Raw genomic sequence first — 72089 nt, forward strand, 5'->3', positions numbered from 1 at the left:
GAGAATACTCAACACACTTAGACCTTGTAATTTGGAGCACTCACTTTACCCCTTGCTTTTGTTACAATGGCTATACTTACAATTTCGGCCAATCATCAGGCACCTCACCATGAGTCATACATACATAAATAGGCCTTATACATACCAGTCAAATATAGTGTCACCCCTCTTTTTTAAAACATTGAATGCAATACCATCAAAACGCTGTCTTGCCGGCTTTCTTCTTTCGCAAAGCCTTTTACTACCTATTCTTGTTTACCAAATTATGACCCCTAGCCTCTCACTTTACACACACTCGACAAAAACCCTATATCTGCTACTCTATCATTAATTCAAATTCAACAAACCTTCAAAATATAACTCTACTCCATTTCCTTCTCCATATCACCACTCCTTGTTATCACCTCCCCATTAGCCTCCTTCACTGATAGTCCCCTCACTTGCTCCCTTGTCTTACGCAAATTTAGATGCCTCATTCAAAAATATCTTTTTATTTCCCTAAAATTTATGATACTCTCTCACCCCAACTCTCATTTGCCTTTTGTTCACCTCTTGCACCTTTGTTTTCTCTTGACCTTCCTTTCTCTTTCTTTTATACTTTCTACCCATCAAATTGCATTTTGTTTTCCCTGCAAAAATCGTCATAAATGCTCTCTCTTCTCTTTCACTAATACTCTTACTTCTTCATCCCACCATCACTACCCTTTCTAATCAGCACCTCCCACTCTTCTCATGCCACAAGCTTCTTTTGCGCAATATCCATCGCTGATTCCCTAAAATACAGCCCATTCCTCCCCACTCCCTTTACTCCCTTACTTTATTTATTATTTATTTATTTAGTCATTTTGATTTGTCGCTGTCTCCCGCGTTAGGCGAGGGGAGCGCAATGGAAACAGACGAAAGGATGGCCAACCGCCAATACACATGTATATAAATAACGTCCAACATGCAAATATACATACCTATCATCTCATTGTACACGTATATTACAGCACAGACATATACATACATACCACATGTACTTATTTCTTACTCTCTGCCTTTATTTGTTCCCATCGCTACTTCGCCTCACAGGAATTAAGAACCCCCTCCCCCGCTCATGTGCGGCGAGGGTTCTTTCTGGGTAGCGTAGGAAAAGACACTCAAAGGCCCCAGTCGATTCCACCACTCAGTCTCTGCTGTCATGTATTAATGCACCGAAACCACAGCTCCCTTTCCACATCAGGCCCACACAACTTTCCATGTTTTACCCCAAGACGCTTCACATGCCCTGGTTCAATCCCACTGCTGCAACGTCGACCCCGTATACCACTTCGTTCCTTTTCACTCTATTACTTGCACGACCGTTCACCTACTGCAGGTTCAGCGGCCCCGATCCACTCAAAATCTTTTTCACTCCATCTCTCCACTCCAATTTGGTCTCCCAACTTCTCCTCGTTCCCTCCGCCTATGACTCATTATATCTCTTGGTCAATCTTTCCTCATCTATTCTCCCATGTGTACAACCATTTCAATATCACCCTCCTGCATATCGCAACCGTAATCTTTTTTATTTCCACACATCTCTCTTACCCTTACATTACTTACTCGATCAAACCACCTCACACCACATATTGTCCTCTAACATCTCATTTCCTGTACATCCACCCTCCTGCGCACAACTCTATCCATAGCCCACGCCTCGCAACCATACAAATTGTTGGAACCAATATTCTTCAACATACCCATTTTTGCTTGCGTGATAATGTTCTTCGACTTCCAAACATTCTTCAAGGCTCCCAGGATTTTCGCCACTCCCATCACGATGTTCACTTCTGCTTTCCATGGTTCCATCCGTACCCAGATCCACTCCCAAGATATCTAAAACACCTTTACTTCCTTCCGTTTTTCTCCATTCAAAACTTAACCTCCCTATTGGACTTGACCCTAAATCCTACGGTACCTATAACCTTGCTCTTATTCACATTTACTCTTAACTTTCTTCTTTCACGCACTTACCAAACTCTGTCACCAGATCTGCATTTTCTTACATGAATCAGCCACCAGCGCTGTTTCATCAGCGAACAACAACTGACTCATTCCCAAGCTCTCTCATCCACAATCAGATCTGATACTTACCCCTCTTTCCAAAACTCTTGAATTGACCACTCTATCAACCCCATACCATAAACAAATTAAAGACCATGGAGGGGACATCAACACTCCCTGCCGGCAACACCTTACAATCATCTGAGAAATACCAATCCACTTTTCCTCTCTTCTACCCGTACACATGCCTTATACTTCTCGATAATAACTTTTTCAATGCTTCTAACATACTTGCCTCCAACACCCATATTATTCTTAGTACCTTCCACAGAGCATCCCTTTAATATTTCAACCTCTTCATATGCCTTTCCCCCAGATCCATAAATGGTACACACAATTCATTTGTTTTTCTAAGTATTTCTCACATCATTCTTCAAAGCAAACACCTGATCACAACATCCTCTACCACTTTGAAAACCACACTGCTCTTCCCTTCTGATGCTCTGTACATGCCTTCACCCTCTCAATCAATTTACCCTCCCATATAATTACCAGGAATATCTCAACCAAACTTATACCTCTGTAATTTGAGCACCTAACTCTATCCCGTTTGCCATTGGACAATGGACTATGCAAGCATTCCGCCAATTCCTCAGGCACCCTCACCGTGAATCATACATACGTTTAATAACCTTACCACCAGTCAACCTATACAGTCACCCTTTTGTTTATAAAATTCCGCTGCTAAACCCATCCAAACCTGCTGCCTTGCCGGCTTTCATCATTACGTAAGCTTTTACTACCTCTTCTCTATTTACAACAATGAGTTTCCCTATCCTCTCACTTTGACACCACCTCGTCAAAACCACCCGATATCTGCCACTCGATCATCAAACACCATTCAACAAACCTTCAAAATACTCACTCTATCTCCTTCTCCACATCACCACTACTTGTTATCACCTCCCCATTTGCGCCCTTACACTGAGTTCCCATTTGCTCCCTTGTCTTACGCACTTTATTATTTACCTCCTTCCAGAACATCTTTTTCTTCTCTCAAAATTTAATACACTCTCTGAACTCATCACCCACAACTCTCATTTGCCCTTTTTTCACCTCTTGCACCTTTCTCTTGACCTCCTGTCTCTTTCTTTTATACATCTCCCACGCAATTGCAATTTTGTTTTCCCTGTCAAAAAATCGTCCAAATGCCTCTCTCTTCCTCTTTCAACTTAATACTCTTACTTCTTCATTCCCTACCACTCACTACCCTTTCTAATCACCCCACTCTCCCACTCTTCTCATGCACACAAAGCATCTTTTGTGCGCAAATCCCCATCACTGATTCCTAATTACATCCCATTCCTCCCCCACATCCCCTTTGCTCCTTGTTCTCAACCTTTTTCCATTCTGTCTCAGTCCTCTCCTGGTAACGAGTCCTCACACAGGTCTCCTTCTCTTCTCAAGCTCACTTACGCTCAGCAACCCTCTTCACCACCCAACATCACTCTTTCTTTTCCTTGAAAACCCATACAAATCTTCACCTTAAGCCTCCACAAGATAATGATCAGACATCCCTTGGCTAGGGGAAAGAATACTTTCCCACCACAGGGAGTTGCTCATCCCCCACGAAGGCGCATATTGGGGTGGTCCTAAATCCGTGTAATGTAACCAAAAGAAAAAATGAGAGATAGGTAGTATTTGAGTAAAAAGGAGCCTGATATCTTGGCTCTGGGGAGTGAAACGAAGCTCAAGGGTAAAGGGGAAAGTAGTTTTTGGGAATTTTGGGAGTAAAGTCAGGAGTTGGTGAGAGGATAAGAGAAAGGAAGAGTCTAGCATTACTCCCTGAAAACAGAGTGGTGGGAGTAAGTGACCTGAGTGTAAGAAAGTAAACTCTAGATTGATATGGTAAAACTACAAGTTGATGAGAGAGGTGGGTGATTATTGGTGCAATAGTCACCTGGCATGAGAAGAAAGATCATGAGTGGCAAGTGTTTTTGGGAGTAGCTGAATGAGTGTTGGTAGTTTGAATGCACGAGGGGTTATGTGAGTAGGTTATTTGAATAGAAAGGTGAGTAATTTGGGCTGTTTTTGATGGAATAAATGGTGTACATGGGGCTTTTGTGTTGTAAATATGAATGGCCGACGAGCTTGTAGGCTTTTGTGTTGAAAAAGGACTGGATGATTAGAAAATACCTGTTTAAAAAGAGATATACTAAGTATACGTATGTAAGTAACCGAGATGGGGCCAGAGGCGTTTATGGATAGTGTTACTTAATCAGCACGTGAAAAGAAGACTTAAGGATATCTTAGAGCTGAGTTGTGCAACGGAGGAATGTCTGATCATCATCCTGTGAGGGCGAAGGTTGAATATTTGTAGAGGTTATTTAAGATCATAGGAGAGATGTTGGGTGAAGAGAGCGGTGAGAGTAGGTGGCCTTGAAAAGGAGACTTGTGTGAGGAAATACCAGGAGAGACTAGAGTGGTCAGAATGGAAATTGATGAGAGCAAAGGACGTAAGGGGAGTGGGGGGAGAAATGGAGGTATTTAGGGAAGCATGATGGCTTGCGCAAAAGATGCTTATTGCATGAGAACCATGGAGGTCGTAGATTGGGATGGGTAGTGCGTAGAGGATGAAGACTTAAGATTATTAGCGAACGTGACGAGGACAGGTATTGGACGATTTTTCCAAGGAAATAGTGCGAATGCCTGGAATATGTAAAAAAACAAAGAGGCAAGAGGTAAAGAGAAGAAGGTAAACGGTGAAAAAGAGGCAAAATGAGAGTTGGGGTGATAGCAGATCAATAATATACAGTGAAAAACGAAAAGATTTTTTTGGAAGAGTAAATAAAGTGCGAAGACAAGAGACCAAATGGGGAACATCGCGAAAGGGAATACACGAGGTGAAAACAAGTTAGTGGTGATGTGAGAAGAGATGGAAGTAGTATTTTGAAGTTTGTTTGAAATATCATAGATCATAGAGTGGCAGATATCGGGTGTTTTGCTCGAGGTTGTGTGAAGTGAGAGGGGTTAAGGGAGAATGATTTGGGTAAAAAGAGAAGAGGAGGGTAAAAGCTTTGCGGAAGAATAAAAACCGCAAGGCAGCGGGTTGGACGGTATTGCAGTGGAATTCATTAAACAGGGGGTGACTGTGTTGTGCCTGTTTGCAAGGATATTTAATGAATGTATGACATCATGGTAGGTGCCTGAGGATTAGCGGAATGCATGCATAGTGTCATTGTTGAAAAGCAGGGGGGATAAAAGGTGAGTCTCAAATCACAGAGGTATAAGTTTCCTTGAGAATTCCTAGGAAATCATATGGGAGGGTATTGACTGAGAGGTGAAAGCAGGTACAAGCACAGGTAAATGCCCAGATTTTGGCGAGAGGGGCAAAGCAAGCAGTCTGTTGTGGGATAAGAGACTAGGACGTGAGTCATTTGTTGGTAGCTGATGAAAACAACGCTGGTGGCTGCTTCGGGTGAGAACTCCAGAAGCTGTGGCTGAGTTTGGTAAAGATGGTGTAAAAGAAGAAAGCTGGAATAAAGGTGAATACGAGAAGATATTTAGGTACAATAGGGTTTTGAGGGCAAGTCAACTTGGTAAGGTAGGTTGAATGAAGAAAACCTGGAGGAATTGAGGGTTTTTAGATATCGGGAGTGGATTTGCAACGGATCGAACCAGGACGCGGAAGTGAGTCACAAAGTGGAGGAGGGGGAAAATCAAAAGTTCCTTTGGGGAGCGTTTTTTAAAAATGCTGAAGGCGAGAACATTATCACGGAAAGCACAATTGGATATGTTTGAAGGAATAGTGGTTCCAAGAATGTTGTATGGATGCAAGGGCGTGGTATATAATAGAAGTTGTGCGAGGAGGGTGGATGTTTGGGAACGGAGGATGTATTGAGGAAAATATGTGGTTGAGGTGGTTTGATCGAGTAGGTAATGAAAGGTTACCCGAGATGTGTGGTAAAAAAAAGAGCGTGGTTGAGAGAGGAGAAGAGGGAGTTTTGAAATTGTCTTGGTCACATGGCGAGAATGAGTGAGGAAAGATTTTACAAAGAGGATATATTAGTCTAAGGTCGAGGAAACGAGAAGTGGAAACCAAAAGAGATGGAGTGAAAAAGATTTTGATGATCGGGCTTTGAATCATGCAGGAGGTGAAAGGCGTACCAGGAATAGAGTGAATTGAACGATGTGGTATACCGGGTCGAAGTGCTGTCAGTGGATTTAACCAGGGCATGTGGAACGTCTAGGGTAAACCATAGGAAAGTTTTGTGGGGCCTGTAATGTGGAAAGAAGCTTTGGTTTGGTGGCCTTATACAATTACAGCTAGAGACTGAATGTGAACGAATGTGGCCTTAGTTTGTTTGTGCCTACAGCTAACCCCGCACGCATGCGGGGGAGGGGGTTGTCCATTCATGTTGCGGGTGACGCCAGGAATGAATAAAGGCAGTAAGCTATGAATTATGTACATGTGAATATATGTTTTATGTCTAATGTAGGTGATATATATATTATAACGTTGAAAATTTATATGTATATACATGTGCATGTGTGGGACAATTTATGGATATTACATGTGTGAGTGGGTGGTGGGCAGCTCTTTCGTCCATGTTTTCCTTGCGTTCCCTTGCTAAACTCGGAGACAGCGACAAATTGTGATGAAATAGATTAGAATAAATAATAAATAATCTACTTAAAATTTTTTTATTTTACCCCCTTTTTTGTTGTCGCTCTTTCCCGCGTTAGAGAGATAGCGCCAGGAAATAGACAAAAGAATGGCCCAACCCACCCACATAAACCATGTATTACATACACAACCACACGACGCACTATACATAAAACTAAACATATACATATAAATCCACTCCACACAGACATATATATCATTCTTTTCTTTTTTTTTTTTTTTTTGCTTTTTATTATCGCTGTGTCCCGCGTTTGCGGGGATGCGCAAGGAAACAGACGAAAGAAATGCCCAACACCCACCCCCATACACAATGTATATACATACGTCCACACACGCCAAATATACATACCTAAGAAGAAGAGAGAAAACACAGCTTTCATGGTTCACCCCAGACGCTTCACATGCCCGATTCAATCCACACTAACAGCACGTCCCAACCCCGTTATACCACATCGCTCCAATTCACTCTATTCCTTGCCCTCCTTTCACCATCCTGCATGTTCAGGCCCCGATCACACAAAATCTTTTTCACTCCATCTTTCCACCTCCAATTTGGTCTCCCTCTTCTCCTCGTTCCCTCCACCTCCGACACATATATCCTCTTGGTCAATCTTTCCTCACTCATTCTCTCCATGTGCCCGAACCATTTCAAAACACCCTCTTCTGCTCTCTCAACCACGCTCTTTTTATTTCCACATATCTCTCTTACCCTTACGTTACTCACTCGATCAAACCACCTCACACCACACATTGTCCTCAAACATCTCATTTCCAGCACATCCATCCTCCTGCGCACAACTCTATCCATAGCCCACGCCTCGCAACCATACAACATTGTTGGAACCACTATTCCTTCAAACATACCCATTTTTGCTTTCCGAGATAATGTTCTCGACTTCCACACATTCTTCAAGGCCCCCAGAATTTTCGCCCCCTCCCCCACCCTATGATCCACTTCCGCTTCCATGGTTCCATCCGCTGCCAGATCCACTCCCAGATATCTAAAACACTTCACTTCCTCCAGTTTTTCTCCATTCAAACTCACCTCCCAATTGACTTGACCCTCAACCCTACTGTACCTAATAACCTTGCTCTTATTCACATTTACTCTTAACTTTCTTCTTCCACACACTTTACCAAACTCAGTCACCAGCTTCTGCAGTTTCTCACATGAATCAGCCACCAGCGCTGTATCATCAGCGAACAACAACTGACTCACTTCCCAAGCTCTCTCATCCCCAACAGACTTCATACTTGCCCCTCTTTCCATAACTCTTGCATTTACCTCCCTAACAACCCCATCCATAAACAAATTAAACAACCATGGAGACATCACACACCCCTGCCGCAAACCTACATTCCCTGAGAACCAATCACTTTCCTCTCTTCCTACACGTACACATGCCTTACATCCTCGATAAAAACTTTTCACTGCTTCTAACAACTTTCCTCCTACACCATATATTCTTAATACCTTCCACAGAGCATCTCTATCAACTCTATCATATGCCTTCTCCAGATCCATAAATGCTACATACAAATCCATTTGCTTTTCTAAGTATTTCTCACATACATTCTTCAAAGCAAACACCTGATCCACACATCCTCTACCACTTCTGAAACCACACTGCTCTTCCCCAATCTGATGCTCTGTACATGCCTTCACCCTCTCAATCAATACCCTCCCATATAATTTACCAGGAATACTCAACAAACTTATACCTCTGTAATTTGAGCACTCACTCTTATCCCCTTTGCCTTTGTACAATGGCACTATGCACGCATTCCGCCAATCCTCAGGCACCTCACCATGAGTCATACATACATTAAATAACCTTACCAACCAGTCAACAATACAGTCACCCCCTTTTTTGATAAATTCCACTGCAATACCATCCAAACCTGCTGCCTTGCCGGCTTTCATCTTCCGCAAAGCTTTCACTACCTCTTCTCTGTTTACCAAATCATTTTCCCTAACCCTCTCACTTTGCACACCACCTCGACCAAAACACCCTATATCTGCCACTCTATCATCAAACACATTCAACAAACCTTCAAAATACTCACTCCATCTCCTTCTCACATCACCACTACTTGTTATCACCTCCCCATTTGCGCCCTTCACTGAAGTTCCCATTTGCTCCCTTGTCTTACGCACTTTATTTACCTCCTTCCAGAACATCTTTTTATTCTCTCTAAAATTTAATGACACTCTCTCACCCCAACTCTCATTTGCCCTTTTTTTCACCTCTTGCACCTTTCTCTTGACCTCCTGTCTCTTTCTTTTATACATCTCCCACTCAATTGCATTTTTTTCCCTGCAAAAATCGTCCAAATGCCTCTCTCTTCTCTTTCACTAATACTCTTACTTCTTCATCCCACCACTCACTACCCTTTCTAATCAACCCACCTCCCACTCTTCTCATGCCACAAGCATCTTTTGCGCAATCCATCACTGATTCCCTAAATACATCCCATTCCTCCCCCACTCCCCTTGCTTCCATTGTTCTCACCTTTTTCCATTCTGTACTCAGTCTCTCCTGGTACTTCCTCACACAGGTCTCCTTCTCAAGCTCACTTACTCTCGCCACCCTCTTCACCCCAACATTCACTCTTCTTTTCTGAAAACCCATACAAATCTTCACCTTAGCCTCCACAAGATAATGATCAGACATCCCTTGGGATAGGGGGGAAAGAATACTTCCCACACAGGGAGTGCTCATCCTCCACGAAGGCTCATATTGGGGTGTCTAAATGAGATAGGTAGTATGTTTGAGTAAAGGAGCCTGGATATCTTGGCTCTGAGTGAAACGAAGCTCAAGGGTAAAGGGGAAGAGTAGTTTGGGAATATTTTGGGAGTAAAGTCAGGAGTTGGTGAGAGGATAAGAGAAAGGAAGAGACTAGCATTACTCCCTGAAACAGGAGTGCTGGGAGCATGTGATTGAGTGTAAGAAAGTAAACTCTTGATTGATATGGGTAAAACAAAAAGTGGATGGCGAGATATGGGTGATTATTAGTGCCTATGCACCTGGCCATGAGAAGAAAGATCATGAGAGGCAAGTGTTTTGGGAGTAGCTGAATGAATGTTGGTAGTTTTGATGCACGAGGGGTTATAGTGACGGGTTATTTGAATGGAAAGGTGAGTAATTTGGCTGTTGAGGGAATAAATGGTGTACATGGGGTCTTTTGTGTTGTAAATAGGAATGGCGACGAGCTCGTAGGCTTGTGTGTTGAAAAAGGACTGGTGATTAGAAATACCTGGTTTAAAAAGAAATATACTTAGGTATACGTATGTAAGTAACAGAGATGGCCAGAGGGCGTTATTGGATTGTGTTAATTAATAGGCACGTGAAAGAGAGACTTTTGGATATCAATGAGCTGAGTTGTACAACTGGAGGAATGTCTGATCATCATCCTGTGGAGGCGAAGGCGAAGATTTGTAGAGGTTTTTAGATAAGAGGAGAGAGTGTTGGGGTGAAGAGAGTGGTGAGAGTAGATGCGCTTGAAAAGGAGACTTGTGTGAGGAAATACCAGGAGAGACTGAGTGCAGAATGGAAATTGATGAGAGCAAAGGACGTAAGGGGAGTGGGGGAGAAATGGGAGGTATTTAGGGAAGCAGTGATGGCTTGCGCAAAAGATGCTTATGACATGAGAACCATGTTAGGTCGGTAGATTGGGATGAGTAGTGAGTAGAGGGATGAAGAAGTAAGATTATTAGCGAAAGTGAAGAGACAGGCATTTGGACGATTTTTCAAGGAAATAGTGCGAATGACTGGAATATGTAAAAAGCAAAGAGGCAAGAGGTTAGGAGAAAAATGTAAAAGGTGAAAAAGAGGGCAAATGAGAGTTGGGGTGAGAGAAGATCATTAATATTCAGGGAAAACGAAAAGATTTTTATAAGGAGGTAAATAAAGTGCGTAAGACAAGAGACCAAATGGGAACATCGGCGAAAGGGAATACTGGGGAGGTGATAACAAGTAGTGGAGATGTGAGAAGGAGATGGAGTGAGTATTTTGAAGGTTTGTTGAATATCTTAGATCATAGAGTGGCAGATATAGGGTGTTTTGGTCGAGGTGGTGTGTGAAGTGAGAGAGGTTAGGGAGAATGATTTGGTAAAAAGAGAAGAGGTGGTAAAAGCTTTGCGGAAGATATAATCCGGCAAGGCAGCGGGTTTGGACGGTATTGCAGTGGAATTCATTAAAAAAGTGGGTGACTGTGTTGTTGCCTGGTTGGCAAGGATATTTAATGTATGTATGACTCATGGTGAGGTGCCTGAGGATTGGCGGAATGCATGCATAGTGTCATTGTGTAAAAGCAGAGGGGATAAAGGTGAGTGCTCAAATTACAGAGGTATAAGTTTCTTGAGAATTCCTAGGAAATCATATGGGAGGGTATTGACTGAGAGGGTGAAAGCAGGTACAGAGCAGCAGGTGAATGCAAGAGTTTTGGAGAGAGGGGCAAGCATGCAGTTTGTTGTGGATAAGAGGACTTGGGAAGTGAGTCAGTTGTTATTAGCTGATGATACAACGCTGGTGGCTGATTCGGGTGAGAAACTCCAGAAGCTGGTGGCTGAGTTTGGTAAAGTGTGTGAAAGAAGAAAGCTGGGAGTAAATGTGAATAAGAGAAGGATATTAGGTACAATAGGGTTGAGGGGCAAGTCAATTGGTAGGTAGGTTTGAATAGAGAAAACCTGGAGGAAGTGAGGGTTTTTAGATAACTGGGAGTGGATTTGGCAACGGATAGAACCATGGACGCAGAAGTGAGTCACGAGGTGGAGGAGGGGACGAAAGTTCTGGGAGCGTTGAAAAATGTCTGGAAGGCGAGAACATTATCTCGGAAAGCAAAATTGGATATTTTTGAAGGAATAGTGGCTCCAACAATGTTGTATGTTTGCAAGGCGTGGTATATAGATAGAGTTGTGCGGAGGAGGGTGGAAGTGTTGGGAACGAGATGTTTGAGGAAAATATGTGATGTGAGGTGGTTTGATCGAGTAGGCAATGAAAGGTTAACAGAGATGTGTGGTAATAAAAAGAGTGTGGTTGAGAGAGGAGAAGAGGGTGTTTTGATATGGTTTGGTCACATGGAGAGAATGAGTGAGGAAAGATTTACAAAGAGGATATATGTGTCTAAGGTAGAGGAAACGAGAAGTGGGAGACCAAATTGGAGGTGGAAAGTTGGAGTGAAAAAGATTTTGAGTGATCGGGGCTTGAACATGCAGGAGGGTGAAAGGCGTGCAAGGAATAGAGTGAATTGGAACGATGTGGTATACCGGGGTCGAAGTGCTGTCAGTGGATTTAATCAGGGCATGTGAAGAGTCTAGGGTAAACCATGGAAAGTTTTGTGGGGCCTGATGTGGAAAGGAAGCTTTGGTTTGGTGCATTATACACGACAGCTAGAGACTGACTGTGAACGAATGTGGCCTTTGTTGTCTTTTCCTACAGCTACCTCGCACGCATGCGGGGGAGGGGGTTCTCATTCCATGTGTGGCGGGGTGACGACAGCAATGAATAAAGGCAGTAAGTATGAATTATGTACATGTGTATATATATGTTTATGTCTATGTATGTATATATATGTATACGTTGAAATTTATATGTATATACATGTGCATGTGTGGACATTTATGGATATACATGTGTGTGTGGGTGGGTTGGTCAGCTCTTCGTCTGTTTCCTTGCGTTACCTTGCTAACGCGGGAGACAGCGAAAAAGTGTGATGAAATAGATAAGAATAAATAAATAAGTATATCTACTTATTATACTTTGTCGCTCTTTCCCACGTTAGAGAGATAGCGCAAGGAAATAGACAAAAGAATGGCCCAACCAACCCATACGCACATGTATTTACATAAACATCCACAGACGCACATATACATAGTAACGTATACATATATATCCACACACACAGTCATATATATATTATTATATATTTTTTATTATACTTTGTCGCTGTCTCCCGCGTTTGCGAGGTAGCGCAAGGAAACAGACGAAAGAAATGGCCCAACCCCCCCAATACACATGTATATACATACGTCCACACACGCAAATATACATACCTACACAGCTTTCCATGGTTTACCCCAGACGCTTCACATGCCTTGATTCAATCCACTGACAGCACGTCAACCCCGGTATACCACATCGCTCCAATTCACTCTATTCCTTGCACTCCTTTCACCCTCCTGCATGTTCAGGCCCCGATCACACAAAATCTTTTTCACTCCATCTTTCCACCTCCAATTTGGTCTCCCACTTCTCCTCGTTCCCTCCACCTCCGACACATATATCCTCTTGGTCAATCTTTCTCACTCATTCTCTCCATCTGCCCAAACCACTTTCAAAACACCCTCTCTGCTCTCTCAACCACGCTCTTTTTATTCCACACATCTCTCTTACCCTTACGTTACTCACTCGATCAAACCACCTCACACCACACATTGTCCTCAAACATCTCATTTCCAGCACATCCATCCTCCTGCGCACAACTCTATCCATAGCCCACGCCTCGCAACCATACAACATTGTTGGAACCACTATTCCTTCAAACATACCCATTTTTGCTTTCCGAGATAATGTTCTCGACTTCCACACATTCTTCAAGGCCCCCAGAATTTTCGCCCCCTCCCCCACCCTATGATCCATTTCCGCTTCCATGGTTCCATCCGCTGCCAGATCCACTCCCAGATATCTAAAACACTTCACTTACTCCAGTTTTTCTCCGTTCAAACCCACCTCCCAATTGACTTGACCCTCAACCCTACTGTACCTAATAACCTTGCTCTTATTCACATTTACTCTTAACTTTCTTCTTCCACACACTTTACCAAACTCAGTCACCAGCTTCTGCAGTTTCTCACATGAATCAGCCACCAGCGCTGTATCATCAGCGAACAACAACTGACTCACTTCCCAAGCTCTCTCATCCCCAACAGACTTCATACTTGCCCCTCTTTCCAAAACTCTTGCATTTACCTCCCTAACAGCCCCATCCATAAACAAATTAAACAACCATGGAGACATCACACAGCCCTGCCGCAAACCTACGTTCACTGAGAACCAATCACTTTCCTCTCTTCCTACACGTACACATGCTTTACATCCTCGATAAAAACTTTTCACTGCTTCTAACAACTTGCCTCCCACACCATATATTCTTAATACCTTCCACAGAGCATCTCTATCATCTCTATCATATGCCTTCTCCAGATCCATAAATGCTACATACAAATCCATATATATATATATATATATATATATATATATATATATATATATATATATATATATAAGTTAAGAGTAAATGTGAATAAGAGCAAGGTTATTAGGTACAGTAGGGTTGAGGGTCAAGTCAATTGGGAGGTGAGTTTGAATGGAGAAAAACTGGAGGAAGTGAAGTGTTTCAGATATCTGGGAGTGGATCTGGCAGCGGATGGAACCATGGAAGCGGAAGTGGATCATAGGGTGGGGGAGGGGGCGAAAATTCTGGGAGCCTTGAAGAATGTGTGGAAGTCGAGAACATTATCTCGGAAAGCAAAAATGGGTATGTTTGAAGGAATAGTGGTTCCAACAATGTTGTATGGTTGCGAGGCGTGGGCTATGGATAGAGTTGTGCGCAGGAGGATGGATGTGCTGGAAATGAGATGGTTGAGGACAATGTGTGGTGTGAGGTGGTTTGATCGAGTAAATAACGTAAGGGTAAGAGAGATGTGTGGAAATAAAAAGAGCGTGGTTGAGAGAGCAGAAGAGGGTGTTTTGAAATGGTTTGGGCACATGGAGAGAATGAGTGAGGAAAGATTGACCAAGAGGATATATGTGTCGGAGGTGGAGGGAACGAGGAGAAGAGGGAGACCAAATTGGAGGTGGAAAGATGGAGTGAAAAAGATTTTGTGTGATCGGGGCCTGAACATGCAGGAGGGTGAAAGGAGGGCAAGGAATAGAGTGAATTGGATCGATGTGGTATACCGGGGTTGACGTGCTGTCAGTGGATTGAATCAAGGCATGTGAAGCGTCTGGGGTAAACCATGGAAAGCTGTGTAGGTATGTATATTTGCGTGTGTGGACGTATGTATATACATGTGTATGGGGGTGGGTTGGGCCATTTCTTTCGTCTGTTTCCTTGCGCTACCTCGCAAACGCGGGAGACAGCGACAAAGCAAAAAAAAAAAAGAAAAAAAATATATATATATATATATATATATATATATATATATATATATATATATATATATATATATATATATATATATTTTTTATTTATTTATTATACTTATATTTATCATACTTATATATATATATATATATATATATATATATATATATATATATATATATATATATATATATATATATGTATATATATATATATATATATATATATATATATATATATATATATATATATATAAAACCATCATTCACATGAAATTACAAACCCTTTCACCAAACATATGTGCGAGGTAGCGCTAGGAAAAGACAACAAAGGCCGCATTCGTTCACACTCAGTCTGTAGCTGTCATGCATAATGCACCGAAACCACAGCTACCTTTCGACATCAAGAACCAACAAAACTTTCCATGGTTTACCCCACACGCTTTGCATGCACTGGTTCAATCCACTGACAGCACGTCGACCCCGGTATACCACATCGTTCCAATTCACTCTATTCCTTCACGCCTGTCACCCTACTGCATGTTCAGGTCCCGATCACAGAAAACCTTTTTCACTCCATCTCTCAACCTGCAATTTGGTTTCCCACTTCTCCTCGTTCCCTCTACCTTTGACACATATATCCTCTTTGCAAATCTTTCCTCACTCATTCTCTCCATGTGACCAAACCATTTCAAAACACCTTCTGCTCTCTCAACCTCCGCACAAAACTATCTATATATCACGTCTCGCAACCATATAATATTGTTGGAATCTCTATTCCTTCAAACATACCCAATTTTGCTTTCCAAGGTAACGTTCTCGACTTCCACAAATTTTTCAACGCTCCCAGAACTTTCACCCCCTCCTTCACTCTATGATTCACTTCCGCTTCCATGGTTCCATCCAATGCCAAATCCACTCCCAGATATCTAAAACACTTCACTTCCTTCAGTTTTTCTCCATTCAAACTTACCTCCCAGTTGACTTGTCCCTCAACCATACTGTACCTAATAACCTTGCTCTCATTCATCTTTACTCTCAGCTTCTTCTTTCACACACTTTACCAAACTCAGTCACCAGCTTCTGCAGTTTCTCACCCGAATCAGCCAACAGCGATGTATCATCAGCGAACAACTAGCTCACTTCCCAGGCTCTTTCATCCACAAAAGACTGCATACTTGCCCCTCTTTCCAAAACTCTTGCATTAAACTCCCTAACAGCCCCATCCATAAACAAATCAAACAGCCATGGAGACATGTGTCACGCACCCCTGTCGCAAACCATCATTCACTGAGAAGCAATCACTTTCCTCTCTCCCTACAAGTACACCTGCCTCACATCCTCGATAAAAACCTTTCACTGCTTCTAACATCTTGCATCCCACACAATATATTGTTAGTACCTTCCACAGAGCACATCTATCAACTCTCTCACATGCCTTCCCCAGATCCATAAATGCGACATACAGATCCATTCGCTTTTCTGAGCATTTCTCACATATGTTCTTCAAAGCAAGTACCTGATCCACACATCCTCTACCACTCTGAAACCACTCTGCTCTTCCCTAATCTGATGCTCTGTACATGCCTTCACCCTCTCAATCAATACCCTCCCATCTAATCTCCTCGGAATACTCAACACACTTATACCTCTGTAATTTGAGCACTCACTTTTATCCCCTTTGCTTTTGTACAATGGCACTATACATACATTTCGCCAATCCTCAGGCACCTCACCATGAGTCATACATACATTAAATAGCCTTACCAACCAGTCAAATATAGAGTCACCCCCTTTTTTAAAACATTCGACTGCAATACCATCCAAAACCGCTGTCTTGCCGGCTTTCATCTTTCGCAAAGCCTTTACTACCTCTTCTCTGTTTACCAAATTATTCCCCTAACCCTCTCACTTTACACACCACCTCGACCAAAACACCCTATATCTGCTACTCTATCATTAATCAAATTCAACAAACCTTCAAAATACTCACTCCATTTCCTTCTCATATCACCACTACTTGTTATCACCTCCCCATTAGCCTCCTTCACTGATGTCCCCACTTGCTCCCTTGTCTTACGCAATTTATATGCCTCCTTCCAAAATATCTTTTTATTCTCCCTAAAATTTAATGATACTCTCTCACCCCAACTCTCATTTGCCCTCTTTTTCACCTCTTGCACCTTTCTCTTGACCTCCTGCATCTTTCTTTTATACATTTCCCAGTCATTTGCATTATTTCCCTGCAAAAATCATCCAAATGCCTCTCTCTTCTCTTTCACTAATAATCTTACTTTTTCATCCCACCACTCACTACCCTTTCTAATCTGCTCACTTCCCACGCTTCTCATGCCACAAGCATCTTTTGCGTAAGCCATCACTGCTTCCCTAAATACATCCCATTCCTAACCCCACTCCCCTTACGTCCTTTGTTCTCACCTTGCTCCATTCTGCACTCAGTCTCTCCTAGTACTTCCTCACAAAAGTCTCCTTCCTAAGCTCACTTACTCTCACCACTCTCTTCACCCAAAGATTCTTCTTTTCTGAATACCTCTACATATCTTCACCTTCGCTTCCACAAGATAATGATCAGGCATCCCTCCAGTTGCATCTCTCAGCACATTAACATCCAAAAGTCCATTTACAACACTGAACACCCCATATGCACCATATATTCCCTCAACTGCCACATTACTCACCTTTGCATTCAAATCACCCATCACTATAACCCTGTCTCGTGCATCAAAACTACTAACACGCTCACTCAGCTGCTCCTAAGACATTTGCCTCTCATGATCTCTCTCTCATGCCCAGGCGTATATGCCCAGGTTCGTATGCACCAACAATCACCCATCTCTCTCCATCGACTTTCAGTTTTACCCTTATCAATCTAGAGTTTACTTTCTTACACTCTATCACATACTCCCACCACTCCTGTTTCAGAAGTAGTGCCACTTCTTCCCTTGCTCTTGTCCTCTCACTAACCCCTAACTTTACTCCCGAGATATTCCCAACCCACTCTTTCCTTTTACCCATGAGCTTCGTTTCACTCAAGAGCCAAAACATCCAGGTTCCTTTCCTCAAACATACTACCTATCTCTCCTTTTTTCTCATCTTGGTTACATCCACGCACATTTAGACACCCCAATCTGAGCCTCCGAGGAAGATGAGCACTTCCCGCGTGACTCCTTCTTCTGTTTCCCCTTTTAGAAAGTTGAAATACAAGGAGGGGAGGGTTTCCAGCCCCACGCTCCGGTTCCCTTTAGTCGATTTATACGACACGTTAGGGATGTGTGGGAAGTATTCTGTCTCCCCTATCTCCTGGGATATATATATATATATATATATATATATATATATATATATATATATATATATATATATATATATATATATATATATATATATATATATATATATTGCTCAGCACCAAATGAAGGTTTGAATGTACAGAATTTCAAATATTTTGTATAGTTTAGCGTCATAAGTTACTTCATCCCAGGTAGTTATCTCTCCATCATGCTGAGTCTTGAGTTCTAGAACAGCAGCGACCCCTTAACCTATATTTCTGCTGCCTAGTTTTTGAAAAAGACTAACGACAGTTGAAGATTATCATGATTCACTTGAAGACCCTTCCTTTTTCTGTTAATTTTTTATAGGTTATATCCTGCCACACCTAAATAGTGTCAACAAGATTGTTTGAGTCCAGATCCCCAACTCTCCATCTACTAGATGATAAAAATGTAACTTGTACAGACTACTGTTAAACAACTTTTGTTATCCATATATACCTAAACTTCATGAAATTAATCCGTCAAGTGATCCATGCACCAGTCAAACAGATTCACTTTCCATACAGCAAAATCATTTGCTCCAGAAGCGTGAGCACGAAAGGGACGACATGATTGTTAACATAAAGGTAAGGTGTAGTATCTAATTGTGGCATGCCAACAAGTATTGAGATTAAATCTGAACAATAAATTATGGAAACGTGTCTTGGATTTGCAACCTAAATTAGTTTTGCACCCAAACAACGTAACATCTGAAATGCCCTCACTGACCGATTTAGCCAAAGAAATGCCATGTATCAATGCTTATGATAGCAGGTACTTGACGATCAGTAGTGGGACATTCCATGGCACCTTTTTCTAAGCAAAAAGAAATTCTGTGTAATGTTTAGGATTTCTTCAAATATGTCCTAACATGATGTGTGGAAGTCGAAAACATTATCATGGACAGCAAAAATGGGTATGTTTGAAGGAATAGTGCTTCCAACAATGTTATATGGTTGCGAGGCATGGGCTATAGATAGAGTTGTGCGGAGGAGGGTGGATGTGCTGGAAATGAGATGTTGAGGACTATATGTGGTGTGAGGTGGTTTGATCGAGTAAGTAATGATAGGGTAAGAGAGATGTGTGGTAGTAAAAAGAGTGTGGTTGAGAGAGCTGAAGAGGGTGTTTGGAAATGGTTTGGTCACATGGAGAGAATGAGTGAGGAAAGATTGACACAGAGGATATATGTGTCAGAGGTGGAGGGAACGAGGAGAAATGGGAGACCAAATTGGAGGTGGAAAGATGGAGTGAAAAAGATTGTGAGTGATCGGGGCCTGAACATGCAGGAGGGTGAAAGGCGTGCAAGGAATAGAGTGAATTGGAACCGGGGTCGACGTGCTGTCAATAGATTGAACCAGGGCATATGAAGCGTCTGGGGTAAACCATGAAAAGTTTTGTGGGGCCTGGATGTGGAAAGGGAGCTGTGGTTTCGATGCATTATACATGACAGCTAGAGACTGAGTGTGAACGAGTGTGGCCTTTGTTGTCTTTTCCTAGCGCTACCTCGCGCGCATCCGGGGGGAGTGAATAAGGGCAGACAGTGTGAGTTACGTATATGTGTATATATGTATATGTCTGTGTGTATATATATATATATATATATATATATATGTATACGTTGAGATGTATAGGTATGTATATGTGCGTGTGTGGACGTGTACATGGGTGAGCTGGGCCATTCTTTCGTCTGTTTCCTTGCGCTACCTCGCTAACGCGGGAGACAGTGACAAAGTATAATAAATAAAAATGTTCTGACAATTGAAGATGGCGTATGTAATCTTAAGAATGAATGTTTAGGAAAATTTGCCTCAGAAGTCTTATCCCTTCCTGCATTCAATGGTGATGCAGAGCTTCCTTTGTCCAAATGAGATTTAATCAAAAGAAAGGAAAAAAAAAGCTCTAAAATAGAAACCGTAAGATCACTTGAGTGAATATGCCTTGAAAAGAAGCAACAATTACTATTTTGAAGCAAACAAATTATTTTGTACTTAAAGAAGTAACTATAGAGCAAGAAATATCGTTCAGATTCGTTTCTGTGTATACGTATCGTATATACGTGTTGTGTCGTAGTCCCAATTTATTAAGATTTGTGCTTCCATGTTTGCTTTTCGTTTCTTTTTTCAAATATCTTATTTCATGTATTTGTAGATTATGTTTTTTTCTTTTTTTGCATATTCGTTGTATTGATGTTCATGTATTTTGGTGCATATTTGATATTTTGAAATGTATTTTGTGTATAAAATCCTTATTAAAACGCTTTTTACTTTCAAGTTACTTTCGTAAACACAACGATGAAAATGTAAATTATGACAAGTTCAAGAAGTAAGATTTATTGATATTATCAACAATGATGAAATAGCTTACCACCGCAAAGAATGAAGTGACGTAAGAATCCATAAAGAAGAATCCATTTTCTTTGATTTTACGATACCTTTTAAATTTCAAGTACAAAAAAAAGCAGAATATGACGTCAGATTTACAACGGAACTTTCGCCAGCCCTGGACGTGCACGGGATAACAATGGAATGGAACGAATTATACAAGGTCGATGTGGTGTCGGTGGATTGAACCAATTATGACCAACACGTTCGCTCTTTTAGGATAAATATCCCTATACACGGTAATAACCGCAGGAATCTGTTGCATCTGATCAGTAAAACTGGCAGTTATTTTCCCTTGGAAATAGTTAGCAATTCAGTAACAACTAGTAATTCACTAACAATCAGTTGGATGGTTTTGACCTCACTGGTCTAATGCAGTATGTTGTCTGCAACTAGCGACCGAAGCCAAAATAAACAATGCGTCTTCTACAAATATGGTATGGAAAAGACTGGAATCTGGAAGGGTGTAAACAGAAGGAAGGACGAGATATGCATAACTTTTGTCAGTCAGGTTCACAGAAACGATGGAAGTCACATTTGACATATTCATTACCTGTATATGATATGTAACTTACGGTGGTCGTTTGTTGTGTGTTAATCGCTGACGAATCACTAAAACTACCAATTTCCCCTTGCAAAATAACACAAGAATCAGGTGCCACACACTCTCATAATGCACATGGAACTTGTCTTCCATCATGACAAGACATGACAAGAAAAGTCTCATGTTGCTTAGAAGAACACGGGTGAATTGCAGCGTCAGAGGTCCCTTCAGATGAGACGTTTCTTGTGCTATGTAGGTGTCTGTGATTCATGATAATGGCCGACTTACTAGATCCCTCTAAAGTATCTGCAACGTTAGAGGCTAAATATGCCTACATACGGTACTGTACGTGCGACCCTAATGTATTTGGACCATTAAGTTGTCAGGTATTTTCCCATAGAAATAGTCAGTACCTCAGCAAAGATCAGCAATTCCGTTTTGATTAGGAAGTATCAAGCGCACTGGTCCAGTGCAGTATGCAGCCTGCGTTGTATTACGTTGTAAATAATATATAACAAAATTATATAAATATTGCAAATGAAACGCACAGTAAATGGTGGAGGTATATTTGGCATTGATCATGGCATTATGTGTCAACATTAGACAATCTCAACGATATATTTTTCTTTTTTTTTTCATGCACAGAAATTTCGCATCTAATCGTGCAGTATATCAGACATTCTACAGCATGTCACATGGTAAGCATGATAAGTCTAGGGTATAATTTCCCACATCAATCTCCTGAATGTTTAAGCCCCGATACCCCAAAGCTTCCTCTATTACATCCTTTCCGTCCTTCGTTTTCTCCTTAATTGTTACTCACTCATCTGCGACGTAGATCCTTACTGTCAGTCTTTCTTCACTCATCCTCTCCATGTGCCATAAAACCTTCTAGCATTACCCTGAGCGTCCTGCCACACCTCGCTCTTAAGCTGTAATTGCTCACATGATCATCACTAAACACATACTATCCTCAGCCATTTCTTTTCAACCCAACCTCTTCTGTCCTTATGCCCACGGGGCCGAAGTTTCCAAGTTAGGTTTAAGGCTGGTCGGAGGTCGGCCGAAAAAACTAATAATGATAAAGATAATATCAATAACAATGAAAATAATAACGGCAGTAATAGTAATAATAATTTTTTTTTCTTTTTTTTTTTTTATACTTTGTCGCTGTCTCCCGCGTTTGCGAGGTAGCGCAAGGAAACAGACGAAAGAAATGGCCCAACCCCCCCCATACACATGTACATACACACGTCCACACACGCAAATATACATACCTACACAGCTTTCCATGGTTTACCCCGGACGCTTCACATGCCTTGATTCAATCCACTGACAGCACGTCAACCCCTGTATACCACATCGCTCCAATTCACTCTATTCCTTGCCCTCCTTTCACCCTCCTGCATGTTCAGGCCCCGATCACACAAAATCCTTTTCACTCCATCTTTCCACCTCCAAGTTGGTCTCCCTCTTCTCCTCGTTCCCTCCACCTCCGACACATATATCCTCTTGGTCAATCTTTCCTCACTCATTCTCTCCATGTGCCCAAACCATTTCAAAACACCCTCTTCTGCTCTCTCAACCACGCTCTTTTCATTTCCACACATCTCTCTTACCCTTACGTTACTTACTCGATCAAACCATATATAAATATATAAAAAATGACAATAATTATAATGATAATATTTGATAATTATTGTAATAATGATAACAATGATAATAGTGATAATATAATGATAATAATGATGATAATGATAAATATAAAAGTAATGATGATAGTGAAAATAAGAAGAAGAAAAAGAAATGGTAGTATTACTAATTGATAGGTGTGGGAAAGAGAGACTTTTGAATGTGAATGTGCTGAGAGGAGCAGCTGGTGGGATGGCCTAACAATTACTAAATATAGGCAAGGGTAAAGATGTGTAGAGGTTTTCGGAAAGGAGGAAATGCTATGAGAGAGAAGAGGATGGTGAAAATAAGTAAACTTGGAAAAGAGTCTTGTGCCGAGAAATGTCATTAGGGATTGAACACAGAATGGCAAAGGGTGAGAACAAACGAGGTTAAGGGAGTGGTTGAGGAATGGAACGTATTTAAAAGATCAGTGCTGGCATGTGCGAGAGATGTGCTTGCATGATTATGATTAGCGAAGGTCAGGTGAGAAAGGGTGAGATGACGGAATTAAGTTCCCTGTGAACGAGAAAAGAGAGGTGTATATGCGATACTCGTAGGGAGAGAGTGCGAGTGATTGAGAAATGTACAAGAAAAGGTGGCAGGAGGTGGTAAGAAAGATGTAGGGGTTGAAAAAGAGGGCAAGTGAGAGTTAGAGAGGTGGGAAGGGGGAAAGTATAAGCAAATTGCAAAGAAAACAAGAAAATATTTTGAGAGGACATTCGTGGTATGGAAAGGAGAGAACTAATGGGGACATCGGAAGGGAGCAAATGGGGATGTTGTAACATGTAATGATGAAGTGAAGACAAGATAGAAAGACCGTTGTGAAGGATTGTTGAATGCGTGATAATAGCCAGGGTGGTAGATATATGGTGTTTGGGTCGGGGTGGTGTACAAAATGTGAGAGTCATGGAAAGTGGTTTGGTTGAGAGAGAACAGGTGGTGAAAGTTATGCGCAAAATGAAATGTGGCATAGTGGCTGGAGTGGAGGGTAATTCACTTGAATTTCATAAGATGGGGTGATTGTGTTGATGAATGGTTAGTTTTGAGACTTTCAGTGCATTCAGGGATCATGTTAAGGTGCCTCAGGATTGGAAAAATGAAATTGCATAAATGTAAGATGGGCAAAGGGAATTGTTCAAATTACAAGGGTACAAGTTTGTCAGTAAACTAAGAAACTTAACTAACTACTTGGTAAGCTGTATGGAAGTAGTGATTGAGAGGATGGTATGCTGGGAGCATCAGACTGGGGAAGAACAGTGTGGTTTCAAGACTGAGAGAAAAAGTGTCTATTAGGCGTTTGCTTTGTGGAATGTGGGTGAGAAATACTTAGAGATATAGAGGGATTTGTATATGGAACTTCGGGTCTGGAGAAGGCATATGATGGGTTGATAGCGATGCTTTGTGGAAGATGTTACGAATATATGGCGTAGGAGTAGGTAGAGAGGAGTATGAGTGGTTTCATGTGAAGGTAGGTCTGCTGCAGGGCTGTGTGATGTCACCGTGGCTGTTCGATCTGCTTTTGGGTTGGGAGAGAGCGAGGTAAACAGAAGGGTCGTGGACAGAGGGGCAGAAATGCAGTCTGATGGGGGTGGAAGAACATAGGAGACGAGTCAATTATCTGCTGATGACACGGGGCTGGAGGCAGAGTCGAGTGAAAAAAAACTGCAGAAGTTGGTGGGCTGGGCTACAGACGCTTTGCCATCACTGCCACTTGATGATGACTCATGCGGGAGAGATCGAGTAGGTCGTCCGTCCGGGTGCGGTAGTCCAGAACGGCGTGGGTCTGGAAGCCCAAGCTAGAGAACAATTTCTCAGTGTGCAGGCAAGCGGTTCTTGAGAAGGCCAGCTGGAAACCCTTCTTGGTAGCAATGTCTATAGCTATCTGGAAACAGAGTTTAAAGTTATCAACATTACATCTTTTGGAAAAAAAAGTCGAGAAAGATAATAATTTATCCTTCACTCCAACACCTTAACGTAAGCCATAAGAGTTGTCACCATCACAGTTATGATATATAACATAAGAAAACTTGCACCATTATCAACCACTGAACACGAGACCGTTTCAATCATTCGGCAGCGAGATAATTAGAATGGATGACTAAACCACAAGATCGACTAATAGAACGCTATCTATTTTCTATTTTAAATGTGATCAGAGGAAATCACATTAGATAAGGTAACAAGTGTATGAGAAATTACAGAGAAACCCAAGTGATAAACGGCAACATCTCACCCTTCTCTCATCTCTGTGGAAAACCCTTTGTCTCCTTCACTACAGAAACACATCACTGATCACACAGGAACACAAGTCTTTCGTTCTGTATTCGCGCCTACTCCATCTTACCTGCCTCGCACACCAACAAACCAATATGTCGTATACCATTTCAAACACTCCCTCCGTTTTCTTATACGTTTCAAAACCAAATAAGCCGACAGTTAAGTTAGTTAAGACTCGGGTAAACATTTATCGAACAGCTCCGAGGGGAGTATGGAGAGATGAGTTGACTGTAGGCTGACTGCCCGGCCCAGGGTACGAATCCCTCGTGAGTTCGTATCCCGACACCATAACACACAAATAATACTCGCAAGCAGCGGGCAACCACGTACAATAGAGGGACAACCGCCCGGGTAATGGGAGGGTCGTTCAGTGAGGTGCAGTAAGCCAGAGCTACATTGACTGTCAAGTTCCTCTCTTTGGTCCAGACAATTGTACCACCCGCTCTGCCTCATACATAAGTGCGAGTTGCTAATATTCAGTGTAAACACAAGCTTACTTTATCTCACCCTTTCTCAACGCAGTGAAAAATGGTTTATGATAATGAGAAATTGCGGTAAAAATCAACTTTAGTTTGATTCTGATCCTTCCCAAATATTCAACGACTAAATTCAACGACTAAGATATTCACAGGCATATCAGCGATCGCCATGAGAACCTCCTCCCGTGCTCTTTACGTAAGTCCCGGTCACTGCCCCTATCAAAGATAAGCGATATCTAAGTTTTTAAGATAGATTTAGTATGGTATTTGTTCTGCACCATGAAGCTTGTGGAATGCTAAAGGGCCTATCTAGCTCGAGTAACTGCCCACTATAAACCAGTTTGCCCATCTTCAGATGAAGGAAAACGCAATCTAAGTAGACCACCAACTCCAAACCTCGTTTTCTGTGAAGCTTCAGCAAGCTAAAACTCCTAAAACGTCTTTTGCTATCATGAACTTCATATCACGTATTGTATTGCAGGCTGCTACTAGATATCTCTCTATTATCTTTAGATAATTATCTTTTATATTTACAAGTTAGTCAGTTTTCCAGCAACATTGCCAAAGCTGGACTGCTATTTCCCTCCACCTGCGCCAGCATCATCCTGACAGTCACTCCACCACAGGTGGTTCATCCTCCTCCTGCACCATCTGTCCAGTGGCAACACCCTGATTAATTTCCCGTCTCCCATCATCATCTTTCTGCCAGTGTTAACAACAGCTGGCTCGCCGCCCATCTCCACCATCTTCCCAATAACACTTCCATCACTGGCGTCATGACTCACCTGGGTCATGCGCCTGGCCACTCCACGTCGACCATGGTCGGGATGGACACACATCCTGGTTATCAGAAGAACGCTTTCCACTCCTTCCTCCTGGAACATGTCGGTGACGTTAGGAAGCATCTGCATAGCTCGCACCAGTCTCCTCTGTAAAGCAGTAAATGCTGTAATATAAATCATGAATAAAAGAAGAAATGTACGTAAACCTTTGAAATATGTGTGGGATTATCGCACTAGATGATACGAAGGAACTCAAACAGCAACAGACCACTGGGTCCTTTCGAGATTGTTTGTGAGAATGGAAGACATTATAAGCTCATACACCACTCTGGTAAAAAAGAATAAGTACAGTGAACTTTTCATGGGACAAGGAGGCTCAAGGTGGATCTGTAGCAACTGTTGTAGTCGTTGGGAAGGTCGGTTTCATCTTTGTAGAAATCAAAGACAGATTACGTCAAAATGATAACAGTAGAACTAGTTTATAGGCTCCCCGCACAGACACCAGAGGTAGACGAACGATTTGAAGAGTAGTTAGCTGAGATTTGTAATGAACAATATTCTATAACAACAAGAGATTCCAAATTACCAGTGTCTTAATGAGGAGAATCCCTTTCCAGTGGCTCCGGGCTCACGTGGACTCTACCTAAATTTGCTCGATAGCGCCTCAATCCAATTAGTCCAAAGATCTACTTACAACAAGAATATGTTAGATTTAGATCTCATTACAAATGAAGATCTCGTTGATAATGTTGAAGTTGGAGAAAAGTTTGATGCAAGTGATCATCAACAAATTACTTTTACGATCATGTTCAACACTACATGTAATGTTGGTCGACATGACAGTCACGAACAAAATACCCGATTTTAAACTTGCAATTACAATTATCTTCACATTGCTGTTGTCAGGCAAACCTGGGATGACATAGTTGATGAAAATGACATAAACGTAGCTTGGAAAAGCTTCACATAAACCTTCAAAGCAGCAGAGGGAACATAAGTGCCAACACATAGTAGGTGGACTATTTCTAGAACAAAACCAAGGTGATGGAAGGGTGAAGTACAAAAGTGTTTGTTGTTTGAGAAAGTAACCCATGAGAAACTGGGAGAATCTAATAACCAAAATGATACAGTAAGGTAGGGAAATTTGCGTACAGAAAGTAAGAGTTGATCATACGTCAACGACAATATGAAGCGTATATTGCTGATAATAACAAAAGAAACCCTGAGTAGTTTTACAATTATTTTAGAAGCAAGAGAGTGATTACGCAGTCAATAGGTGGATTAACGACGGCAAACGATGACTTGGTTTAAGACTACGTAGCCATGGCAGAAATATTGAATGACATTTTTGCATCTGTATTTACAATCGAAGACACAACCCATGTCCAGAATCCAGTTTCATTGGCATGAGAGGGGAACGTTCTTCAACAAACTGACATGAAAGCTGAAGACAGACTTTCATCAATAAACGGAACGAAAATAGATGAAACAGCTAAAACATTTACTGATCACCACAGATTAGCATCAGCTTTAACAAAGAGGAAGACACCATCACCCACTTTATTTTCCGTTTCACTTTTATATAGAACTGTACTCAAGGCCTGCCAGTTTGGCGAGGATTTTTCTATTTCTGATATCAAACCAAGATATTACAACTGTTCTTCCAGTACAGTGGTGGCTAACTCGGAAAAATTGTTGCATATGTTCCGTGCGTTAAAATGAAAGATTCTGATAGACTTTAACTCTATATGTGTGTGTGTGTGTGTGTGTGTGTGTGTGCAGCAGCAGAGGGAAACTCGTATTAGTGAACTTGGTTCGAAACCTCGATCTGACCCGTGCTTCCCTGGTCGCTACCTGCCTTGTTCCCATCCTCAACCTGGAAGTAGATCCCAGACGTCCTAATTATTCTTCCTCGTCTCCTCTTCCTGCTTCATCCCCAGCCTGCGTTAACCCTAAGCCTATCCTGTCATGTTTCCTCGCTGCCTCTACGTATGACGTGACCTCTACGACCTGGGAGATGACGTCAAGCTGCCACATTCCGCCGTTCCCCCTCACCTGCTCCCGTTCTCAACTAGCGCCAGCTGACCCGTTCCGGCATGTGTCCTCACCGGCCCGTCCCATGTAGTTACCTGTGATGTCTCCACTGCTAACTGGCATGTGGCTAGCAGCTCTCCTGCTCCCCAGTGTTCTGTATCTTCCTTGTTCCTTATTTGCATTAGGTCTGTTTCCTCTGGTTAACCTATCGTGCCATGTTCTTTATCACCCTGAATCCCTCTTTCGCTTTTCCTATGTTGTAAGTAGCTAACTATTTTATGTCTATCGTCTAACACTCGACCAAGGCTGGATTTCCTATGGTACATGACTGGTTTTCTTTCATCTTTCCTCAAGTGATATCGACCTTTGCCACAACATTCATGTGCAGGGCAGCGCGTTTTCGTGGCGGCATCAGAAGTATGCTGTCTGAATTATGCTCTCTTGATTATGCGGTCCTAATTATGCTGTTCCTAACGATGCTGTCCTAAGTATGCTGTCTTAATTATGATGTTTTAATAATGCTTTCTTAATTATGCTGTCTTACGTAGTCTGTCATAAGAATACCGTCTTAATTATGTCTTAATCATGTCATAATTATGCTGGCCTAATTATGTTGTCCTTATTATGCTGTCTAAATAATGATGTCTTAATTATGCTGTCAAAATTATGATGTCTTAAGTATGCTGCACTAAGGGTGCTGTCTTAATGATGTCTTAATTATGCTGCCTTAGGTATGCTGTCATAATTATGCTGTAATTATGATGTTTCAATCATGATTTCTTAATTATGCTGTCTTAAATTGCAATCTTAATTATGCTATCTTAATTATGATGTCTAATTATGCTGTCTTAATTGTACCGTCCTAAGTATGCTGTCGTACGTATGCTATGTTGATTATGCCGTCGTAATTATGCTGTCTTGATTGTGCTGTGCTAAGTATCCCGTCCTAAGAATGCTGTCTTGATTATGATGTCTTAATCATGTTGTCATAATTATGCTGGCCTAATTCTGTTGTCCTTAGTATGCTGTCTTAATCATGATGTCTTAGTTATACTATCAAAATTATGATGTCTAAAGTATGCTGTACTAAGGATGCTGTCTTAATGATGTCTTAATTATGCTGCCTTAGGTATGCTGTCATAATTTTGCTGTAATTATGATGCTTTAATCATGGTCTCAATTATGCTGTCTTAAATTGCTAATTTAAGTATGCTATCTTAATCATAATGTCTAATTATGCTGTCTTAATTGTACTGTCCTACGTATGCTGTCGTAAGTATGCTGTGTTGATTATGCCGTCTTAATTATGCTGTCTTGATTGTGCTGATTGTGTCTTAATTATGATGTCTTAATCATGCTGACTTATTTATGCTGTCCTAAGTATGCTGTCTTAATCATGATGTAATACTTATGCTGTGAAAATCATGCTGTCTCAAGTATGCTGTCTTAATGATGATGTCTTGAGTATGCAGTCTTAAGTATGCTGTCATAGGTATGCTGCAATTATGCTTTAATTATGATCTCTTAATTATGCTGTCTTAAGTATGCTATCTTAATTATGCTCTCTTACTTATATACTAATTATGCTGTTTTAATTATGCCGTCTTGATTATGCTGTGTTAATCATGCTGTCCTAAGTATGCTTTCCTAATTATGCTGTCCTAAATATGCTGTCCTAAGTATGCTGTCTTAAGTATAATACCTCAAGTGTGCTGTCTTAAGTATATCTTAAATATACTGTATTAATTGTGCTGTCTTAAGTATACTGTCTTAAATATGCTGTCCTAAGTATGATGTCTTAATTATGATGTCTTAATTATGCTGTCTTAAACATGCTGTCATACGTACGCTGTCGAAATTATGATGATTTAATTATGATCTTTTAATTATATTGTCTTAATCATGCTGTCTTAAGTATGCTGTCATAACTATGCTGATGTAATTATGATGTTTTATTGAAGATCTCTTAATCATGCTGTCTTAATTATGCTGTCTTTAGTATGCTGTCTTGATTATCGTCTAAATTGTGCGATCTTCAGTATGCTGTCTTAATCATGATATCCTAATTATGCTGTCTTGATTATGCTGTCTTAATTATAATGTCTTAATTATGCTCTTATTCATGTTGTCCTAAGTGTGCTGTCTTAAGTATGCTGTCTTCATTATGCTGTCTTAATTAAGTTGTTCTGATTATGCTGTCGTAAGTATTTAGTCTTAATTATGCCGTCTTAATTATGCTGTCTTTATTATGCTGTCTTTATTATGCTGTAATAAGTATGCTGTCTTAGTTATGCTGTCTTAATCATGCTGTCTAAATTATGCTGTTTTAACTATGCACTCTTAATCATGCTGTCTTAATTATGCTGTCTTAAGTATGCTGTGTTGAGTCACCTCATCCTCACCTTCGCTGTATTTCGTTCTTCTCAAAGTCTGGTTTTGTCTTTGGTGGTGAGGACCAGTAGTCCGGGGTTACGCCATACATACTCAACTAAGGAATGAGGTTGTTAACCCGTCGTGTATGGCTGGAGTATCGCGTAGGCTATATCTGTTCAAGTACCAGTGAACGAATGGCTGTTCAATTAGGGAATATTTGTTTTTATGATATGAAAAATGGTCATGATTATATAACAATCAATGTTATCTAATATGCAAATTTTGTGCCATGAATCTGGAATTGCTGGTGTGTGCGATACATACTGGAACTACGTTGTTTGTCTCGCCTTTACTTGTATTTACTACTTGACATTTACAATGTAAAAGAAAATGTGACACGTGAAAGAGACATTAGTAGAAGTTTTGTCTCAAGTTGATCAGAAGGTGGACGGACCTGTGATGCAAGACATTTTCGCTTCTTGATATTCATTTCAACAGTTGTGTATCAGATGTAAACAGAAAGTCATATAGTTTGCTTAATGACACTCGTTATCATTACAACATAGGAATGTTTACCGAGGTGAAATCTCGTGTTAGTGGTCAAAGTTATATAGCACAAGGATGTAAACATTATTGAACGTCTCCCCTGCAAACATACCTCTTCTTCAGTGACGTTCTCGTGTGCTTGATACGAGTGTGGGTCGTCGGCAGTGATGATGATGCCAATTAACACTGCCACTAGTCTACCTGTGGTCTTCTCTCTGGCTCCCACAGACACCTCGGTCGTCAAGCCAGTGCGAATGTATTTCTTCTCACTGGCTGTTACAGGCTGCGCGGGGTCTATACCTGCACCTAATCTCTGGCGGATAAATAGAATGGTTCGGACAACATAATACAGCCAACGAGGAAATGTTTTAGTGTACTTCGTGTCATGAATAACTGTGCTAAGTATCATTACCACTGATGAGTACGTCTGTTAAAAGACCATTCCATCAATGTATGGCATATGACAACCGCGTGTCAGAAAAGTAAAGCGTAATTAACAAACTGGATATTGTATCATGGAGGAGTGCAGACACCAATAATGCCTTACCAAGTTCTCCCGTGTGTAGAAATGGTTCTTTAGTAGGTCGAGCACGTCGTGCCAGTCTCCTGGGGTCAGAACCACGTACACAAGATCGCTGACCTCATTCATCTTGGTCGCAAACTGCTTCACTCCTCACTAGCCCGGCGAGTTAGGTGTCACTATTGTCTCGTGCTGTGTGAGGCGTCTCAGTCCTCACTGGTGCTTTATGAATCCTTGTCTCACACTTCACTGGTACCTTGAGGAATGCTGGCTCACTCCCTGTGAATGTAGTGTCTCACTTCACTTAAGACTGTAACATAGTGCTTCCTCGGGTCTTTATACAAAAAGCACAATCTGAATCAACACAGTGGTATGCCACACTCAGCCTGTCCTGAGCAAGAAAGATATTATACTGGGGGTTTAGGCTTTGCTTCTCTTCTTTATTTCAAGACAGACTCGTATCTTTGGTCATACCTGATCTCTCAGCAGACCATCCATTCCAGTTAAAAGGGACATCATGATCTGAAGCAGACAGACGGTCTCACGGAATGTAATTTGAAAATAGTCATTCATGGGAAGTTAAGATGCAGGATAACAAACATATGCTGTTTATTATAACGCGCAAATATGACATCTATATCACGCTCTGGGAGTCATCTGAGAGGGAATGAGTCCTCTTGGGAAAGCAGAAATAACTTTGCGGGAAATTAAAAGACGGGGACTTTTTTTTCATGACTTTTGAATTCTGAAGATTAGCCCAAAATAGTAAAATCACAGAATTAATGTACGCACAGCACGGAGTGGACGGACACACATCGTTATGTTAAATATCATGAGCACATTAAGATATGGCCAGGTTATAGACGCCAAGAATAAACGTCTCTCGCGTGTGAGATTCAACCTTGTAGTATAAGAGAGTGTAGAGAGGCTCCTGAATACAGTTCTTCATCTTCACTGATTAAGCTCGAAGGAACAGAAGAACAAATTATACTATATTGGGTTATTTGACCTCTGAGCCTATAGAAAAGAACAAGACACCTGGTCGTTATATAGCCCAAGATACTTGCCCTCTATATCTCGCTTAAATTACCATGTCTTCTTTCCTAATAAAAGAGACAATTTCATATATAATTACAGCCTCGGAACCCCTTCCACATAGGGGTTCTGGGGGCAATAACCAAAGGATACCTCATCCAGGGGATTCTACAGGTTTAAGGTTGCGTTACGTTCAGTAACAGGGGTAGGCATGACTCCTTGAGGCGAGAAGTTCTTTGACAAGGATGCACTCTTCTACCGTAAACCGACGATGACACAGCTTCGCAAAAGGCTACATTTCACTTGCCGTGTTACCTCAAGGTGGTGCAGTCCGGTAACATCTAATTTTCTTTATATTCATTCCTGGGGACTGGAGGGAATACTTGCCTCGCATTCCCTGTGTGTCGTGAGAGGTGACTGAGAAGGACGGGAGCAGGGAGTTGGAAACACTTCCCTTTTTGTTTTTCAATATCTAAAAGCTAGAACAGAAGTGTCCAAGCGAAGAGTGCTCATCTTCCTCGGATGCTCAGGCCTGAATGTGTGTGGGTGTAAGCAAGATGAGAAGAGAGGAGAAAAAGGCAGCATTGTTTGACGAAAGAACCTGGATTTTCTGGCTCTGTTAGAAACAAACCTCAAGGTCAAAGTGATAAATGGTTTGGGAATGTCTTGGGGTACAGTCAGGGGCTAGCAATTATGCTGGAGTTATGGTAATGTGAGAGAGAGTGTGAAGAAGTGAGCCACAGAATTACGAGAGGCTGGGCGGGTGATACGCACCTGGACACGAATAAGTGATGCAAAGAAGCAAGTGTTTTGGGAGTAGCTAAATGAGCGTGTCAGCAGTTTTGATGCGAGGGATTCGGTGTCAGTGATGCGTGAGTTGAATGCGAAAGTGAGTGATGTGGCAGTTAAGGGTGTAACTGTGGGTTATAGGGTACTCAGTAAGGTGAATAGAAACGGTGAACACCTTGTTGAATTGTTTGCGGGAAAAGAACCGATTACTGGGATACCTAGTTTAAACAGAGGGACATACATAAGTATATATACTTGGAGAGATGTTAAGCGGACATTACTGAATTACGTACAAGTTAATAGGCGTGCAGAATAGAGATTCTTGGATGGGAATGTGCTGGGACGGGCAGCTGGAGGAATGTCTAAGCATCACGTGGTGGAGGCGAGATTAAAAATTCGCAAATGTATTCGGGAAAGAGGAAACTATGTAGATTATAAGAGGGTGGTAAAAGTCTATGAGCTTGGAGAAGAGCCTTGTGTGAAGAAATACCTAGAGAGAATGAGTGCAGCAAAGCAAAAGCTGAGAGTAGATGAAGCTTGGGGAGTGGGTGAAGAATGGAATACGATTAGGAAAGCAATGCAGGCATGTGCTACAGAGATGGGTGGTATGCAGAAGGTGGGAGGCTGGCAGGTATGAAAAGGAAGTAATTGGCAGGTGTGAAAAGGAAGTAATTGGCAGGATGATCAAGTTATATTGCTAGTGAGAAAGAAAAGGAAGATGTATGTGCGTTGCTTACAGGAAAAGAGAGCGAGTGATTGGGAGATGTTGAAATAAAAAACAATTGGCTGAAATATGCAACCAGAATAGTGTGTTTCTCTGCTAGATATACAAACTCTGAAACAAAAGACCTAATCAGACTTCATCCATATACGCTGTTCACTTCTGGCCATCGAAGTTGAAGGCCGTTAAATAAGAAAAACGAAAACAAAAAGGACGGCAAAACAAATTCTATTGTTCAGAAATACTTTATGGAAAGAAAATAGAATGTTGAAGATATATTTTCCACAAGTGTGCAAAGTAAGAGGATCTGCAATTAATTCTTTCCATATTTTGACGTAATTCTTCACAGTTCATTAGTGTTAGAGTTACAGTGACTAGTAATAACAGTGAGAAATAAAGAGAAACAGTATTACGAATGTGGCAAAACGTCTTTTAGCCACAGAGTTGTACAACATTGGAATGAATCACCATTTGACGATGTGAAATCGGAGGCTATTCATACCTATAGTTTTCAATATAAAATCCTGTTCAAGATGGATAATACAAATACAATATGCTCGTAAATCAACAACTTTTTGATTACAGGTTTCAACTTCAGCTTATCCGGCTGTACATACGAGATCAATAGGAGTCTTCTTTTCAAAGATACCTTTATAACTTCTTAACCATTTCATCCCACTCGATGGATCAAGTTATTGTCTTCATCAAAGTTATCGGTATGATATCTAATGCAGCTCTTATCGAAAGGCTTGATAGACTGATATGAATATTTTACTGAGGGCTGAAGTTCCGGAGAGAATAGTCGGTTAGGAGGGACCAACCTTCAGCCTTACTATCTTATCTCTGTCTATTCAGACCATGAATTTAGGACATCGTCTTTCAGCAAATGGATTCGCCATAGACCAAGTGGTCTCTCGCTACCCGTCCTTCCCATACACACTTATGTACACCTAAATGCTTCCAGGACCTTCTACCTTACAACGCACTCCAGTACCCTTGACTATACGTCGCTACGTCCAATTCCAGGCAACACCACATCCACCATCTAAGCTTCCACTCAAACTAACCAGTTTCACCGTCCCCTCTGCTGTACCTTATTGCGCTAGGTTATGTTCCCTTTACTACCAACATTTTCCTACCACACAGTCTTCCAGTAATCTATCTCCTGAGTCTGACAACTGTGCCGTGTCATCTGGAGACATCATCACATTCATCTTCCACGCTGCCCTCATCTCACCCGAAGCATTCTATAGACCAACTCCTCCCTTCTAGATCCAGCATCTACCTCCCTCACCTCCGTCCATGAACTGATTACACAGCATTGGTAACGCCACACACGCTCGCAAATACTGTGGTTATTGGGAACCATCCGCCCTCCTCCCTCAGTCCCAGCGCACGTCCCATTCTTCCTTTTAAAAGTTCCTCTGGAAACAATACTGTAATTTTCCAATAATACTTCATATACTCATCGCTTTCCACCAGACATTTCTTATCAACTCTTTCATTCAAATTTTCTCCCAGATCCATAAATATTACGTCTCTCTCTCTCTCTCTCTCTCTCTCTCTCTCTCTCTCTCTCTCTCTCTCTCTCTCTCTCTCTCTCTCTCTCTGTAAGTACTTCTTGAAACAGCAGTTAAACACCTGGTACACAAGCTCTTTACCTTTCCTGAGGCCACACTGTGATGTGCTTACCACCATCTTCCCGATCTCTGCCCTCCCAGATAACGTATCAGGTATACTTAACAAAATTCTAACCTTTGTAATCTGAACATTCATTTTTGTTCCGCTGACCTCGTTCACAAGCATTCCGCAAATTCTCTGGCACCTCGCTGTATGTTCTGTGCCAAGTGTGTAGCGATGTTTTTCTATTTAGTCAGAATATTCAGATCTACATATGAGAAAAGAAATTAACGAGAGCTAGATTAGTGCATTGCTGGTATCCTAATCCTTTAAACACTTGTGGCCAATCTATAAAACAGAATAGTTGTACGATGTTGTATATAACGGTAATCAGCTGATAATTGTTAATCTTGATGCTTTAGAAAAATCTCAACATGTAGTAATACGTGTGAAGCAAATCATAACTTAATGGAAGCAAAGTGATAGAAAACAGTGATGATAACTGTGAAGGCAGCAGTGAAGTAGAAAATAGTGATGATAACTATGAAGATAGTGGTGAAGTAGAAAATAGTGATGATAACTGTGAAGGTAGTAGTGAAGTAGAAAATAGTGATGATACCTGTGAAGATAGTAGTGAAGTAGAAAATAGTGATGATACCTGTGAAGTTATTTGTGAAGTAGAAAATAGTGATAACTGTGAAGGTAGTAGTGAAGTAGAAAATAGTGATGATACCTGTGAAGTTATTTGTGAAGTAGAATACAGTGATGATAACTGTGAAGGTAGTAGTGAAGTGGATACCATTTATAGCCAGAAATGAAACTGAAGATGAACGTCGTATTCCGTTGGTGTATGGTAGATTCTACTATTATGAGCGTTGTGTACTATAAGTCTGCAAACGAAAGGCGATTCTATTTGGAGCCCAGAGCTATTCCGGCAGCCCAATTGTAACTTAAAGCTTTCATTGTTAGGTTGTCTAGTGCGCTGAACTTTACACCTGGAGGAGTCAAATGCGTCTCACAGTAATTAAGATTTAGCGACCTAATAACATCTACTACATCGTGATCAAAACAGAGACAGATTAAGGCTTAACGGGGACATAACCTTCCAAAAATAATCTTAGTAATCCCTTCGACTGTAAAACATTCATGTTATCACTCTTTTGTTTACAGGTATCTGAAATCTTATATATTTACGATTGAAAAAAATACCAGATAGCTGGAAAAATGTATCGATCCTCCTCTGAAACGAATTATGGGAACTATACAATTTAAATAGTGTTATTTTTAGTTTTTGCTCCAGAGACCTGGCTGCTCGTGTACCCTCGCCACTAGCGAGACCATGCAATACTCGGAATGCTTCTATGTCACATAGGCCATCGGCAATTCCAGCGCGAGTCGTTCAGATAACTGTTTCTTTCCCTACACCTCGAGGCTTTGGAACTCTCTACTTTCCATGTCTCTCCCATAATTGGAGCCTCCAATGCAAAGAAAATGAATGGGATTACGGTGGTTAGCGTTGCTGACCATGGCTCATTCACGGGCTCCCCAGGGATGAGCCCGTCGGTCCACAATCACCCCAGCTACTCACCCACCCCTAAGGGTTGGTCGATATAATGGATACCTGGCTCAGGGTATGGTATCTAGGGAACAGTAGATGGAGCCAAGCAGGGAATTCTCATCCTCCTTGAAGGCTCATGCTGGGTTGTCTAGACGTGTGTGGATGTAACAAAGATGAGAGGACAGGAGAGATAGATAACATTTTGAGGAAAGAAACCTGGATGTTCTGGCTCTAAATAAAACAAACGTGAAGAGTAAAGAGGATGAATGGTTTGGAAACGTCAGGAGTAGTCAGTGGTTTGTGAATGGACAATTGCTAAGGAAGAAGTAGCACTACTCCTGAAGCAGGAGTTTTAGGAGTGTGTGATACAAAGTAATGAAGTAATGCAGATGTTCTTTGATGCGGGTAAAACTGAAAGTGGATGGCAAGATACGAGTGAGTAGTGCTTATGTACCTGGCCAAGAAAAGAAACATCATGCAAAGCAAGTGTTTTGGAAGCATTTTGAGTGAGTGTACTAGCAGCTTTGTTGCAGGAGACCCGGTAGCATTGCTGGGCCCGGTAGCATTGATGTGAGAATTAAATGCCAAGTATTGTGGCAGTTAAGGATATACTTGGTGCACATGGGGAATTCAGTGTTGTGAATCGAACTGGTTAACAGCTTGTGGAGTTGTGTGCTGAAAAAGGACTAGTGATTGGGTATGCCTGGTTTACCTAAGTGAATAGGAGAGATGGTCAGCGACCATTTTTGGATTACGTTTTAATTGATAGGCGTGTAAAAGAGACTTGTATGTAAATATGCTGAGAAGGGCTGCTGGTTGGATGTCTGAGGCGAGGGTGAATATTTGTAGAGGTTTTCGAAAAAAAGGAAAAAATATCGGTTCGAGGAGAGTGATGAGAGTAAGTGAGCATGGGAAGACTTGTTTGAAGAAGTATCAGGAAAAATTGAATGTAGAATAGCAAAAGGTGAGAGTAAATGAAGCAAGAGGAGTGGGTAAGGAATAGATATCTCAAAAAGCAGTGATGACATGTGCACGGGGTGGGAGGTGAACAGATTAGAAAGGGTAGTGAGTGGTGAGATAAAGAAGTAAAGTTGATAATGACAGAGAAAAGAGAGGCGCTTGGATGGTACTACAGGGAAGGGGTGCTAATGTATGGGAAAGTCGAATCACAAGTGCTTCTCACTCACAGAATCCTGCCAGGCAATAGATAATATTGAGGCCTTCTCCCACTCTGTCCCATCATCATTAGTTTATATTTGTTCAGGTTGAATTTCATCAACCATATACCAGACTGAGTTGAGATCCCGTTGTAAAGTGATGCAATCAAGAAGAGTAAGGGTCCCACATCAGAGCCCTGTGGCACTCCGCTGATTATCTCGGCCAATTTAGGAAAGGTTTATGTGTGTTTGTGTGTGTGTGTGTGTGTGTGTGTGTGTGTGTGTGTGTGTGTGTGTGTCATGTGCTACCCGTCCTGCATGACTGAGGTGAACACAACTGTCACTAACCTCTTGCTGTGTCTTCTCTGTCGAATACTAATTGTACAGTTACCAGAGCGAGAGCACAGAGAACACAGGGAGGAGGCGGCGGCTGCTGCAGAGTGAGAGCCTGCCACACTAATGCATTTGACTGTAGCAGATTATGACTATCGTCACGTTCCTGAGCATGGTCAAGCACGATCATGCCACCTCTTGTTCTTTGTTCCTCATTCTTACCAACCTACATATTGTTGTCTGCTCACACCCACCTGACTCCTGCTGCTCGCTCACTCATACCCACCTGCATACTAATGCTCAAATCACACCCACCTGACTACTGCTGCTCACTCATACCCACCTGACTACTGCTGCTTTTTCACACCAAACTGACTACTACTACCGTCCTCAACTGCCTAACCACAGCTACTTGATCTTAAGAGCCCAACACCTATTGCTCTTCACAACCGCACTCGTCTACCACCTCTGCAAACTCTCATCAGCGTAACCACTGGTTCCCTCATCTGGCCACTGCTGTGCATCCTCATCATCCTTACCACTTATGTTCACCACATTCACACAGCCACTGCCGTCCACGTTACCGTAGCTAGCCACTACAACCCTCCTTCACAACTTTACCCATTGCTGCCAGCGACATTGTCTCTAAGTACGTAAACACCACGTACAAATCCAATCTCTCTCTCTCTCTCTCTCTCTCTCTCTCTCTCTCTCTCTCTCTCTCTCTCTCTCTCTCTCTCTCTCTCTCTCTCTCTCAAGAACTTCTCCCACAACAACTTCAGAGCAAACATCTCAGTCACACACCCTCTACAACTCCTGAAACCACATTGTCCCTCCCCAGCCTGATGCTCTGTGCATGCCACCATCCTCTCGATCACTACTCCACCACACAACTTACCGGATGTTTTCAAAAGACGCACACCTTTCCGCACGAACATTTAATTCCCCACCCACCCATGGCACAGCACAGGCAATTTAGCCAGTGCTTAGACATCTCACAGTTGAGACGTATATATACTAAACATTTTGACTAGTCGACAATCCGTTTACCATTTTCATTTATACCGGGCACCAAATGTCCCCTCAATCATACCCACAACTGCCACATCACCAACCCCTGCATTCACATCTCTCCCAACTACGACTCGATCCGTAGCATCAAAATTGCTGAAGTACTCACTCAGCTTCCGAAAGACTCGCCTCTCCTCCCTCCCAACCAGGTCAGTAAGCACTGAAAATCACTCACCTCTCGTAATCTACTTTTATTTCCACACACACACACACACACACACGTCCGTAAGTCACTTCCTTACATTCTCTAATTCATTTCTACAAGTCTTCATTAATCGGAATTTCCATACTTTTCTTTGCCCTTGCTCTCACGCTAACCCCAAAATTTAAAGACTTTAGATATTCCCAAACCGTTATTTCCTCTTCCCCTTAAGCATAGTTTCACTCAGAGTCAGAACATCCAAGTTCTTTTCCTTAAACGTCACTTATCTCTCCCTCCTCATCCTCGATACACCCACACACTTTCAGACACTCTGGTCTGAGCGAGCACTCCTTGCTTGGATCCTTCCCTACTTCTTGAGAACAACAATACAAAGAGGAGAGGGCGGTCGTTGCCTATACTCCCGCCCCTATCAGCTGCCCCCTTGGGGTACACACAAGATACGAGGGTAGTTGTCTTGCTCCCCTAATCACCCATCGATAGAGGAAATTTGTGATTTAAGGTAAGAAAGTAGAGTGAGATAAGTGTTGTCGAGTGTCAACGGGTGGCCCGTGAATATGTCACAGTGATGCTAAGCGATACACTACTGGTACTGTCGCCTACGGAAAGGAAACCCGCCAAAATATTTCACCAGAACTGTCACGCATGCGTAGTAAGACTAAACAAACCCACGCTGCGCACAATCAGCCAACATTAACGTCTCGTAAAATGCCGATCATGACAATTTTCTGTGCTATGTCATAGGACACCAGGCAGACTAAAAGTAAGGAAAAAAAATGTCAGTTGGTAAGAGTAACAAGACAGGAAAACAACTGGGTAGCCAATTGAGGCCACTGGTGACAGCTGGCAAATTCAGTCAGCCAATAAAAATACTACGTTCATCGGCATTCAACCAGTTACATAACAGCGTTCAGCCAGCCAAGTAACGATATTCATCATCATTCAGTCAACCAAGTAGCGGTATTCCTCATCATTCATTCAGCCTAGATAGGTTAAAGTGTGCTGGATTTTTTAGGTTCTGGGGCTTTATAGATTCAACAAAGCCATCATCCCAGTAACCCTTCCACAGTTGGTTCACAGCCTACCTGGACCATCTGGTTTCCAATAACACATCGACCATAGTCAGACGGACTAATCTCCAGGTTAGAAGGGTAGCGAGTTCCAACCCTGTTTCCTAGAAGACGTCAGTGAGGTTGGCTTGGGTATCCAGAGCTGGCGCGTGTCTTTTCTGGAAACAAGCAAATGCTGTTGTTTGACATGCATAAAAGAAAAAATGTTAATGTGGACCCGAGTGTTTTATATTTGGTATCATTGCATCTAGTGAATTCCAGGTCAGGTTTGTAAGGTTGACATTGTTACTGATGTCTTTTGAGCGATTCTGGCCTTCATTTTTATTGCGATTTCCCCACCCCAAAACTTCGGTCCCCATATATATATATATATATATATGTATGTCCGAAATGGTTATTCTACCATATCTCTGAAACTGTGTGTGTTGCATTATCATTTAGTGAATAATAATTATTGTTGCGGGGAGAGAAATTTATCCTCCACCTTGACCCTACTGTTAAACTTTGATGTTGAACAGATACTGTAAAGGTGGTGCTTTTGTCGACCAGACAAATTAAGTTCCAACATGTATGAATATAAAATTAGCGAAGGAAAGCTGTTATACATCTACATACTTCCTACCGTCCGGTGGTTCCTGTTGTTAATGCTTGGCAATCTCTAACCTAAACTCTAGATGTCTTAGTCTCACTTGCAAGAATCATACATCAATCCTTTCACATATTAGAATTCTAACTACAGAACGTCTTACTGCAGTCGTAAAGAATCTTAATTAGTGCGGTGTAACTGCCAATGACCTATCTACAAATACATGGTGCTTAAGAATACAGTGTAATGGCTACAGATGTGAGGATTCTGGAAACAAAGTCCAGAAAATCTTGGGCAGATCAGATGTTACAGAAAACGCCTTTGAAGAAAAAGAATGGCAATAGAACCGTGACAATTATCAGTCTCTCTGTATTGCTGACCTTAATTTTGCTTATGATTATAGACTCGCCTGAAAATCCAAATCGTTGTGCTTATCATACACCATGCAAGCACTGCAATAAAAGTTTTCAATGAACAAAGTGGACAAGTACTGAATTTAGAATAAAGCGGCATCAGTAAAGCGTTCGCGTAGTGCAAGAGTCTAAGTGCTCTATTCTTGTACATGAGGCTTCGACGATCCCTAATTTCTAGAAGGAACTCTTAGAAATTTGCATCTCGTCATTCAATTGTAATCAGGAATATCATAGAATCTAGCATCATTAAACAATGTTTCTCTACTAATCTCAATGTCAGTCTAGTCATGTACAAGTTAGATCATTTCATAATGAAAAGAACAAGTTTGCGAGCTGAACTATGACTTGAACATTGCCTGTAGTGGACAACCGTGACCCCTGTCCTTGGTGACCGCATTCCATACTTGACTTTCTCGCCTTCCCTGCACTTGACAAGGTTATGCACCTTGCGTCTCACATACATGTTTTTAAACCAACACTTGGTCCTGTACTCCTGACGATATGAAGCATCTCGAAAACGCTCGAATACTCATGTTTCATGATTCTTGTGGCTACCAACATATTCGTGAATCAAGTGTTGTTTTGTGATCTATCTACATATCAACTGACTTACATTTCTCTCTTGTGTCTCCCCTGATGATGTGATTATTACACGAAAGTGCACTTGGGACCTTATCGTGTTTCATTTTCCCCTCTCGTTCTTTTAATTTTCCAAAAGAAGGAACGGAGAAGGGGGCCAAGTGAGGATATTCACTCTAAGGCTCAGTCCTTTGTTGTTACCGCTACCTTGCTAATGCGGGAAATGGCAAATAGTATGATATATATATATATATATATATATATATATATATATATATATATATATATCGATGCCCCATTCGGCAAGCGTATCTTGAACATAAACAAGACTAGAAACAATGTAATATAGGTTATGATAATTATTCATTTCATTCATAAAGTTACTTTGCCCGTCTTCAGGAGTATATGGAAAAGAAATTCTATAACAAAATAGATATAAAGAGATGCAATTTCATCAAAAGTTAATCCGAAAATATGTGGACTATAATTTCACAAAACACACCCATACCACAGTACAAATAAGCTCTCCTTCAACACTAATGACCTGCCTAATAGGTCGTTGAACGTTCTTAAACAAGTTCTTCAAGCATTTAAAAGACATTCTCACTCCATGCATGAAATGAAACATAAGAAATTATTAAAAATGTTCTAAACGTATTCGAATCATTAATGAATAGTTACCCCTCTTACATTGACCAGTTCTGACAGTATTTAAACACAAGAAACACAAACATCCACTTCACAGTTGAGACAACATAATTCATCGTCTTTCTTGGATATACGTAACACATATAAGTGAAGACATCAGTAGCATCGTTTACCGCTGACCTAAATATTAACAGGGTCACGATTATCATGTCATTGCACCTCAACTTTTACATAATGAACACTATCAAAACACTTATAAAGAAAATCTGTCATTGACCTAAGTTTACATGATAACTTGTAAAATAACTTACAAAATGTAACAAAATATACTTACAAAAATAAAGCAGCTTATAGTTGCGTGGATGATGAGAGACGTCCGCACTCAGTGACCTGTGTACATACACTGGCACGCTTTGTGGGCAGATGCCAAGTCGTGAGTCACTCACTAACATATCCGTCATGAATCATTACCAGATTCAGCGTTTCATTGCTATATTTCTTAATATATATATATATATATATATATATATATATATATATATATATATATATATATATATATATATATATATATATATATATATATCATACAAACCTTACAGCCAGGCTCGAGCGTGCTGTTGGATGTTTGTGTTATATGGAATTGCGCGTTCATATGCACTATATTCGTGTGTGTGTGTATGTGTGTATATATATATATATATATATATATATATATATATATATATATATATATATATATATATATATATATATATATATATAATCTTGTTTGTTTTGTTGGGTTTAAAGGCCAGCGACCTATATGTAAAGTCATGAGGCCTGCAACCCTGTTTAATAATCATATCAACACCTATAAGTCCTACCGTAAGCCTGTAGGGGATGAAAAAGAAAAAAGAAATAGAAGGTCGGTTGGTAAGTGGTTATTGTGTCGACGTGGCAGCAAACACCACCCAGTCGGCACAACATCCACTGGTGCAGCTGCCAGATGGACTGCGAAAGAGAAAGGTTAGATTAGAGAGATAGTCCTTCACCATAACATCAAACACATATATAAAATATAATATAATAGCTTCTGCAACTCGTCAGATGGACACCATAACGGAACCAACCCAAGCCGAACTACTCCCGATCCTGGCCAGCAGCATAATGAGCATTGCCCACCACACAACCTGACCAGAACGAAAGCATCCACGCCCCGAAGCCAGCTCCAGCACAAAGTCGAACCAATGAACCACCTTATATCCTCTTGATTGTTTCCGTTTCCTTGAGAAAGATGAACAATTTGTTAATTATGTTGTTATCGTCACCAAGAAAATTGGTGATGAAATTTGTTTTTTGTTTTGGAAATGATTTATCAGCCTCTTCCTGTTTTCATGATATTTCGTACATTGTATGAGGGGATGGTCTATTGTCAGACTGGATCGGCAGGTTTCACATCTTCCAGGAAAGTTTCTGTTTATATGTGGTTGTAGGTGGGTGCTGTAGGTACAGTTGAGACGTAGACGGGCCAGTACGACTTTCTTTTATTCTTCCTGTACAAGGTCGTCCAGTCCCCTACTTGTGGTTTATATTTTCTGGGTATTGTCAGGCTGGTCCACTGACTTTGCCACAGAACTACTGAATTCTTTCCCAAGGAAAGGCAGGACCTCTCGAGGGATCGGAACGACCCCCTCCAGTTCTGAAGTCGACTTAGCCAACCGGTCTGCCTGTTCATTGACGTAAATGTTGCAATGACCCGCCAGGCACCCAAATCACGATGATATCTTTATTACATGATTTTATATTATTAATGATGTTGCCCTGAATTTCATTTGACTCGGTATAACCAGAGTTTATAGCTTTGAGAGCTGACAACGAATCTGTAAAAATGACTGATTTAATATGAATTTAACTAATTATACAATCTATGGCCTTATCAATAGCAAATAATTCCGCGCAGATAACAGTTGTACGGTTCGGTAGCCTGTACCGAAGAGAACATTCGTTCGACCACACACTTGCACCCACACATTCACCTGTCTAGGAGCTATCTGTGTAAGAGTGGACATATGATAGATGATCCATGATAACGTAACGGAATCGCTGGTGTACCTCACTCTCCGGCGCCTTCCTTTTCGTCGCAGGGAGCCAGTTGGTCTTAGTTTATATTCTGGCTTTTCCCAGGGAGGTAGTTTATCTCTAACCAGCGTGTCCACTTCTTGCACTTTCAAACCAAAATTCTCACTGAGGAAGTGCACTCTGAGGGCCATGGGCCTGTCGCCTCTGTTGACGAACATTGTGCCAGGCGACAGGCAGTAGTATTTCATCTCCTGGCCATCACAATACCACACTTTAACGATGATTCATCTCGACGCAGCCGGAGAGGATGTATGTTTGCTTCAATTTCCAGTCGCGGAAATCTGGTACATGAAAGAGCTCCAAGGCACATTCGCAGGCATTTATTCAGCAGCACATCCAGCCTTCTCAAGGTATAGTCGCTCGCCGAAGCATACACCTGAGAGCCATAGTCCAGTTTACTTCTAATAAGAGCCTTGTGCAACATTAATAAGGATTTCCTGTCGGCTCCCCAAAATGAAGCAGAGTGATACTTAAGAATATTTAACCTTTTATTACAATTTATAATCAATTAATCTATTTGCATTTTCCCGTTTAATCTTGGGTCAAAATTTCACCCAAGAAATCTTATGTTATTACAAAAGGGAATCGGGTTGTTGTCTAATTCTAGCTGCAAATTCGGGATTTTACTTCTACGAATAAAAAAACCGCTACACTTTTAGCTGGTGGAAACTTAGATCCCCACTGTAGCGCCCAACGTTTGACGGATTCAAGTGCAACTTGAACCCGCTCAGCCAAAAATTGTGCACTAATCGAGGAGTGCCATATTGCACAATCAGCATAAAGTGAGTATATAATGTTTCGAGGGACGGAAGCTGGTGACAGAACATCACTAATCATAATATTGAATAAAGTCGGGTTTAGAACGCTGCCTTGTGGCACCCCGTTGTCTTGGACAAATATGTCCGAGATTATGTTAGATGCAGCAAGCATGACAGCGAATGTTCTGTCGTGTAAAATCTTTTTTACAAAAACAGTTACAAATCTCTTAAACCAATAGCAAAAAGTTTGATTAAGATTCCGTTTCGCCATGTCATGTCAAAGGCTTTTTCCAAATCTAAAAAGATTGCAATTAAAAAATCTTTCTTTACAAAAGTGTCTGAAATATTATGTTCTGAATTTATCAAATGATCCATTGTGCTCCTGTGTCTACAGAATGCACAATGTTGATCATTTATTAAGTTTTGAGATTCTTATAAAAATAAGTCTTTTATTAACCATTCTTTCCATGTCCTTGCAAATGCAGCTCGTCAATGCAATAGGTCGAAACGAATTGATGTTCGTAAGGCGTCCACAACCTTTTGGGATGGCGATGATGTGCGCAAAGTACAATGAGTTTGGAAACGTTCTAAACGTCAAAATCTCATTCTATAATGCTAACAGCTTAGTCAGGTTGGCCTGACTAAGAAGCTGAATCATCTCGTAGGTTATCCCGCTGGGTCCTGGGCTGGAACCTTTACAGAATTTCAGGGCAAAAAATATTTCTTTAACGGTAAAGTTGTTATTGTATGGTATACTTTCATCTTCTGTAGCATAGTCAATCACTGTTTGTTGGCTCGGTCTGACGTTTGTGATGTAAAAACCGTCGATCGTAATTGGCCGAGCTACTTATATCTGAGAATCTCCTGGCGATAGCGTTGGCTATGTCAAGTGGGTCGTCTATGGTGCCGTCTTGCGTGGTGAGTTGAGAGATGGATGGTTGTTCATATTTTCTGGTCATTTTCTTAATTGTGGACCGAACTTGACTGCTGGGTGTGTCTTTTTTTTTGCAGCTGAAACGTAGCCACGCCAGTCTCTTTTGGCGTGTCTCATTGTTCTTCTTGTCTGAGCCCTCGCTTGTTTATATGCAATGAAGTTATTATCTGAAGGCTCTGTCGAAAATCCTGTATCTCCTATTGAGCTCACGCAGTGCATTTCGGCAATCTGGTGTCCACCAAGGAACTCTGTGCTTTGTGGATATTGCAAGGATCTTAGGAATAGAGGCCTCAGCAGCCCTGAAAATGGTATTAGCTACATTACTGACCTTTGTGTCAATGTCATCTCCGGATATATCTAGGATGGCTTGTCTTGAGAATGACCCCCAATCTGCTTTCTTATAAGTGAATCTAAACGGAGACGGTCTAATAATATTGTCGCATGTATAAGAAAAACAGATTGGGAAGTGGTCACTTCCCAAGGAGTCGTCATAAGAATCCCAGGTGATGTCATTTAGTATATCTGGGGATGACAAAGATAGGTCGATGGCTGAGATGTTTTCTGTCCGATCATCTACACGAGTTCCACTATCATCGTTCAGAAGAGCGAGATTAGAATTGATGATATTATTTACCATTTGTTTCCCGCGAGAGTCTGCCTGTATACTTCCCCACTAATGATGATGATGAGTGTTGAAGTCTCCAAGACTTAGTTTTGTGTGGGGTAATTGATTAAACAGCAAAGTGAACTCATCATCATCAAGTTCATTGGAACCAGGACAGTAAATTGAACAAATGGCTAGGTACGTGTTATTGAATTTTACTCTACATGCGACAGCTTCTAGAGTAGAATTCAAAGTCACTTCTGTATGGGGTAAGCTTTGATGTACATAAATGGCTACCCAATGATCTTCATCTCTTCTACACGGGTCATAGCTATCTAAAATAACACAATCTTCGACTGCGCTATTCAGATTGGTCTCTTGTATACAAATAACGGATGGCCTATATAATGCAAGCAACAGTGATAGTTGTGCTTGCTTATTCCTAAGGCCTCTACAATTCCACTGAATGATACTGAATACGTTGGTTTAAGATTTCTTTAGCCGGCCAGCTTTGTGAGCCCTTTTTATGGACTTGGACGAGTCCAAGGGGGGACGGGATCGGCTCCTGATAGCGAGAACGGTTTTGTCGTCCATCAATTCCATCGAGGAAGACTTATTTGAGGAAGACCTCCTCACTGGAGCCACAGGAACGATGACGTGCCACATAGTTTCTTTAGAAAATTTTACAAAATTTGTCTTGTCCTCTCACATTTTTGGATCGAACAAAGCAGGTGGCTTTTGAGTACGAGTCTTTGTCGGTATCATCGTTAGAGACAGTGTCAGTGTCGGTCTGATACGTTATGGGTTCGTCTGGAGTGGTGGGGCGTGGTTCAGTAGTTCGAGTTGTCTGTGTGGCAAATTTGACCATGACCGGCTTACATTCACTGCCATGGCATAGGACTCATTGGGTTTGAGAGTCTCGTGAGTCTCCTTCACCCTCTTCCTTGCTTCAATATGAAATGTTTTCCTTTCCGTTAACTGCGCAGACTTCTTTCTCAAACCTGCACCGAGGATATTCTCTGTACGAGCTTGGGTGGTTGCCTCCCCTCACAGTTAACGCACTGTACCACCTTGGCTGCACAATTGTCAGCAACATGGTCCTCGCTGGCACACTTTCCACATCAAGATGAAAGAGTACAGGACTTTTCACCATGAACATACCTTTGACATTTAAAACATCGCAAGGGGCTCGGTATGTAAGGTCTCACAGCTACCTAACATAACCTACGGTAATATCCTTTGGCAATTTGGATTTTTCGAAAGTTAGAGTGATCAGGGGGTTGTACGTCGCTCCCCGTCAATACGTTTTGTAATAAATCTAGCAGTAATCACTTCTCGTGTGTACGTTCCTTCACTGTGTCGTCCTCACTCATGTCCATGACATCAGGAGAGATGGAAGCCACAACATCGTAAAAATGAAACTCTCTCAGCTCTAGTAAGTCTGCCGCTTGAATTGACTTAACTTTGACAAGAAGGTCACCACTAGCCAGTTTCCTTACCATTTCAACAGCACTAGCTTGGCCGTCAATCACTTTCTTGATAAAGAAGGAGTCGAGGGAAGCTAGAGTTGTTGAACCGGTCGCAAGTCACATGACAAATTCAGCATTTCTGGACCTTATATCAGGCGTGGGTAGGTTACCACCACTATCCCCAACGGGAGTACTAGTTGGCTTATTAGAGTCCATACCAGTAGGGCTAGGCCCCAGATTCTCGGGTGGTGTAACACCCCACACAAAAGGTACTTGTAACACCTTACCTCTTCTCTAAAGATAAGATACAAGGCAGCTGATCAGACATAAAAGTGCCCCAAAGTAGGGCTTGCCGGACGTACCAAACTGGTTTCAGTTCTCCTGCTGTCACCTCTCGATTCGTCGCCAAATTCTGTCCAATCAGCCTACGTGAAATGTACCAGTAGTTCAGCAACACCAGAAACACCGGTCAACACTCACTTGCCTCACTGTAAACACAAAAAGAGAAGAGTAAACACACAGAAATATAAACACAAATAAAATTTAGGGGAGGGAGTGGGGGAAATACTTCACTAAGCTAAAGAGCTAAGCCAAAAAAAAGATAAATAAAGAAAACCCTTTGTTACCAGTTCTTGATATATATATATATATATATATATATATATATATATATATGTATATATATATATATATATATATATATATATATATATATATATATATATATTTATCCCTGGGGATAGGGGAGAAAGAATACTTCCCACGTATTCCCTGCGTGTCGTAGAAGGCGACTAAAAGGGAAGGGAGCGGGAGGCTGGAAATCCTCCCCTCATTTTTTTTTTCCAAAAGAAGAAACAGAGAAAGGGGCCAGGTGAGGATATTCCCTCAAAGGCCCAGTCCTCAACCTCTGTTCTTAACGCTACCTCGCTAATGCGGGAAATGGCGATTAGTATAAAAAAAAGAAAAAAAAAAAATATATATATATATATATATATATATATATATATATATATATATATATATATATATATATATATATATATATATGTTTGAAGGAATAGTGGTTCCAACAATGTTGTATGGTTGCGAGGCGTGGGCTATGGATAGAGTTTTGCGCAGGAGGATGGATGTGCTGGAAATGAGATGTTTGAGGACAATGTGTGGTGTGAGGTGGTTTGATCGAGTAAGTAACGTAAGGGTAAGAGAAATGTGTGGAAATAAAAAGAGCGTGGTTGAGAGAGCAGAAGAGGGTGTTTTGAAATGGTTTGGGCACATGGAGAGAATGAGTGAGGAAAGATTGACCAAGAGGATATATGTGTCAGAGGTGGAGGGAACGAGGAGAAGAGGGAGACCAAATTGGAGGTGGAAAGATGGAGTGAAAAAGATTTTGTGTGATGGGGGCCTGAACATGCAGGAGGGTGAAAGGAAGGGCAAGGAATAGAGTGAATTGGAGCGATGTGGTATACCGGGGTTGACGTGCTGTTAGTGGATTGAATCAGGGCATGTGAAGCGTCTGGGGTAAACCATGGAAAGCTGTGTAGGTATGTATATTTGCGTGTGTGGACGTATGTATATACATGTGTATGGGGGTGGGTTGGGCCATTCCTTTCGTCTGTTTCCTTGCGCTACCTCGCAAACGCGGGAGACAGCAACAAAACAAAACAAAAAAAAAAAAATATATATATATACATATATATATGTATATATATATATATATATATATATATATATATATATATATATATATATATATATATATATATATATATGTATTATCCATGGGGATAGGGGATTAAGAATACTTCCCACGTATTCCCTGCGTGTCGTAGAAGGCGACTAAAAGGGGAGGGAGCGGGGGGCTGGAAATCCCCCCCTCTCGTTTTCTTTTTTTTTTTATTTTCCAAAAGAAGGAACAGAGGGGGCCAGGTGAGGATATTCCAAAAAAGGCCCAGTCCTCTGTTCTTAACGCTACCTCGCTAACGCGGGAAATGGCGAATAGTTTAAAAGAAAGAAAAGATATATATATATATATATATATATATATATATATATATATATATATATATATATATATATATATATATATATATATATTTTATCTATTTTGCCTTGTCGCTGTCTCCCGCGTTAGCGAGGTAGCGCAAGGAAACAGACGAAAGAATGGCCCAACCCGCCCACATACACATGTATATACATACACGTCCGCACACGCAAATATACATACCTACACATCTCAATGTACACATATATATACACACACAGACATATACATATATACACATGTACACAATTCATACTGCCTGCCTTTATTTGTTCCCATCGCCACCCAGCCACACATGGAATAACAACCCCCTGCCCCCTCATGTGTGCGAGGTAGCGCTAGGAAAAGACACCAAAGGCCCCATTCATTCACACTCAGTCTCTAGCTGTCATTGTAATAATGCACCGAAACCACAGCTCCCTTTCCACATCCAGGCCTCACACAAAATTTTTTTCACTCCATCTTTCCACCTCCAATTTGGTCTCCCACTTCTCCTCGTTCTCTCCACCTCCGACACATATATCCTCTTGGTCATTCTTTCCTCACTCATTCTCCCCATGTGACCAAACCATTTCAAAACACCCTCTTCTGCTCTCTCAACCACGCTCTTTTTATTTCCATACATCTCTCTTACCTTTACATTACTTACTCGATCAAAGCACCTCACACCACATGTTATCCTCAAACATCTCATTTCCAGCACATCCACCCTCCTGCGCACAACTCTATCCATAACCCACGCCTCGCAACCATACAACATTGTTGGAACCTACATTCCTTCATACATACCCATTTTTGCTTTCCGCGATAATGTTCTCGACTTCCAAATATTCTTCAAGGCTCCCAGAATTTTCGCCCCCTCTCCCACCCTATGATTCACTTCCGCTTCCATGGTTCCATCCGCTGCCAGATCCACTCCCAGATATCTAAAACACTTTACTTCCTCCAGTTTTTCTCCATTCAAACTTACCTCCCAGTTGACTAGACCCTCAACCCTACTGTACCTAATAATCTTGCTCTTATTCATATTTACTCTTAACTTTCTTCTTTCACACACTTTACCAAACTCAGTCACCAGCTTCTGCAGTTTTTCACATGAATCAGCAAACAGCGCTGTATCATCAGCGAACAACAACTGACTCACTTCCCAAGCTCTCTCATCCACAACAGTCTTCATACTTGCCCCTCTTTCCAAAACTCTTGCATTCACCTCCCTAACAACCCCATCCATAAACAAATTAAACAACCATGGAGACATCACACACCCCTACCGCAAACCTACATTCACTGAGAACCAATCACTTTCCTCTCTTCCTACACGTACACATGCCTTACATCCTCGATAAAAACTTTTCACTGCTTCTAACAACCTGCCTCCCACACCATATATTCTTAATACCTTCCAGAGACTATCTCTATCAACTCTATCATATGCCTTCTCCAGATCATTAAATGCTACATACAAATCCATTTGCTTTTCTAAGTATTTCTCACGTACATTCTTCAAAGCAAACACCTGATCCACACATCCTCTACCACTTCTGAAACCACACTGCTCTTCCCCAGTCTGATGCTCTGTACATGCCTTCACCCTCTCAATCAATACCCTCCCATATAATTTACCAGGAATACTCAACAAACGTATACCTCTGTAATTTGAGCACTCACTCTTATCCCCTTTGCCCTTGTGCAATGGCACTATGCAAGCATTCCGCCAATCCTCAGGCACCTCACCATGAGTCATACATACATTGAATAACCTTACCAACCAGTCAACAATACAGTCACCCCCTTTTTTGATAGATTCCACTGCAATACCATCCAAATCTGCTGCCTTGCCGGCTTTCATCTTCCGCAAAGCTTTTACTACCTCTTCTCTGTTTACCAACTCATTTTCCCTAACCCTCTCACTTTGCACACCACCTCGACCAAAACACCCTATATCTGCCACTCTGTCATCAAACACATTCAACAAACCTTCAAAATACTCACTCCATCTTCTTCTCACATCACCACTACTTGTTATCACCTCCCCATTAGCACCCTTCACTGAAGTTCCCATTTGCTCCCTTGTCTTACGCACTTTATTTATCTCCTTCCAGAGCATCTTTTTATTCTCCCTAAAATTTAATGATACTCTCTCACCCCAACTCTCATTTGCCCTCTTTTTCACCTCTTGCACCTTTCTCTTGACCTCCTGTCTCTTTCTTTTATACATCTCTCACTCAATTGCATTTTTTCCCTGCAAAAATCATCCAAATGCCTCTCTCTTCTCTTTCACTAATAATCTTACTTCTTCATCCCACCACTCACTACCCTTTCTAATCAACCCACCTCCCACTCTTCTCATGTCACAAGCATCTTTTGCGCAATCCATCACTGATTCCCTATATACATCCCATTCCTCCCCCACTCCCCTTACTTCCATTGTTCTCATCTTTTTCCATTCTGTACTCAGTCTCTCCTGGTACTTCCTCACACAAGTCTCCTTCCCAAGCTCACTTACTCTCACCACCCTCTTCACCCCAACATTCACTCTTTTTTTCTGAAATCCCCTACAAATCTTCACCTTAGCCTCCACAAGATAATGATCAGACATCCCTCCGGTTGCACCTCTCTGCACATTAACATCCAAAAGTCTCTCTTTCGCGCGCTTGTCAATTAACACGTAATCCAATAACGCTCTCTGGCCATCTCTCCTACTTACATACGTATACTTATGCATATCTCGCTTTTTAAACCAGGTATTCCCAATCACCAGTACTTTTTCAGCACATGAATCTACAAGCTCTTCACCATTTCCATTTACAACACTGAACACCCCATGTATACCAATTATTCCCTCAATTGCCACATTACTCACCTTTGCATATATATATATATATATATATATATATATATATATATATATATATATATATATATATATATATATATATATATATATATATATTCCTATGAGTCCACGGGAAAATGAAACACGGTAAGTTCCCCAGTGCACTTTCGTGTAATAATCACATCATCAGGGGAAACACAATAGAGAAATATAACAGTGAGTTGATATTCATCGAAAGTTTGTCATCTTTGTCCCCTTCATTGCCATATATGTAAGGACTTATCAAAATACATAAACAGAATTTTCCAGCAAGACTTATAGTGAGTTCAGTAGGCTCCATAACATATAGATTGTCATAGTGGTTAGTTTCTTTATTAAATCCTTTATTGGGTGAGGTATCAAATTCTAGTATCATGAACAATGTAGATTTAGTCAACAAGCTAAACAATATCAATGTTAATTTTGATTTCTTTCAGAATATCTGTTTGATGTCTTGGATGATATTCATTTACCTGCTTCAAAGTCTGTTTTCATTGAACTGATAAGATTGTGTATAAAAGACTGTATATTTCTATTCATTGGAGATTATTATTCTCAAAAATTTCACTTGCACTAGGTAATCTTTATATGGAATTTTTTGAAACAAAATTACTAAAGGATATCTTACCTTCTAATTCAATTTGGTTTAGGTATGTAGATGATGTTCTTTGTGTTTGGCCAACAAATGAAAATTTACAAATATTTCTCCCCTTACTTAACAATTTAGTACCTTCCATCAAATTTACTGTAGAAAATGAAAATAATGGTATGTTACCATTTTTTAGATTGCATGATCCATAGACAAGGAAACAAATTAAGTTTAGCATATACAGAAAACCCACCAATGTATGCTCATATATCCATTATTGCTCATCTCAACATGACAGAGTTAGATTATCATCATTTCAATCTATGTTCCTTAGGGCATTACGTATTTGCAGTCCAGAGTTCATTGATGATAAGTCTGAGAAGATATATTATATTGGATCTAAGTTAAAGTACCCTAGATCTTTCATTGATAAATCCCTTAAGTTAGCAAAGAAATCATTTTATAGAGTTGAGCCCAAACCTCCCATTGACACCAAGAATCTTTTAGTTCTCCCTTTTAATAATAATTTCACTTTACTTCCCATGTTGTTCAAATCCTTTAATTAAATGAGGAAAGATTCACAAGAGGATATATGTGTCACAGATGGAGGGAACAAGGAGAAGTGGGAGACCAAATTGGAGGTGGAAAGATGGAGTGAAAAAGATTTTGAGTGATCGGGGCCTGAATATGCAGGATGGTGAAAGTCGTGCGATGAATAGCATGAATTGGAACGATGTGGTATACCGGGGTCAACGTGCTGTCAGTGGATTAAACCAGGCCATGTGAAGCGTCTGGGGTAAAACATGGAAAGTATTGTGGGGCCTGGATGTGGAAAGGAAGCTGTGGTTTCGGTGCATTATACATGACAGCTAGAAACTGTGCGTGAACGAATGTGGCCTTTGCTGTCTTTTCCTAGCGCTACCTAGAGCGCATGCGGAGGGAGGTGGTTGTCATTTCATGTGTGGTGGGGCGCCGACCAGAATGAATAAATGCAGCAAATATGAATTATGTACATGTGTATATATGTATATGTCTGTGTATTTTAGTTTTTAAAAGGGGAAACAGGAGTCACTCGGGAAGTGCTCATCCTCCTCGAAAGCTCAGATTGGGGTGTCTAAATGTGTGTGGATTTAACAAAAATGAGAAAAAACAAGAGATAGGTAGTATTTTTGAGGAAAGGAACCTGGAGGTTTTGGCTCTGAGTGAAACGAAGCTCAACGGTAAAGAGAAAGACTAGTTTAAGAATGTTTTGGGAGTAAAGTCAAGGGTTGGTGAGAGGACAAGAGCAAGTGAAGGAGTAGCACTACTCCTGAAACAGAAATGGTGGGAGTATGTGATAGAGTGTAACGAAGTAAACTCTAGATAGATATGGTTACAACTGAAAGTGGATTGAGAGAGATGGGTGATTATTGGTGCATATGCACCTGGGCATGAGAAGAAAGATCATGAGACGCAAGTGTTTTAGTGATGGGTGTTATAGTGATGGGTGATTTGACTGCAAAGGTGAGTAATGTGGCAGAGGAGGGAATGATTGGTGTACATAGGGTGTTCAGTGTTGTAAATGGAAATGGCGAAGAGCTTGTAGATTTGTGTGCTGAAAAAGGACTGGTCATTGGGAATACCTGATTCAAAAAGAAAGATATACATAAGTATACGTATGTAAGTAGGAGAGACGGCCAGAGAGCGTTATTGGATTACGTGTTAATTGATAGGCGCGTGAGAGACTTTTGGATGTTAATGTGCTGTGAGGTGCAGCTGGAGAGATGTCTGATCAATATCTTGTGGAGGCGAAGGAGAAGATTTGTAGAGGATTTCAGAAAAGAAGAGAGAATGTTGGGGTGAAGAGAGTGGTGACAATAAGTGAGATTGGGATGGAGACTTGTGTGAGGAAGTACCAGGAGAGACTGAGAGCAGAATGAAAAAAGGTGAGAGCAAAGGACGGAAGGGGAGTAGGGGAGGAATAGGATGTATTTAGGGAAGTGGTGATGGCTTGCGCAAAAGATGCTTGTGGCATGTGAAGCAAGGGAGGTGGGCAGATTAGAAAGGGTAGTGAGTGGTGGGATGAAGAAGTAAGATTATTAGTGAAAGAGAAGAGAGAGGCATTTGGACAAGTTTTGCAGGGAAATAGTGCAAATGACTGGGAGATGTATAAAATAAAGAGGCAGGAGGTCAAGAGAAAGGTGCAAGAGGTGAAAAAGAGGGCAAATGAGAGTTGGGGTGAGAGAGTATCATTAAATTCTAAGAATAAAAAAATGTTTTGGATGGAGGTAAATAAAGTGCGTAAGACAAGAGAACAAATGGGAACATCGGTGAAGGGGGCTAATGGGGAGGTAATTACTAGTAGTGGTGATGTGAGAAGGAGATAGGTTGAGTATTTTGAAGGTTTGTTGAATGTGTGAGATGATAAAGTGGCAGATATAGGGTGTTTTGGTCAAGGTGGAATGCGAAGTGAGAGCGTTAGGGAGAATGATTTGGTAAATAGAGAAGAGGTAGTAAAAGCTTTGCGGAAGATGAAAGCCGGCAAGGCAGCGGGTTTGGATGCTACTGCAGTGGAATTTACTAAAAAAAAGAAAAGGGGTGACTGTCTTGCTGACTGATTGGTAAGGATATTTAATGTATGTATGCCCCACGGTCATACATGCATTCCGCCTGAGGATTGGTTGAATGTATGCATAGTGCCATAGTAAAAAAACCAAAGGGGATAAAGGTGAGAGCTAAAATTACAGAGGTATAAGTTTCTTGAGCATTCCTGGGAAATTATATGGGAGGGTATTGATTGAGAGGGTGAAAGCATGTACGGAGCATCAGATTGGCGAAGAGCAGTGTGGTTTCAGAAGTGGTAGAGGATGTGTGGATCAGGTGTTTGCTTTGAAGAATGTATGCGAGGAATACTTGAAAAGCGAATGGATTTGTATGTAGCATTTACGGATCTGGAGAAGGCATATGATAGAGTTGATAGAGATGCTCTATCTATAGCCCATGCCTCGCAACCATATAACATTGTTGGAACCACTATTCCTTCAAACATACCCATTTTTACTTTCCGAGACAATGCTCTCACCTTCCACACATCTTTCAACGCTCCCAGAACTTTCCCCCCCTCCCCCACCCTGTGATTCACTTCTGCTTCCATGGTTCCATCCGCTGTCAGATCCAAATCCCAGACATCTAAAACACTTCACTTCCTCCAGCTTTTCTCCATTCAAACTTACCTCCCAATTGACTTGTCCCTCAACCCTACTGTATCTAATAACCTTGCACTTATTCACATTTACTCTCAGCATTATTCTTTCACACACTTTCCGAAACTCAGTCACCAGCTTCTGCAGTTTCTCACCCGAATCAGCCGCTAACGCTGTATCATCAGCGAACAACAACTGACTCACTTTCCAAGCTCTCTCATCCACAACAAACTGCATACTAGCCCCTCTCTCCAAAAGTCTGGCATTCACCTCCCTAACAACCCCATCCATAAACAAATTAAACAACCATGGAGACATCACACACTCCTGCCGCAAACCTACATTCACTGAGAACCAATCACTTTCCTCTCTTCCTACTCGTACACATGCCTTACATCCTCGACAAAAACTTTTCACTGCTTCTAACAACTTGCCTCCCACACCATAAATTATTGATACCTTCCACAGAGCATCTCTGTCAACTCTATCATATGCCTTCCCCAGATCCATAAATGCTACATACAAATCCATTTGCTTTTCTAAGTATGTCTCACATACATTCTTCAAAGCAAACACCTGATCCACACATCCTCTACCACTTCTGAAACCACACTGCTCTTCCCCAATCTGATGCTCTGCACATACCTTCACCCTCTCAGTCAGTACCCTCCCATATAATATCCAAAGAATACTCAAGAAGCTTATACCTCTGTAATTTGAGCACTCACCTTTATCCCCCTTGCCTTTGTACAATGGCACTATGCAAGCATTCCGCCAATCCTCAAGCACCTCACCATGAGTCGTACATGCACTAAATATCCCTAGCAACCAGTCAACAACACAGTCACCCCCTTCTTTATTAAATTCCACTGCAATACCATTCAAACCCGCTTCCTTGCCAGGTTTCATCTTCTGCAAATTTTTACTGCCTCTTGTCTGTTTACCAAATCATTCTTCCTAACCCCCTCACTTCGTACACCTCCTCGACCAAAACACCTATATTCCAACACATTCAACCAACCTTCAAAATACTCACTCCATCTCCTCACATCACCACTTTTTATCACCTTCACATTAGCCCCCTTCACTTATATTCAGATTTCTTCTCTTTTCTTACGCACTTTATTTACCTCCTTCCAAAACATCTTTTTATTCTCCCTAGAATTTAATGATACTCTCTCACCCAGCTCTCTTTTCCCCCTCTGTTTTACCTCTTGTACCTTTCTCTTGACCTCTTGCCTCTTTCTTTTATACATCTCCCAGGCATTTGCACTATTTTCCTGCAAAACGCGTTCAAATGCCTCTCTCTTCTCTTTCACTAGTAATCTTACATTTTCATCCCACCACTCACTGCCCTATCTAATCTGCCCACCTCCCACGCTTCCCAAGCCACAAGCATCTTTTGCGCAAGCCATCACTGCTTCCTTAAATACATCCCAATCCTCCCACACTCCCCTTACCTCCCCTGCTCTCACCATTTCCATTCTGCACTCAGTCCTCCTGGTACTTCCTCACACAAGTCTCCTTCCCAACCTCACTTACTCTCACCACTCTCTTCACCCCCAACATTCTCTCTCCTTTTCTGAAAACCTCTACAAATCTTCATCTCCGCTTCCACAAGATAATGATCTGACATCCCTCCAGTTGCACCACTCAGCACATTAACATCCAAAAGTCTCTCTTTCGCGCGCCTATCAATTAACACGTAATCCAATAACGCTCTCTGGCCATCTCTCCTACTTTAATACGTATACTTATGTATATCTCTCTTTTCTAAACCAGGTATTCCCAATCACCAGTCCCTTTTCAGCACATACATCTACAAGTTCTTCACCATTTCCATTTACGACACTGAACACACCATGTACACCAATTATTACCTTAACTGCCACATTACTCACCTTTGCATCAAAATCACCCATCACTATAACCCGGTCTCGTGCATCAAAACTGCTAACACACTCACTCAACTTCTCCCAAAACACTTTCCTCTCATGATCTTTCTTCTCATGCCCAGGTGCATATGCACCAATAATCATCCATCTCTCTCCATCCACTTCAGTTTTACCTATATCAATCTAGAGTTTACTTTCTTACACTCTATCACATACTCCCACCACTCCTGTTTCAGGAGTAGTGCTACTCCTTCCCTTGCTCTTGTCCTCTCACTAACCCCTGACTTTACTCCCCAAACATTCCCAAACCACTCTTCCCCTTTACCCTTGAGCTTCATTTCACTCAGAGCCATAACTTTCAGGTTCCTTTCCTAAAACATACTACCTATATCTCCTTTTTTATCATCTTGGTTAAATCCACACACATTTAGACATCTCAATCTGAGCCTTCGAGGAGGATGAGCACTCCCCGCGTGACTCCTTCTTCTGTTTCCCCTTTTAGAAAGTTAAAATACAGGGAGGGGAGGGTTTCTATTCCCCCGCTCCCGTCCTCTTTAGTCGCCTTCTACGACACGCATATTCGTACATGCCTAGTTCTAGCATCACAAATTATCTAGAATTTTTAGTAATGATAATAGGTAAATGTGAGATAAATTTGGGATATTTTCCACTACATTGACCTTAGACACAAACTACAGAGGGATGAAGTGTTAAATTTCTTTCCATCATCACTGAAAAAAACCAAAAAGCCAGAATTTGATTGTAAACATTGTCACAGCTGACAGTATCTCGTACTATGGTCATAGCATTTTGGTTTCTGTCTGTTTGAATGTACTACTGTCCTCTGTCCCTTGTTTATCTCCAATATCGGATACAATCGAAAGTGTGATGAATCTACTACAATTATAGTGAACACTGATAAATGGAAAGTATTCTTGTGCGCACTAGGTTTCATGATTACCGAATTTGACCTTCCCATAATCAGAATACCAAATCATAATTTTCCATTATCGAATTGTTTCTTCATTACCAAATCTTTATCAATTTGGTCATGAAAATTACCAGTTGGCAAATCTGTCTGTGAGTCGTTATTTCAAACTGGGATTCATTGATATGTTTTAGCAAAACTTTACATAAGTTGTGAAAAAATAGTCACTGATATATTTCACATTTTGTATAGATGATTCAGAAAAGCAAAAATATATTATTCATTGGTAAATAATGAATGTGTTGGAACAGAAATAAAGTGATCTCGCAAATCAGAGAAAACGCTATGTTGACATGGGGTGACTAATATGATTCAGGATTATCTTAATTTAGACTATAGTACCTACTTTGTTATTGCTATCTAGTTCTATTTTAATTTTTTGAATATGTAGTAATTCGGATGTATCCCTCCTTGTTACCATGATCTATCATAGAAAAGTTATTGGAACGCAATTTATGACTAGATAGGTAGCAAGGTTTGGCTCGTCATGAGTTGGTCAGTTAGGTAAAGTCAACCGTAGTGCTTTAAAGTGACTGGTGGTACAACCAACATCCCCGACAGTTTAGTCAGGACATGAAAGCTGGGTACTGGTTTCTTATTTAGCCTTTTGTGTAATGGTGTCCATAGAAAGAAAATCTAATATACCTAACGTCTTGAGCAACAGCGTGTCGTGCCTGTTGCTAAGTCCTGAATAAAATTTGCATCAAATTTAAGGGGGGCAACCATTGGTCAAGGAAACGGAATTGGTTACTTCCATTTCTGTATAGAGTGACCTTCAAGGAAAAACAAAGATGAAACACACTTTAGTAATATTATGATATATTATAACAAATACGACACACCTGCATAAATATGGCCTGGTCAGGGTAAGACAAGGCATATGTGTGTACCGAAGAAGGCAGCATTTCCTGCTCCAGCTCTCATAGTCGAGGCAGATGATCCATTCCAACACATTCGCCTTTACGTGCACACTCGTGGCCACTTCGTTACCTATTTTGGCGAACAAGTCTCGCGCGTTTTCCTATCGCCAACACCAAGACGCAGACGTCATCTCGTTGAGAAGATCCACCCGCCCCAAAATGCAAAGGTCGTCATTTGTACCCTGCCGAGCAAGCTGGAGCATCGCCTTTTGATATCATTCCTCGAATTTCAGCTATGGCAAGAGTACTGCGTAAACACATCCAGATGTCTCTCTTGCACGGAGACTGAGTTGGTAATATGACTCTTCTGTAATTCAGTGATTATTTTCCTGTGTTCATCTGGGGTGGTTATTCTTTGTGTCCCACATCTAGGAAGCTCTAGCAGATTCCTAGTACCCCTTTTGCTTCTGCAACCATCGTCGAACCGTAGGCTTTTACAATCTCAGCTCCATATACATCATACTATTAACCACGTCTAGATATATGGTATGAGCACATATCATGGTAGTAACCACTTCTAGAAATCTGAGCATATAACATGCTAGTAGCCAAGTCTACAAATATGGTATAAGCATATATCATGATAGTAACCACTTCTAGAAATATATGTGCATATATCATGCTAGTAAACACGTCTAGAAATGTGGTATCTGACTAGTAACCACGTTAAATATATGGTATGAGCATATATCATCTAGCAACCATGTCTAAAAATATGGTATGAGCATATATCATACCAGTAACCACGCCTAGAAATATGATATGAGCATATATCGTACTAGCAACCACGTCTAGAAATTTGGTATGAGCATATATCATGCTAGCAATCATGTCGAAAAATATGGTACGAGCATATATCATACCATTAAACACGTCTAGAGATATTGTATGAGAATATATCTTACTAGTAACCACGTTTAGAAATATGGTATGAGCATATGTCATGTTAGTAACCACATCTAGAAATATGGTATGAGCATATATAATACTAGTAACCACGTCTATAAAGATATAAGCATATATCATACTTGAAACCGCGTTTAGAAATATGGTATAAGCATGTATCATGCTAGTAACCACGTCTAGAAATATGGTATGAGCATATATCATACTAACTACCATGTCAACACCTCGATTCGGGTCATCATCGTCATCTCATACGCGTATCATTATAAGACTTATATCTAACCAGTGAAATATGCTATCATAACCGTAGACCATTATCACCAAGAGATGGTTTTATCTTCATAATCAGTTACTGTTATCTGGAACGAAACTTTTGACAAGGTGTTTGTGTAACTATCGATAAGCCATTTCTCTGACTCTATCTGCCCCTTTCCCTCTCTCCCTCCCTCTTCCATTCTCACATCTACATATCTCCCTCCTATTTTTCCTCTCACTCCCAATTCCAATCTGTCACTCACTAGACACTCTTTTCCTCTCCCTACCACAGCCATTGCCTCACCTTCTCCCATTCTATCCCAGTGTCTCTCTCCTTCCATGTCTTCATCCTCCCTCACAATCCACGCCCATCTTTCTCCCCCTCACTCTCACTACATACTTCAGTCGAATCTTAGGTTCGTGCAAGTTTAAAGCCGTTCACGTCCTCTACAAACACTCAAAAACAGAGGGAGTGTGGACGTTGATTGTGTAGTATCTGTTAAGGAGAGTTAAGTTCACTTATATATCAAAATGTTATATTATGGTAACTCTACTCTTAGACTTGCAGTAATCAAAATGAACGATTATGCCTGTAAGAGATTGTTTACGTACGTAGATCTAATCAATGATTCACACCGTCATCTTAATTACAGTGTAAGAATACTCCATTACATTATAATGACCTATATTTCAGTAACTTAACTTCCATTGCTGCGTTGCTATATACACTGAGTCACCTTTGAAGCTAAGAACATTATACATGAGGGCGTCTACGCATTATATATGCGTACGTCAACGAGAACACTGTTCCTTAGATGTGTGGCATGTGACTATCGTCCCTCTAAAAAGCACAATGTCAACAAGTTCTCCCGTGTGTAGAAATGGTTCTTTAGAAGGTCGATCACGTCGTGCCAGTCTTATGGGGTCAGAACCACGTACACCAGATCGCTGACCTCATTCATCCTGGTCGCAAACTGCTTCACTCCTCACTAGCCCGGCCAGTCAGGTGTCACTCTTGTCTCGTGTTGTGTGAGGTGTCTCAGTCCTCACTGGTGCTATATGATCTAGTATCCCACTGTTCACTTGTGACGTGAGGGACGTTGGACACAAAGAAATGCAAACAACAGCAAACTGGTACGTCCTTTATAGGTTGTTTGTGGTGGTGGAAGACATCAGGAACAGTAAATAATATACAGAGGTTTCAAACAGCACAACTTGCAGTCTTTTCTCGTCACTAACGAGGAGCAAATATTGTCATTGGTTTGCTCTTAAACGTATCTATGGTAACTACTTTCAACCACCGTGTGTGGTGAATCATTCTTATTGAGGAAATTTACTTCGCCTCTGTCGAGGTAAAACGTTTGCCTACGAGCTGGGATTATTACGACAAGTGAAATCAGACGAGTCAAGCCTACAGCAGGTTGTCAGATCCAGATTACCGAAGCCCTTGAGGATTTTAAATACCTGTCTGAGATCATCTCTTAACCTTCTCTCTTCTAAGTTTAATAAATTCAAGGCGTTAAGTTGGTTCTATTAGGATTTAACTTCTAGTCATCGCGGTGCCTCAAAATTGTCTTCTTTCCATTCTGTCAACTTAATTTTATTCGTTTGGAGACGCACCTCTGATATTCAAAGAGTGAGGATAATTCCCCTATACTACAACCGGAGACCATTACGTATGAATTAAAGAAATCTGTTCGCCCATTTCACTGCTTTCTTACACTACTTACTTGGTGTTAGAGTGCCAGAGCCCAAGTCTTTTTCTTTATTTCTCTTGTATAACTGCTCTCTCGTCTTTTCGTCCGATACGCAAAGTTTGCACTAATCAGTATCAAAATTCATTGCCACCTACAAACTCAGTCCGTCAGTTTGTCTGTCAGTTTCAAGTTGTAGTCACTCAATTTCAGTTGTAGATTTATTTGCCGACTTCAAAAGCAGCCCATTACCAATATTTCTCCTTTTTCTTCTTATTTATTCGCTGTTTCCCGCGCCAGTAAGGTAGCACCAGGAACAGACAAAAAGAGGGCCTCGCTCTCTTACATCAAATTTTTTCTAGCTGTCATGTGTATTGCAAACCCACATTCCCTTATCCAAAATCTAGCCTTTCCGTGGTTTCACTCAGCTGGTTCACAATGTCCTGGTTCAGTCCCTTCGTAGCTGCTATGTCGCCCTCTATTTAGCAAATCATTCTAATTCACTCTCTCCCGTGCACACCTTTTACCCTTCTGCACGTTCAGGACCCTAACACTCAATATCTTATTCACTCCATACTTCTATATCCAGTTCGGTCTCCCCCTCTTGCTCCCTCCACTTCTGACACATATACCCTCTCTTGTCACCCTCTCCTCATTCATTCCCTCATTATGTCCAAACCTTTTCAGCACACCTGTCTTCAGTTTTTTCAACAACACTTTTCATATCAACACACCTCTCTCTTACCCTAACATTGCACACTCGATCAACCCTCCTCACGCCATAAGATGTCCACAAACATTTCATTTCCAATACAGTCACCCTCTTTCGTACATTCTCATTTATAGTCTATGCCTCAAGTCCGTACAACATCGATGGGACAAACATACCCTCACACATACTAATTTTCGTCATTCCAGATAATGATCTCTTTTTCCAGACATTCTTCAATGCTCCCAGAACCTTCGCCCCCTCACACACGCTATAACTCATCTCATCTTCCATGGATCCATTTTCTACCATGTTCACCCCAGCAATCAAAAGCACTTCAATTCCTCCAAGTTTTCTACATTTAGATTCACACCCAAACTAACCCGTCTCTTTCACCGATAAACCTAATAACCTTGTTTTCATTCACATTTACTCTCAACTTTCCCTTTTCACTCACTCCCACACTCAGATTCCAGCTTTCCAGCTCTTGCACTTTCTCACTGGAATCTGCTACCAGTGCCGTATCATCAGCAAACAACAGCTGACTTACTTCCCAGGCCTTCTCTTCCCGAACAGACTGCATACTTGCCCCTCTCTCCAAAACTCTTGCATTCACCTCCGAACCACCCCATCCATAAAAAATTAAACAACCATGATGACATTACACACTCCTGCCGCAGACCGACTTTCATTGCAAACCAATTACTCTCCTATCTTCCTGTTCGTACACACACCTTCCACCCTTGATATAAACTTCTCATCGCTCTAGCAGCTTACCTCCCACAGTATATATTCTTTAAGCCTTTCATAAAGCACCTCTATCAACCCCATCATATGCCTTCTCCAGATCCATAATTACTACATACAAACCCACAAACACATTCCTCAAAGCAAACATCTGATCCACACATTCTATACCATTTATGAAACCACATTGCTCCTCCCCACTCTGATGCTCTGTGCATGTTTTCACCCTCTCAAGCAATACCCTTCTATATGATTTTCTAGGTATGCTTAACAAACTTATTCCTCTGTAGTTTGTACACTCACCTTTATCCCCTTTGCCTCTATGCAGTGGCACTACATGTGCATTCTTCCAATCATCATGCACTTCACCACTGAATATCCTTAACAACCAGTCAACAACATATTCACCCGCTTTCTAAATAAATTCAGCTGCAATACCATCCAAAGCCACCGCCTTTCCGCATTTCATCTTACGCAAGGATTCCATCACCTCTTCTCTTTTCATCAAACCACTCTCCCTAACTCTCTCACTTCACATACCTTCCTGACCTAAACACACCACATCTGCCACTCTATCTTCAAACACATTCAACAATCCTTCAAAATACTCACTCCATCTACCCACTTCCCCTTTTCCTCCCCTCACTGATGTCCCCATTTGTTCTCTTGTCCTTCGCACATTATTCACCTTCTTCCAAAACATCATTTTACTTTCCCTGAAGTATGGATAAATATGAGGTGAAGATTTGTAAAGGTTTTCAAAAAAGAAGAGAGAATGTTATGAAGAAGAGGGTGGCGAGAGTAAGTGAGCCTGGAAATGAGACTTGTATGAGGAAATACCAAGAGAGATTGAGTGCACAATGGCAAAGAGTGAGAGTAATTAACATTAGGGGGGTGGGTGAGAAATTGGATGTATTTAGGGAAGCAGTGATGGTTCGCGCAAAAGATTCATGAGGCATGAGAAAGTTGGGAGGTGGACAGACTAGAAAGGGTAGCGAGAGGTGGGATGAAGAGGTAAGATTATTAGTGAAGAGAAGAGAGAGGCGTTTGAACGATTTTTGCAGTGAAGTAGTGCAAATGACTGAAACACGTATAAAAGAAAGAGGCAGGAGATCAAGAGAAAGGTGCAAGAGGTGAAAAAGAGGGCAAATGAGAGTTGGCTGAGAGTTGGGAGAATAAAAGGATGTTTTCGAAGGAGATGAATAAATTGCGTAAGACAAGAGAACAAATAAGAACAGCGGCGAAGGGCAAATGGAGAGGTAATTACAAGTAGTAATGAAGTGAGAAGGAGATTGAGTGGGTATATTGAAGGTTTGTTGAATGTGTTTGGTGCTAGAGTGGCGGATATGGGGTGTTTTGGTTGAGGTGGTGTGCGAAGTGAGAGGGTCATGGAGAATGGTTTGGTGAACAGAGAAGAGGTGTAATGCACCGAAAACACAGCTCCCTTTCCACATCCAGGCTACACATACCTGTCCATGGTTTACCTCAGACACTTCACAGGCCCTGGTTCAACAAATTGACAGCACGTCGAACCCGGTATACCACATCGTTCCAATTCACTCCATTCCTTGCACGCCTTTCACCCTCCTGTACGTTCAGGCCCCGATCCCTAAAAATCTTTTTCACTCTCTCCTTCCACCTACAATTTGGTCTCCCGTTTCTCTTACTCTCTACCTCTGACACCTATATCCTCTTTATTAATCTTCCCTCACTCATTCTTTCCATGTGTCCAAGCCATTTCAACACACCCTCCTCTGCTCTCTCAACCACACTCTTTTTCTTACCACACATCTCTCTTACCCTTTCATTACTTACTCGATCAAACCACCTCACACCACATATTGTCCTCAAACATTTCATTTCCAACACATTTACCCTCCTCCGCACAACCCTATCTATAGCCCATGCCTCGCAACCATATAACATTCTTGGAACCACTATTCCTTCTAACATACCCATTTTTGCTCTCCGGGATAACGTTCTAGCTTTCCATACATTCTTCAACGCTCCTAGAACCTGCGCTCCCTTCCCCACCATCTGCCTCACTTCAGCTTCCATGGTACCATTCGCTGATAAGTCACCTCCCAGATATCTTAAACACTTCAGTTCCTCCAGTTTTTCTCCATTCAAATCTACCTCTAAAACAACTTGCCTCTCAACACTACTGAACCTAATATCCCTGCTCTTATTCACATTTCTGCAGTTTCTCACCCGAATCACCCACACGCCGTATCATCAGCGAACAACAGCATCCTTCCCAAGCCCTCTCATCCACGACAGAATGCATACTTGTCCTTCTCTCCATAACACTTGCATTCACCTCCCTAACAACGGATCAATAAACAAATCAAACAACCATGGAGACATAACACACCTCTGCCGCAGACTGCTTCTAACAACTTGCCTCGCACACCACATATTCTTAATACCTTCCACAAAGCATCTCTATGAACTCTATCATATGCCTTCTCCTGATCCATAAATGCTACATACAAATCCAATTGCTTTTCTAAGTATTTCTCATATACACTCTTCAAAGCAAACACCTGATCCACACATCCCCTACTCCTTCTGAAACCACACTGCTCTTTCCCAATCTGATGCTCCGTACATGCCTTCACCCTCTCAATCAGTACCCTCCCATACGATTTACCAGGAATGCTCAACAACTATATACCTCTGTAATTTGAACACTCACCTTTATAAACATTGCCTTTGTACAATGGCACTATGCATGCATTCCGCCAATCCTCAGGCACCTCGCCATGATTCAGACACACATTAAGTATCTTTATCAACAAGTCAACAACACAGTCACCCCATCTTTTACTAAATTCCACTGCAATACTATCCAAACCTGCTGTCTTGCCAGCTTTCATCATCCGCAAAGCTTTTACTACCTCTTCTCTGTTTACCAAATCATTCTCCCTAACCCTCTCACTTCGCACACCACTACGACCAACACACCCTATATCCAACTCTATCATCTAACACGGTCAACAAACCTTCAAAATACTCATTCCATCTTCTCACATCACCACTACTTATCATCACCTCCCCATAATCCCCCTTCACCGATGTTCCCATTTGTTCTCTTGTTAGCATGTGAGTCAGTTGTTGTTCGCTGATGATACAGCGCTGGTGGCTGATTCGGGTGGAAAACTGCAGAAGCTGTTGACTGAGTTTGTTAAAGTATGTGAGAGAAGAATGCTAAGAGTAAATGTGAATAAGAGCAAGGTTATTAGGTCCAGTAGGGTTCAGGGACAAGTTAATTTATTTACCTCCTTTCAAAACATCTATTTATTCTCCCTAAAATTCAATGATACTCTCTCACCCCAAATCTCACCTATCCCTGGGGATAGAGGAGAAAGAATACTTCCCACGCATTCCTCACGTGTAGTAGAAAGCAACTAAAGGAAACGGGAGCAGGGGCTAGAGACCCTCCGATCCTTGTATTTCAACTTTCTAAAAGAGGAAATAGAAGAAGGAGTCACGCGGGGAGTGCTCATCCTCCTCGAAGGCTCAGATTGGGGTGTCTAAATGAGTGTGGATGTAACCAGGATAAAAAAAAAAGAGAGATAGGTAGTATGCTTGAGGAAAGGAACCTTGATGTTTTGGCTCTGAGTGAAACGAAGCTCAAGAGTAAAGGGGAAGGGTGGTTTAGGAATGTCTTGGGAGGAAAGTCAGGGGTTAGTGAGAGGAACAAGAGCAAGGAAAGGAGTAGCACTACTCCTGAAACAGGAGTGGTGGGAGTATGTGATAGAGTGTAAGAAAGTGAACTCTAGATTGATATAGGTAAAACGGAAAGTTGATGGAAAGAGATGGGTGATTATTGGTGCATATGCACCTTGGCATGAGAAGAAAGATCATGAGAGGCAAGTGTTTTGGGAGCAGCTGAATGAGTGTGTTAGTGGTTTTGATGCACGAGACCAGGTTATAGTGATGGGTGATTTGAATGCAAAGGTGAGTAATGTGGCGGTTGAGGGAATAATTGATATACATGGGGTGTTCAGTGTTGTAAATGGAAATGGTGAAGAGCTTGTAGATTTATGTGCTGAAAAAGGACTGGTGATTGGGAATATCTGCTTCAAAAAGAGAGATATACATAAGTATACGTATGTAAGTAGGAGAGATCGCCAGAGAGCGTTATTCGATTACGTGTTGATTGATAGGCGCGCGAAAGAGAGACTTGGATGTTAATGAGCTGAGAGGTGCAACTGGACGATTTCTGATCATCATCTTGTGAAGGCGAAGGTGAATATTCGTAGAGGTTTTCAGAAAACAAGTGAAAATGTTGGGGTGAAGAAAGTGGTAAGAGTAAGTGAGCTTGGGAAGGAGACTTGTGTGAGGAAGTACCAGGAGAGACTGAGTATAGAATGTTTTTCCATTCAGGTGAGAACAAAGGGGGTAAGGGGAGTGGGGGAGGAATGGGATGTATTTAGGGAAGCAGTGATAGCTTCCGCAAAAGATGCTTGTGGCATGAGAAGCGTGGTAGGTGGGCAGATTAAAAAGGGTAGTGAGTGGTGGGATGAAGATGCAAGATTATTAGTGAAAGAGAAGAGAGAGGCATTTGGACGATTTTTGCAGGGAAATAATGCAAATGAGTGGAGATGTATAAAAGAAAGAGGCAAGAGGTCAAGACAAAGGTGCAAGAGGTGAAAAAGAAGACAAATGAGAGTTGGGGTGAGAGAGTATCATTAAATTTTAGGGAGAATAAAAAGATGTTTTGGAAGAAGGTAAATAAAGTGCGTAAAACAAGGGAACAAATGGGAACTTCAATGAAGGGAGCTAATGGGAAAGTTATAAAAAGTAGTGGTGATGTGAGAAGATGGAGTGAGTATTTTGAAGGTTTGTTGAATGTGTTTGATGATAGAGTGGCAGATATAGGGTGTTTTGGTCGAGGTGGTGTGCAAAGTGAGACGGTTAGGAAAAATCATTTAGTAAACAGAGAAGAGGTAGTAAAAGCTTTGCGGGAGATGAAAGCCGGCAAGGCAGCGGGTTTCGATGGTATTGCAGTGGAATTTATTAAGAAAGGGGGTGACTGTATTGTTGACTGGTTGGTAAGGTTATTTAATATATGTATGATTCATGGTGAGGTGCCTGAGGATTGGGGGAATGCTTGCATAGTGCCATTGTACAAAGGCAAAGGAGATAAGAGTGAGTGCTTAAATTACAGAGGTATAAGTTTGTTGAGTATTCCAGGTAAATTATATGGGAGGGTATTGATTGAGAGGGTGAAGGCATGTACAGAGCATCAGATTGGGGAAGAGCAGTGTGGTTTCAGAAGTGGTAGAGGATGTGTGGATCAGGTGTTTGCTTTGAAGAATGTATGTGAGAAATACTTAGAAAAGCAAATGGATCTGTATGTAGCATTCATGGATCTGGAGAAGGCATATGATACAGTTGATAAAGATGGTCTGTGGAAGGTATCAAGAATATATGTTGTAAGAGGCAAGTTGCTCGAAGCAGTGAAAAGCTTTTATCGAGGATGTAAGGCATGTGTTCGTGTAGGAAGAGAGGAAAGTGATTGGTTCTCAGTGAATGTAGGTTTGCGGCAGGGGTGTGTGATGTCTCAATGGTTGTTTAATTTGTTTATGGATGGGGTTGTTAGGGAGGTGAATGCAAGAGTTTTGGAAAGAGGGGCAAGTATGAAGTCTGTTGGGGATGAGAGAGCTTGGGAAGTGAGTCAGTTGTTGTTCGCTGATGATACAGCGCTGGTGGCTGATTCATGTGAGAAACTGCAGAAGCTGGTGACTGAGTTTGGTAAAGTGTGTGAAAGAAGAAAGTTTAGAGTAAATGTGAATAAGAGCAAGGTTATTAGGTACAGTAGGGTTAAGGATCAAGTCAATTGGGAGGTA

At 41.3% G+C, this 72089-nt stretch overlaps 1 protein-coding gene across 3 annotated transcripts; it reads right to left on the bottom strand.

Moving 5' to 3' along the window:
• Positions 1-21669: 21669 nt before the first annotated feature.
• Positions 21670-43943, bottom strand: LOC139747989 (arylalkylamine N-acetyltransferase-like 2). Of its 3 annotated transcripts, XM_071660519.1 has the most exons (6): positions 43879-43943; positions 41334-41476; positions 31832-32083; positions 31397-31597; positions 26335-26478; positions 21670-24675 (listed from the first exon to the last, which is right to left on the bottom strand). In XM_071660519.1, exons 3-6 carry the CDS (start codon positions 31931-31933, stop codon positions 24478-24480), a joined length of 645 nt encoding a protein of 214 aa, XP_071516620.1. In that variant the 5' UTR covers positions 31934-32083; positions 41334-41476; positions 43879-43943; the 3' UTR covers positions 21670-24477. The 3 variants fall into 3 exon arrangements, with proteins under 3 accessions (XP_071516620.1, XP_071516622.1, XP_071516621.1); XM_071660521.1 differs by lacking the exon at positions 41334-41476 and having other exon boundaries at positions 43879-43901; XM_071660520.1 differs by lacking the exons at positions 41334-41476; positions 43879-43943 and adding an exon at positions 39033-40795.
• Between the last annotated feature and the right edge of the window lie 28146 nt (positions 43944-72089).

The sequence above is a fragment of the Panulirus ornatus genome, chromosome 71 (genome assembly GCF_036320965.1).
Source record: "Panulirus ornatus isolate Po-2019 chromosome 71, ASM3632096v1, whole genome shotgun sequence".
Lineage (NCBI taxonomy): Eukaryota > Metazoa > Arthropoda > Malacostraca > Decapoda > Palinuridae > Panulirus > Panulirus ornatus.

Excerpts from the sequence above, each read along its gene's own strand:
- LOC139747989 (XM_071660519.1), bottom strand. The coding sequence starts at position 31,933 with ATGAATGAGGTCAGCGATCTTGTGTACGTGGTTCTGACCCCAGGAGAC. Across the intron at positions 26,479-31,396 it reads AGAACGTCACTGAAGAAGAG|AGGAGACTGGTGCGAGCTAT; the intron begins GTATGTTTGCAG and ends ACTGCTTTACAG. Across the intron at positions 24,676-26,334 it reads TGGCCAGGCGCATGACCCAG|ATAGCTATAGACATTGCTAC; the intron begins GTGAGTCATGAC and ends CTCTGTTTCCAG.